This window comes from Myxocyprinus asiaticus, chromosome 7 (assembly GCF_019703515.2).
Source record: "Myxocyprinus asiaticus isolate MX2 ecotype Aquarium Trade chromosome 7, UBuf_Myxa_2, whole genome shotgun sequence".
In the NCBI taxonomy this organism is placed as follows: Eukaryota; Metazoa; Chordata; class Actinopteri; order Cypriniformes; family Catostomidae; genus Myxocyprinus; species Myxocyprinus asiaticus.
The window spans coordinates 22,977,720-23,049,808 of NC_059350.1; positions in this window are offsets into that span (position 1 = coordinate 22,977,720).

Below are 72,089 nucleotides of genomic sequence, written 5' to 3' on the forward strand. Positions count from 1 at the left end.
TAATCTCAACTGTTTGCTTGTATGGACAAAGAGATTAAATACTCTGTTCCCTATCTGTCACTCACTCGACGTTGTGTCGATGTAGTGACACTAGGGGTCACTCTTGGGAGCCTGAGACACCTCTGGTCTTTGATAAAAGGCCAATGAAAATTGGCGAGTGGTATTTGCATGCCACTCCCCCGGACATACGGGTATAAAAGGAGCTGGTATGCAACACATTCAGATTTTCTCTTCGGAGCCGAACGGTCATGCTCATTGAGCTGAATACTACTGTTCATTCACCTCTGCTGGATCTGACTGCGCATTTCAGTGGCTTCTCCCTCCTCTGCACTGGTGCACTGCAGAGAACGCCCCTGGGCGCTTTGGCAGAAATACAAGAGAGTATATTTTCTGAAAGAGCTTTTCCTCCTCTAAAAGAGTATATATTTCTCTAAAAGAGCGGCACACATGGAATGTCTTTTTAAAGACGCGTCTTTTTAAAGATGCCTTTCCGATTGTGTGTTTTTCCTGGTTGCAGTCGTTATCTCTCAACTTCGGATGGTCATGATCACTGTCTTTCGTGTCTGGGCGTGACCCACATGGAGGCAGCGTTTGTGGATGGTTCATGTTCTCACTGTGAGCCGGGTATCCCCCGCGGACCTCCCATTCCCCAGCACGCTCGTCTGCCCCAATCGGGCTTCCGGATGAGTTCGCCGGCTCGTCTCACGGCGAGTCTTGCTTCTTGTTCAGAGCCCACGAAGATGATGAGCTCTCGAGCACAGCATCGGAGAGGGGGCTTGTCCAGTCGGACACAGAAGCCTCATCTTAAAACAGCCATGCCCCGCTCCAGTGCCATTCTTCCCGGAAGTGCACGAGGAGCTGACAAAGTCGTGGGAGGCACCTTTTACTACCCGGCCCCAATTCTGCAGTTCCCCCGCTCTCACTACCCTCGATGGCGGGGTGGCCAGGGGCTATACGGCGATTCCCCTGGTGCACCTTTGCCCGCAGAGCGCCGCCACCTGGCGCAGACGCATTAAGCTCCCGTCCAAGCCCTGTAGGCTCACGTCGTCCCTGATGGCTAAAGCCTACAGCACCGCTGGACAAGCCTGCACGCCATGGCTCTCCTGCAGGTCCACCAAGCCAAGGTGTTGAAAGAACTGCTCGAGGGTAGTTCCACCCCAGATTTGATGCAGGAACTGCGCTCGGTGACCGACCTTGCTCTCCAAGCGACGAAGGTCTCCGCGGTCACTCAGGCAGACGATGGCCACAATAGTGGTCCATGAGCACCACCTTTGGCTCAACCTGGTCGAGATGGGCGAGGCCGACAAGACACGGTTCCTTGCTGTCCCCATTTCCCAGGCGGGCCTATTCGGCGACACTGTCGAGGACATTGCCCTGTAGTTCTCGGCAGTGAAGCAGCAGAGGGAGGCAATCCAGCACATCCTGCCCCGGCACGGCTCAAGTTCCCGCAACCCATCTGCTTGTCGCCAAGGGCATCCCCCTGCGGTGACTGCAATCTTTGACCTGCGAGTAATGAACTGGGCTTTACACAGACTCCTGTTCAAGATTGGTGCACTGCAGAGAACGCCCCTGGGCGCTTTGGCAGAAATACAAGAGAGTATATTTTCTGAAAGAGCTTTTCCTCCTCTAAAAGAGTATATATTTCTCTAAAAGAGCGGCACACATGGAATGTCTTTTTAAAGACGCGTCTTTTTAAAGATGCCTTTCCGATTGTGTGTTTTTCCTGGTTGCAGTCGTTATCTCTCAACTTCGGATGGTCATGATCACTGTCTTTCGTGTCTGGGCGTGACCCACATGGAGGCAGCGTTTGTGGATGGTTCATGTTCTCACTGTGAGCCGGGTATCCCCCCGCGGACCTCCCATTCCCCAGCACGCTCGTCTGCCCCAATCGGGCTTCCGGATGAGTTCGCCGGCTCGTCTCACGGCGAGTCTTGCTTCTTGTTCAGAGCCCACGAAGATGATGAGCTCTCGAGCACAGCATCGGAGAGGGGGCTTGTCCAGTCGGACACAGAAGCCTCATCTTAAAACAGCCATGCCCCGCTCCAGTGCCATTCTTCCCGGAAGTGCACGAGGAGCTGACAAAGTCGTGGGAGGCACCTTTTACTACCCGGCCCCAATTCTGCAGTTCCCCCGCTCTCACTACCCTCGATGGCGGGGTGGCCAGGGGCTATACGGCGATTCCCCTGGTGCACCTTTGCCCGCAGAGCGCCGCCACCTGGCGCAGACGCATTAAGCTCCCGTCCAAGCCCTGTAGGCTCACGTCGTCCCTGATGGCTAAAGCCTACAGCACCGCTGGACAAGCCTGCACGCCATGGCTCTCCTGCAGGTCCACCAAGCCAAGGTGTTGAAAGAACTGCTCGAGGGTAGTTCCACCCCAGATTTGATGCAGGAACTGCGCTCGGTGACCGACCTTGCTCTCCAAGCGACGAAGGTCTCCGCGGTCACTCAGGCAGACGATGGCCACAATAGTGGTCCATGAGCACCACCTTTGGCTCAACCTGGTCGAGATGGGCGAGGCCGACAAGACACGGTTCCTTGCTGTCCCCATTTCCCAGGCGGGCCTATTCGGCGACACTGTCGAGGACATTGCCCTGTAGTTCTCGGCAGTGAAGCAGCAGAGGGAGGCAATCCAGCACATCCTGCCCCGGCACGGCTCAAGTTCCCGCAACCCATCTGCTTGTCGCCAAGGGCATCCCCCTGCGGTGACTGCAATCTTTGACCTGCGAGTAATGAACTGGGCTTTACACAGACTCCTGTTCAAGATGCTGACGCAAAAACACATTCTGGTGAGCGTCCGGCATCAAGATTGATTCACGGCAGTAGACCTGAAGGATGCGTACTTCCCTTCCTGCGGTTTGCATTCGAGGGTCAGGCGTATCAGTACAAAGTCCTCCCTTTCAGACTGTCCCTGTCTCCTCGCATCTTTACGAAGGTCGCAGAGGCTGCCCTTGCCCCTTTAAGGGAGGTGGGCATTCGCATTCTCAACTATCTCGACGACTGGCTAATCCTAGCTCACTCTCGAGACATGTTGTGCGCACACAGGGACCTGGTGCTCTCACACCTCAGCCGACGAGGGCTTCGGGTCAACTGGAAAAGAGCAAGCTCCTCCCAGTTCAGAGCATCTCTTTTCTCGGTTTGGAGTTGGACTCAGTCTCCTTGATGGTGTGCCTTACGAACGAGCACGCCCAGTCGGTGCTGGCCTGTTTGAAGGTGTTTAAACAGAAAACAGCGGTTCCACTGAAACTTTTTCAGAGGCTACTGGGGCATATAGCATCCTTGGCGATGGCCACCCCGCTCGGGTTGATGCATATGGGCATGGCACCACGGGACACATCGTGTGGTCATCACGCCGGTCTGTCACCGTCTTTTCAGCCCTTGGACCGACCTCTCGTTTCTACGGTGAGGTGTTCCTCTAGAATTGGTCTCCTGGCATGTCGTGGTCACGACAGACGCCTCCAAAACGGGCTGGGGCATGTTTGCAATGGGCACGCAGCTACCGGCCTCTGGACGGGTCCGCGACTGCATTGGCACATCAACTGCCTCGAGTTGTTGGCAATTCTGCTCACCCTGCAGAGGTTTCAGCCGTTGATCCAGGGCAAGCACGTGTTAGTTCAGACAGACAACATGGCAATGGTAGCATATGTCAACCACCAAGGTGGTCTGCGCTCTCGTTGTATGTCACAACTCGCCCACCGTCTCCTCCTTTGGAGTCAGCAGCACTTCAAGTCGCTGCAAGCCACTCACGTCCCGGGCAACCTCAACACTACAGCCACCCTCAGGTGGTCCAGCCTCAGGTGGTCCAGCTGATCTGGAGTCGATTCGACAGGCACAGGTGCACTTGTTCGCCTCCCAAGAATCCTCCACACTGCCCGCTCTGGTACGCCCTGACCGAGGCCCCCCTCGGCATAGACATGCTGGCACACAGCTGGCCCCCTGACCTGCGCAAATATGCGTTTCCACCAGTGAGCCTGCTTGCACAGACCCTGTGCAAGGTCAGGGAGGACGAGGAGCAGGTCGTCCTGGTAGCACCCTACTGGCCCACCCAGATGTGGTTCTTGGACCTCACGCTCCTTGCGACAGCCCCCCCTGGCGAATTCCCCTGAGGAAGGACCTTCTTTCTCAGGGATGGTGCGCCATCTGGCACCCGCGACCAGACCTCTGGAATCTTCATGTCTGGCCCCTGGACGGAACACGGAAGACCTAAACGGTCTACCACCCGCGGTGGTAGACATGATCACTCAGGCTAGGGCCCCCTCTATGAGGTGCCTGTATGCCTTTAAGTGGCGTCTGATCGCTAAGTGGTGTTCTTCCCGATGTGAAGACCCCCAGAGATGCGCAGTCGGATCAGTGCTTTCCTTCCTGCAGTAGAGGTTGGAAGGGAGGCTGTCCCCTTCCACCTTGAAGGCGTATGTTGCCGTCATAGCAGTACATCACGACGCAGTCAATGGTAAGTCCTTAGGGAAGCACGACCTGATCATCAGGTTCCTAAGAGGCGCCAGGAGGCTGAATCCCTCCAGACCGTGCCTCGTTCCCTCATGGGACCTCTCTGTAGTTCTTCAGGGTCTACAGAGAGCCCCCTTTGAGCCTTTGCAGTCAGCCGAGCTTAAGGCACTCTCCTTGAAGACTGCCCTCCTGACTGCGCTCACTTCCATCAAGAGGGTAGGTGACCTGTAAGCGTTCTCTGTCAGCAAAACGTGCCTGGAGTTCAGTCCGAGTTACTCTCATGTGATCCTGAGACCCCAACCGGGCTATGTGCCCAAGGTTCCCATCACCCTTTTTAGGGACCAGGTGGTGAACCTGCAAGCACTGCCCCAGGAGGAGGCAGACCCAGCCCTGTCGTTGCTGTGTCCGGTGCATGCTTTACGCATCTATTTGGATCGCACGCAGAGCTTTAGAATCTCTGATCAGCTCTTTGTCTGCTTTGGTGCACAGAAGAAAGGAATCTCTGTCTCCAAGCAGAGGATCGCCCACTGGCTCATTGATGCCATAACTATGGCATATCTCGCCCAGGACATGCCGCCCCCGGTAGGGCTACGAGCTCATTCTACCAGGGGTGTAGCGGCTTCCTGGGCCCTGGTCAGAGGTGCCTCTCCAACAGACATTTGCAGAGCAGCGGGCTGGGCAACACCCAACACCTTTGCAAGGTTCTACAACCTCCGGGTGGAACCGGTTTAGTCCCAAGTTGTGGCACGCAACACAAGCGGATAAGCCCGGGATAGCCGGCCAGGTGTATCGCTTGCACGTAGCGCCTTCCACCTCTTTTTGATCTGAAGACATGCGCCATTAATTCCCAGTGGTGTTCACAAGTTTGTTCCCTGGTTGTCTTCCTCCAAGCCCTGTGGCAATCGAATTTTCGGAGAGATTCGCTGCCTGCCCAGTACACTTGCTATCTAAGAGTCCTGTTCTGGGGTAGGTGCTCCGCATGTGGTGGTTCCCTGTAAGGCTAACCCCATGCGATATGTATCTCCGCTAATTCGTTTCCCTGTTGGCAAACTGCGTCTTCCTTGGGCAGAGCCCCTCTGTCCCAGTCTCCATGTTTGTAGTAACTCCTCCCCCATTGGGCAGGATCTACCTTGAAGACTCTCCACATGGTTGGAAAGACCATGTGACGTATCCTTCCACTTAAATATTCCCCCCTCACTTTGGGCGAGGTGTGGTCTCTGCTGTGTCTTCCCCTTGGGAGGGACACCCCCCAACTAGACCTGGCGGCCCAGTCGGATAATGTGGAAAAAAGGAGTGGAAAAAAGAGAAAGGGAAAAGAGACCACAACTGGGATAGAGACACTATGTCTTGGGTAGTCGACTTGTCCCCAAAAAGGGCCGTTCGACACTTATAACTATGTTGGGGGAGGTTACGTGTTGACCTGGTGTGCTGGCTATGAGGCACACAGCAAGTCTGCCCACCACACACCACCAGTTCATGTAACACAGTTCAGCCAATTGTGGCGTTTCATATAGGGACCCCTAGTGACATCGACACAATGTCGAGTGAGTGACAGATAGGGAACATCATGGTTACTTGTGTAACCTCCATTCCCATGGAGGGAACGAGACGTTGTGTCCCTCCTGCCACAACTCTGAACTACCCGCTGAAATGGCCGGACCTTATATCAGCTCCTCAGCATAAAACCTGAATGAGTGGTTGCATACCAGCTCCTTTTATACCTGTATGTCCGGGGGAGTGGCATGCAAATACCACTCGCCAATTTTCATTGGCCTTTTATCAAAGACCAGAGGTGTCTCGGGCTCCCAAGAGTGACCCCTAGTGTCACTACATCGACACAATGTCTCGTTCCCTCCATCAGGGAATGGAGGTTACACAAGTAACCATGACGTTTGGGCCTGATTAAACTGGATTGTAGGTGGTCAGTGAATAAAAGCAGGATTTAGTGCTAAAATGTAGAGGTTGTTCAACTCTAATGAATTCGCCCCATTAACGGGGAATTCACTTAAAATTAAAATTGGCATTTGTTTGCAAGTGTTGTCTGTGGTGGTTATTGACCAATTTACTAAAGCCAAGTTCACAGTAGGTGACTCGCAGTCTTGTGTTTTCTGTAGTGTTAGTTCGCACATGACTGATTGCAGACTGGATGTATCAACTACATGAATATTCGTGCTGACTGAAGCTAAGCTCCAAAATTCATGCTTTGTTTAGCTTACCCCATTAAGTGCCTGTTTGTGGCAATCGCACAGCACCTGTTTGCGGCAGTTGGTATACAAAGTGTACTGTATTTCTTTTGTGTGGCCAAAATTATTTTTATGGGGCACTAATTGAGGACTGCAAGGTGACCTGTAGTTATTGGAACATACCCCATTTTTGGGCCATCACTTGACCCATTAATTGACTTGACTTTAAATGCACTGCAGTGAGTCTAGCTTATTGATAATGCCTTAAGCATGTGATCTGCCATTATGACTGGAGACCCTTGGGACCTGTTTCAATGTGTGAAAATTGTTCCAGTATAATGTACTACCTCCATCAGTGCTGTTACCTGCAGAGATTTTCCCACACCTCACTGGAATTAACTACCTTAACAACATATGTATGCATTTTTAAACAAAGAGGTGTCATGGATAGCATTTGACAAGTTAAATTATTCAACATGTTGAATGGTCAACCATGACCATTAATTTAACCAATATATTTGGACAAGAAAACACAAGAACAAATCTTTACAAAACACCTTTTAAAACTGATTAATAAGACAATTGCATATGCTAGTTCTTTGGCTATTGTAGTTCAGTGTAGTGGATTAAATCTCAGATAACAGACAATTGCCTTGACTGCAATAATGAGCCCAGTGGGAACTGGATTACAGTGAGGAGGCCGCCAATCCTCTGAGTTTTCTGTTTCACCATGGACATCTTCTGTAGCATGGAGCACATGAGTCACTACTTAATTTCCATCCGTCGGCACGACGGAAGGCTAAGTATCAATCTGTATGCAGTTTCCTTGGCCAAACCCCTTCCAAAATGACAGCTATTATCCAGATTTACATTTTATCCATGGGAAGAATAATGACAATGAATCATTGCCATGTCACTGATGTCAATAATTACAGTATGAGTGGTCAGCACGGAGTTTGTAATGGAGAGCCTGGGTGACGTAACAGCCGAGTAAGGGAAAAAGTATGACAGTGAGGGATGGGTTTGATTCACATAAAAGGATGACCGGATTTTAGATGCACAGTAGGACATTTTTTTTTTCTTCTATCACTCAGGCCTTGTATCATCTTTAGAGCTCCTATACTCCAATTTTAAATTCCTTTAGTTTAACATTCATAGAAATATGGACTCAAAATTCCACCAGCATTGCACATAAATTATAGAGTAATGTGGTGTTTAATGCTACTTTTATATTAAAGATATATTAAAGAATATATCCCTTTTCTACCCAAATCCATCTTAGGTTCTGATATAAATTAGTTCACTGCAGAAGCATTAAACTTAGTTTTTCTTATTAGGAATAAGAACTATACCATTTCAGAATCATTGCCATACATCAACTTTGTGTACATGATATTTATCTAATTATTCAATCTGTACATTTAAGGCATTGTGAAAGTTGCTTAAAGGCTCAAAATATAATCCACTGCAAGGTGGGAGCCAGATTCAGTTTCCTGAAAGTGTAAATGCTCATTTTATTGTATCAGAAATAAGTGGCACATGATAAATCATGTCTTTAATCTTGTAGTGAATGCATTGTCACTGAAGCATGTAATCAGATACTAGCTGTATTTTGATCAGCCCTATTTTGTAATGACTACATATCCCTCAGAGAAAGACAAGTCTAATACAAGAATTTAACTGTCAGGCAATGTCTATTCAAATAAATTTAGTTTTCAAAGTGTCAAATCAAATATGCACTGACTGAGGATTTTATTTATTTATTGTTTTTTATAACATAGATTTTAGGATTATATCTAATGTCACATCTGCAAATTCCTAATGCAATTTCTCTATTAGAAGTGAAGCTACAGATCAGGTGTTGCTCCTGTGTGCTCTAAATTCAGAAGGCTAATAAGAGGTTACTTCTAACAAACAGAATTTCAACTGTCTTCTGTAAGTACATCTGTCAATACAATGGGGAAATTTGTTAATCTGCAACAATGGTATGCACCGATAAGTAATATGTCAGTAAAGATAGATTACGGATATAAACAACACTACATTTCAATGTGTGAATTTAAAATGAGCTGGTAATGAGAAAAAAAAAATGTCCAAGTAATAAGCAATCTGTAGTTTTTATCAATAGTGCAAGGGAAAAACGTCTTGGTTACTGATGTAACCTCTGTTCCCTGATGGAGGGAACGAGATGTTGTGTCGATGTAGTGACACTAGGGGTTCGATCTTGAGAGCCCCAATCACCCTTGCTTACAATAGAAAAGGCCAATGAGAATTGGCGAGTGGAATTTGCATGCCACTCTCCGCCCCGGACATACAGGTATAAAAGGAGATGGCGTGCACCACTCATTCAGCACCACGGCAGGAGGGACACAACGTCTTGTTCTCTCCATCAGGGAACAGAGGTTACCTCAGTAACCAAGACGTTCCCTGTCTGTCACTCACTCGACATTGTGTCGATGTAGTGACACTAGGGGTTCCTATAGGAAATGCCGCAGGCACTGAACCTTGTCACAAGGTACGGAAGAGTGGACACGGGCAAGCTGCTGCGTGCCTCGCAGCGAGTGCTCAACCACGTCGTGACCTTCCAGTGAGTTAGGTAAGGCGTCTCCCTAGTCCCGTTAAGGGGGGAGGAGGCACTTACCCAAGTAGGCTACCGGCGGTGCCTTTCCTAATTTGCTGTAAAGCAATTTCCTGCCGAGCACTTTCTAGAATAGCGCTGAGAAGTGCTCTTCCCTCTCCAGGAAGGAGAGCATTATGGAGACCACATCCTACCAGAGGGAGGTTAACATGTGGAGAATACCTCACATGGACTTACCAACAGGGTATTTCACATATGGAATGATACCACCAGAGGACCCTATCTACAGAGAGCACCTGCAGGTCCCCCACCCTCTTGATGGAAGTAAGCGCCACCAGGAGGGCCGTCTTCAGAGACAAAGAACTGAGCTCGGCCTGCTCCAGGGGCTCAAAGGGGGATCTCTATAGGGCAGGTAGGACCACAGAGATCCCAAGAGGGAATCAGGCACGGTCTAGGAGGATTCAACCAGCTATGTCTTCCGTGTTCCGTCCAGAAGCCAGATGTGGAGATTCCTGAGGTCCGGCCACGGGTGCTGGACCGTGCCCCTGCGTGAGAAGGTCCTGCCTCAGGGGAATGCGCCAGGAAGGTGCTACTACCAGGAGCATCAGATTTGAGAACAAAGTCCGGTTGGGCCAGTATGGCGCAACGAACAGTACTTGCTGCTCGTTCTCCCTGACTTTGCACAGAGTCTGTGCAATGAGGCTCACTGGAGGAGACATATACTTGCGTGGCCCACTAGGCCAGCTGTGTGCCAAGGCACCCATGCTGAGGGGAGCCTTGGACAGGGAGTACCAAAGGGGGCAGTAAGAGAAATTTTGGGAGGCGAACAGGTCTACCTGCACCTCCCCGAATCTCTCTCAAATCAGCTGGACTACGTGGGGGTGGATTCCCCACTCCCCACGGAGCGTTACCTGCCAAAAGAGTGGTTTATGTACGCTACGGTCGCTGTGTTGTCGGTCCGGACCAAAACGTGCTTGCCATGAATCAACAGCCGAAGCCTCCGCAGGGTCAGCAATACCACCAGCAACTCTAAGCAGTCCAGAGACCCGAGACTGTCTGCCTGTTGCACACGGCACCCCAGCCTGAGTTCGAGGCATCTGTCGTGACCACGACACCCCTTGAGACCTGCTCTAGGAGAACAGCTGCCCGTAGAAACACCAGGTCTGACCAAGGGCTGAAAGTCTGACGGCACTGTGGCGTGATGGTCAAACGCCAGGTGCCGTGGTGCCATGTCCACCTTGGGACTCGAGTCTGTAGCCAGTGCTGAAGCGGTTTCATAAGCATCAACCCGAGGGGGAGAACCACCGCCGAGGATGGCATATGTCCCAGGAGCCTCTGAAATTGTTTCACTGGCACTGCTAACTTCTGCCTGAAGGTCTTCAGGCAGGTCAGCACTGACTTAGCACGTTTGGTTGTAATAAGTGCCTTGAGAGTGACCGTGTCCAACTCCATACCGAGAAAAGAGATGCTCTGCACAGGGTAGAGCTTGCTCTTCTCCCAGCTGACCTGATGCCCAATTCAGTCGAGGTGCTGAAGCACAAGGTCCCTGTGCGCACACAATAGATTTTGCAAGTGTGCTAGGATTAGCCAGTCAATGAGATAGTTGAGAATGTAAATGCCCTTCTCCCTCAGTGGTGCCAGGGCAGCCTCTGCGACCTTAGTAAAGATGCGAGGGGACAGGGACAGACCGAAGGGGAGGACCGTGTATTGGTATGCTCATCCCTCGAAGGCAAACCGAAGAAAGGGTCTGTGTCGAGGAAGGATCGATACGTGAAGTACGCATCCTTCAGGTCGATGGCCGCGAACCAATCCTGATGTCGTACTAACGCCAGGATGTGCTTCTGCATTAACATATTGAGGATGGAGACACCCTCTCCCCGCACCGTAGTGGAGAGGATGCCACTGAACCTTGGCGGGCATCTGGTGAACTGGATCGCTTAGCCGAGGCAAATCGTCCTGATGAGCCACAGCGAGGGGCTGGAGAGCGCTAACCAGGCCTCCAGATTCCATACCAGCAGCACCTAGGGGAAAACTGGACTTACACTGCCCGGGCAGGGTGGTTTGCGGCAAGGCAGAGCAGGCGCCACACCTGGAAGACAGCCCAGGGGGGACGTGCTGCTCCGCAAGCCTGCAACGGTGGCCGGTGACTGGGACGGGCGAGCAACCCCAGACACCAGCACACTTACCTGTTCGCCGGCTGTCTCTCGACGGAGACCGAGGGAACGGGATGTACTCACGTTCGCCTGATTGACCGGAAAAACTTCCAGTGCCTGGCCGTCACGAGTGCGCTGATCCAGGGAATGAGGAAACTGCTGTTTTACCAACCATATGGGCGCCGAAGCCCAGAGGGTAGCCGGCGATATAATACTTACCATGCACTGGCCCAGGAGCGATGGTGAGGCTGGAGAGTTCACCCGGGGTTCTTGGGGTTCAGCTGATGGGCAGGTGGAGCCGACTTCCCACGGGAGGATCTTCTTCTCTGAGGCCGGCATACGGGCTCCGATGGTACGGGATCCAGGGCCGGCACCTCAGGGGAATGGCTCTGGCGAGAAGCAGACAGAGTGTGGGACTTCAGAGGCCTGAAAGCGGCCGAGTCGTGCTGCGACATGATGTGCTTAATCACCTCGGTCTGCTTCCTCACCGTCGAGAACTGATGGGCGAAATCCTCGACAGTGTCACCAAAAAGCCCCCATTGGGAGATGGGCGCATCGAGAAAGTGGACTTTCTCGGCGTCACGCATCTCCGCAAGGTTGAGCCACAGGTGCCGCTCTTGGACTACAAGAGTGGACATCATCTGGCCCAGGGTGCGTGCCATGACTTTTGTCGCCCGTAAGGTGAGGTCAGTCGCAGTACGCAGTTCCTGCATCAGCCCTGGGTCGGTTCTACCCTCGTGCAGATCTTTCAGTGCCTTGGCCTGGTGGACCTGCAGGATGGCCATGGTGTGCAGGGCTGAAGCGGCTTGACCCACGGCCTTGTAAACCTTTGTCATTATCTCCTGCGGGTATAAATGCACCGCTACGGCGAGCTCAGAAGATTTGTCTGCTTCCGACAGCAGAAGCCCACCCTCTGATGCTGCGACCAAAAGCTCATCCTCGTTGTGAGCCGCGAACGACACATTAAATCTGCCCTGAGACGGACCGCCTGTATCGCTCGACAGCTCTTCCGGATAGAACGAGCGTGCTGGGGGATGGGAGGTCCACAGGGGTTGAGCTGGCGAAAACGCTCCCATATCCACATCCAGATCACCCACGGTGCATGCCGACCCGACCGGCTGAGCATCAGCCCAGGACGGAGCGGGTTGCAGAGCAGCCGCGGTGGCTCCTTGCTTTATGAAGAAGGAAGTGAGCCATGACCGCAACGTTCTCATGGGCATGTTCTCGCAATCCCAAGCACTCGAGACAGATTTCATGGCTGTCCAGAGGGGAAGGACATCTTTAAAAAGATGCCAAGCGTTTGCGCGAACTCTTTTAGAAGGAAATATACTCTTTTGAATATACTCTTTTAGCACCCGTGGACTCAGCCGCCGAAGCGCCCAGGGGAAGCACAACACTCGACCATACGAGGGTGACTGCTGATATGCGCTGTAAAATACAGCAGCATAAGCGAAAGGTAAGAGGACGAACACAAGCATGCATTCGGCTCCGAAGAAAAAGTGGTGCACGCCATCTCCTTTTATACCCGTATGTCCGGCGGAGAGTGGCTTGCAAATTCCACTCTCCAATTCTCATTGGCCTTTTCTATTTTAAGCAAAGGTGATTGGGGTTCTCAAGATCAAACTCCTAGTGTCATTACATCGACAAAACGTTGAGTGTGTGACAGACAGGGAACTATTAATTTTACACACACTGTTCTACTGCTATACACCAAGTACACACTTGGTAGGTATTGGTAGTTAACACTTTAAAGCCTGAGTCCAAAATTCCAAAAAATCCATTCTGTGCCAGAATATGATATTCATATCCATATTCATATTACATTCATATTCATATAACATCACACACCTGAACTGTATATACCATATTGAAGAGAAGAACTAGGGCTTTCAAATGATATAAATATATGTATGATTATTTAAGGCTAATCATCCTTTATCAATAAGATTTCACATAGCAATTTTTACAAAAATCTTCTCCAGCCACCATACTTCATCAGACAACTGCATTTTCAACCATTTTAATTACAAGCTAGAGGGAAACTTAGAGTGTATGAAAATTATAGGGCAATGTAGAATAGCAGACAGATTAGAAATTTAATCAATTGTTTAAAAGTTTCGACCATTCTAGTGATTAGTGGGAAAACGGAATAAAACAAACATTTAGAATGTTAAGATTCATTTCACATGACCACTCCTCAAATACTCCTTTTGAGCACCTGTAATAATAAATTGAGATTGCATCTGAAATTGAAGGACACAAACACTGAAATATACATTTTATGTGTTCAATAAAACACACACTTTATTTAATTTGAATATTAGAATTACATAGAAATTACACAGCAAAACATACAAAATCAAACTTTCAAACTATCTACAGTAAATACATTTTTAATAAAGAGTGCAGGAACAGAATATATATAAATTTATAAATACTCAACAACTGCATTACCTGTGGAGAGAAGAGAGGGAGAAAAGAGGGGAGGGGGAGGACAACAACACCAGTAAACTTGGCTGGGGATCAGGTTCCATCTAATCCTCCATCTCCTCGTGGTCCGGGTCTTCCTGCAGTAGTTCCTGGTCCAGCAGATCTTCCTCCTGTGTGCTCATGCCCTCATGAGCCATGTCTTCCTCTGCTATGAACCTAAGCTCATCAGCAGTCAGCTGCCTCCTCCTCTTGAGGGTGCTGAGCAGGGAACCATAGTCTCTATCCATCTCTACAACAGAAAAAAAATACAACAATTGGTAGCCAGCAGTGTGTTCTTCACAAATCCGTACACTGAATAGTTACCAAAGGCTTGCAGACTAACTGGAATGTCCAACTGCAGACAGCCCTCTCACACTTTCCTTGTGAACAGGAAGCTACACACAACCTAAAATCATGTCTGTGTGATGGATGGTTAAGGCTATCTGCTAAATTATAGAAAGATATCTACCATTTTATTTATTACATGGAAAATCAACAAGCTAGATAACTTATCTAACTAGCAGGCCAGTTTCCAGGCAGGTCTGAACAGCATCTGCTCTCTGCCTCACATTACTTCAGGTGGATGTTTCACAAACGACAAAATTGGCCAAAAAAGTTATTGATATTTAGCTAAAAATGTACATAGTATTGCTAGCTAATGTTTATTAAGCAAGTTTCACGGAAATAATTCACTTAAAATACATTTTTGGGCATACAGATACGTGTAAGACATCATTAGAAACTATAAAGGGTCTACTTTTATTTGTGTACACTCACAATAACAACAAAACCTTGTTCTTTTGTAAAATAAAGAAAATAAACAGGGTGCGCTTTCAGCCGTCTCTGTCTCCGTGAGCATCTTTCTGAAATTCTTCACAAAAATGAAATGAAACTCAGCGAATACTTATCACACAAGCATGAAACATATGTCTAGAGAAAGCTTTAAATGTCTACTTTTAAATAAAACAATTCAAATTTAAAACAAATATTCTCCTGCAATGTAATCTGTATGAAACAAAGTGATGTACAGTTTCTCCTGGCTTAGCTAATTATCCCTAATGTGATCACACCCATGCGCAGAGGGCGCTATTCATACTGTAATGTGCTGAGGCGATCAATGCAAATGGTAAACGCCCCTGTGGCAAGTTTTTTATATATATCTATATATATATCTATATATATATCTATCTATCTATCTATCTATATATATATATATATATATATATATATATATATATATATATATAAAATATATATTTTAAATGCAATTTATTCCTGTGATGTAAAGCTGAATTTTCAGCATCATTACTCCAGTCTTCAGTGTCACATGATCCTTCAGAAATCATTCTAATATGCTGGTCCCTATCTGTCACTCACTCGACGTTGTGTCGATGTAGTGACACTAGGGGTTGCCCTTGGGAGGCCCAAACACCTCTGATCTTTGAGAAAAGGCCAATGGGAATTGGCAAGTGGAATTTGCATGCCACTCCCCCAGACATACGGGTATAAAAGGAGCTGGCTTGCAACCACTCATTCAGATTTTCTCTTCGGAGCTGAGCGGTTGTTTTCAGCGAGCTGAATCCTCTGCCATTCCAATCACCTCGAAAAGCTGTTGGATTTACGGCACATTACAGCGGCTTCTCCCCCTCTTGCACTGGTGAAGTGCATAGAACGCCCCTGGGCGCTTCAGCAGTTAAAAAAGTATTTTCTTCCTACTGAGAGTATATTTTCCCTTTTAAAAGTGTGGCATTAACCGGGAGTGTCTTTTTAAAGACGCCTTTCTGTTTGTGTGTATTTCCTGGTTGCGGTCCTTACCTCTCTGCTTCCAATTGCCACGATCGCAGTCTTACATGCTTGGGCACTGCCCACACGGAGACAGTGTTCGTGGGCGGGTCATGTTCTCACTGTGAGAGTGTGACCATGGTAACGTTGCGGTCACGATTTTTCCTTCGTTAGAGGGAAAAGCCACCCCAGCGGCTCCCCACCTTGGTCTTTCTACCTACGTGTTTGAGGCTGTGTCGGTTAGCACTGGGGGCAATTTGGGGACCCCAATGGGAGCCACTCCACCAGGTAACTCCCCACGGTCCTCCCATTCCCCAGTACGCATGTTTGCCCCGCTGGGATGAGACCGCCGGCTCGTCTCAGGGCGAGATCGCGATCGCGTTTCGGCACTCGCGAAGTGGATGAGCTCTTGATTGCAGCATCGGAGAGCGGGCTGTCCAGTCTGACGCTGAGGATTCGACTGGGCTCCCACCTTCGGGTGCTGGCAGCCATGATTGCCCGGGTGGCTGTGTGCGTCGGGCTGGAGTGGAACCCTACACCCCCCCTGAACCCTCGCAGCCTGACGATTGGTTCCTGGGCCCAGAGCACCGCTCACGGCCGTGCCCCGCCCCGGTCCCTTTCTTCCTGGAGGTGCATGAAGAGCTCACGAGGTCGCGGCGGGCACCTTTCACTGCCCGGACACGGTCTCTGAGCTCCTCCGCTCTCACTACCCTCGATGGTGGGGCTGCCAGGGGGTACTCGGCAATTCCCCAGGTGGATAAGGCGGTTGCGGTGCACCTGTGCCCGCAAAATGCCGCCACCTGGCGGGGCCGCCTGAGACTCCCGTCCAGCGCCTGTAGGGTTATGTCATCTCTGGTGACTAAGGCCTGCGGTGCCCCTGGACAGGCCGCCTCCGCCCTGCATGCCATGGCTCTCCTGCAAGTGCACCAAGCCAAGGCACTACGTTTGGTGACACCGTTGAGGATTTCGCCCAGCAGTTCTTGGTGGTGAAACAGCAGACGGAGGCTATTCAGCATATCCTGCCTCAGTGCAGTTCAAGACCTTGCACCCCGTCTGCTCGTCGCCAAGGGCATTCACCTGCCACAACAACACCGCAGCCCACCCCCGTGGCCCAGCCCCGCAGGAAGCAGACGCCACCCGTCTCACGGCTGGCCACCATTTGAAATCTATAGCTTCTCAGGGGTCCCTTAGTAAGTGTGCAAAGTTTGAAGTCTGAATGACTTCGTTAAGTGCTTAATTGGCTGACTTGTCTATAATATTTTTCTTGATTTTTTTTAAAGTACTTCCCAAACTCTGAGGGACATGGCTTTTTAATATGTTGTTTCTAAGGGCCCTACGATGAAGCATTTGAAGCCCCCAGGTCTTAGCACCTAATTTAAGGCTGTCCACGAAACACCTATGGAATTGCATTGGTTTAATGGGCAAGTTGGCCATCTAGAAAAGGGGGTTCCAAAGGCCACAGGACCTTGAAATTTGAAATCCTTGACTGTCAGGGGCTCCCGAATCGGGCCCCAAAATTTGGGGTATCTAGATCCTTCCTGAGCGTAGGTCCAAACCCTAACCTAGTTGTCTCTAATCTAATTCAATAGGCTCTGTCAAGCTGTGAGTGCAAGAGGCCTGTGTGTGAGAATCTTGCATAAACTGTAAAAAAGACTTTTCCTCTTTTATAGAGCCTCGTGCTCTCGATATGTCTTTCGAGGGACATCGGGCTACCACCGTGTGAAATTTGGGGGCTGCAGGACCTTTCTAGAAAAGTCCCACCTGCAATTTATTCCATTCATTTCTATAGGTGTTTCGTGGACACCACTCAGAAAGCTCCAAATGACTCCAATTTGAAATCTAGAGCTTCTCAGGGGCCCCTTAGTAAGTATGCAAAGTTTGAAGTCTGAATGACTTCGCTAAGTCTTAATTGGCTGACTTGTGAATGAAAAGTGACTAATTTTTCTATAATATTTTTTTAAAGTACTTCCCAAACTCTGAGGGACATGGCTTTTTAATATGTTGTTTCTGAGGGTCCTACGATGAAACATTCAAAGCCCCTAGGTCTTAGCACCAAATTTAAGGCTGTCCACGAAACACCTATGGAATTACATTGGTTTAATGGGCAAGTGGGCCATCTAAAAAAGGGGGTTCCAAAAGCCACAGGACCTTGACATTTGAGATCCTTGACTGTCAGGGGCCCCCAAAATCAGGTTCTAGAATTTGGAAGTCATAAGTGCTTGCTAAGTATTAAAGCCTCTGATGAATGTACTGATGCACATGGGCCTACAGGGCAGACTGTCTCATCAATTTCTATGAAAAGCAGGGAGATCTATTGAAAATAATGAAAAATATTGTTTTCATCCTAGGCTTTAGTCCCCTTAGTATGTCAATAAGGGGCACTCGACATGTCAGCGTGTGAAATTTGGGGTCTGTCGGACCTCTGGGCACGCTGCCAGGGCACATCCCACGAGCAATTTATTCCATTCATTTCTATAGGTGTTTCGTGGACACCCCTCAGAAAGTTCAAAATGACTCACAGGCCCCTTAGTAAGTGTGCAAAGTTTGAAGTCTGAATTAATTGGTTAAGTGCTTAATTAGTTGACTTGTGCACCTAAAATTTCCATAATATTTTTCTTGATTTTTTTTATGTGCTTCCCAATTGGTGAGAGACATGGATTTTTAATACGTTGTTTATGAGAGCACAAAGATGAAGTATTCAAAGCCCTTAAATCTTAGCATCAAATTTAAGGTTATTTTCACCAGGTCACACAGGAAGTGCCCACGTACAATTTATTTGAATGGTGAAAAATACATGGTTCGTGGACAGTCGTTTTTTAGCTAATTATACATTTTAAAGAGTTGCAAGTTGCATAAATGGGTTCCATTGAATATGTTGAGTGATACACTTGATGTTTGATTGATAATATTACATGCAAATAGTAGGAGAAGCTTTCAAAATGACGGCCCATGAACCATGTATTTGCCACCATAAAAATAAATTGCACGTGGGCACTTTTGTCTTTTTGCTGTCTTGTAGGAAGTGCCCGTGTACAATTTATTTGAATGGTGAAAAATACATGGTTCATGGACAGTCATTTATTAGCTAATTATACATTATTTTGAGCTGTAAGTTGCATAAATGGGTTCTATTTAGTATGTTGAGTGATATACTTGATGTTTGATTGATAATATTACATGCATATAGCAGGAATAGCTTTCAAAATGACGGCCCACGAACTATGTATTTGCCACCATTCAAATAAATTGCACATGGGCACTTCCTGTGTTTTTGCCAAGTCATGCAGGAAGTGCCCACGTACAATTTATTTGAATGGTGAAAAATACATGGTTCGTGGACAGTCATTTTTTAGCGAATTATACATTTTAAAGAGTTGCATAAATGGGTTCGATTGAGTATGTTGAGTGATATACTTGATGTTTGATTGATAATATTACATGCAAATAGCAAGAATAGCTTTCAAAATGACGGCCCATGAACCATGTATTTGCCACCATTCAAATAAATTGCATGTGGGCACTTCCTGTGTTTTTGCCAATCATGCAGGAAGTGCCCACGTACAATTTATTTGAATGGTGAAAAATACATGGTTTGTGGACAGTCATTTTTTAGCGAATTATACATTTTAAAGAGTTGCAAGTTGCATAAATGGGTTCCATTGAGTATGTTGAGTGATATACTTGATGTTTGATTGATTATATTACATGCAAATAGCAAGAAAAGCTTTCAAAATGACGGCCCACGAACCATGTATTTGCCACTATTCAAATAAATTCCACGTGGGCACTTCCTGTGTTTTTGCTAAGTCATGCAGGAAGTGCACATGTACAATTTATTTTAATGGTTAAAAATACATGGTTCGTGGACAGTCAATTTTTAACTAATTATACATTATTTTGAGCTGTAAGTTGCATAAATGGGTTCTCTTGAGTATGTTGAGTGATATACTTGATGTTTGATTGATAATATTACATGCAAATAGCAAGAATAGCTTTCAAAATGATGGCCCACGAACCATGTATTTGCCACCATAAAAATAAATTGCACGTGGGCACTTTTGTCTTTTTGCTGTCTTGTAAGAAGTGCCCACGTACAATTTATTTGAATGGTGAAAAATACATGGTTCATGGACAGTCATTTATTAGCTAATTATAAATTAATTTGAGCTGTAAGTTGCATAAATGGGTTCTATTGAGTATGTTGAGTGATATACTTGATGTTTGATTGATAATATTACATGCATATAGCAAGAATAACTTTCAAAATGATGGCCCACGAACCATGTATTTGCCACCATTCAAATAAATTGCATTGTCATTTTTTAGTTAATTGTACATTATTTTGAGCTGTAAGTTACATATATGCAATTAAAAATGATAATAAAGTCATAAATAAAAAGTGTGGCAATTTTTTTCCAAAGTCCAAAAGGAAGGTCCCATCTGCAGCATATTTAATGGATGCAAATACATGGTTTGTGGAAAAAAACTGACAGGGCAGACAGGTAGATAGATAGATCGATAGATACATAGTTGACATAATGAGAATTGCACTGTGCAAAAGTGCTAAAAAGTGCATATTTTAGCACAAAATCACAGACAGATTAATTTTTTGCCGTGAATTTTTTTTTGACTTTCTCTGATTCTCTCAAAAGTCATACCATAGAAAGAGGAGACTGAGAAGAGCACAAGAGTACCAGTTTCAACTTCCTAGTTAATTCCAGAGCTGAGATATGCAGATCCCAGTGACCTAGTTATCCCAGATCTTATTCTCTCAAAATTCAAACCATGGATAGAGGAGACTTAGATGAGCACAGGAGTGCAGGTTTGAATTGTCTAAGTTGTCCCCATCAGGAGTTATGGAGATCCCACATACAATTTATCCCATTCAAAATATTAGGTGGTTCATGGACAGTAAAATTTTGAGGTGTTGAAGGGTGTATGCTGTTCAGGGGGTGTCATACAGTCACCTAAATATGATATTCAGTGAATTAATCTATCACATTAAAAACAGATGTCCACCAAGTGACTATTTCAGGCAATGCAAATAAATTGACCGTGGGCCGTCCCACTTATAATCTATCTAATGGGCTAAAATAGGTGTTTGGTAGACATCATTTCTATAAATCCAGGATTAAATTTATGATTCAAAATCACATTTAGATGACTCTATGATGCCCCCTGAACAAAATACACCCTTCAAAACCTCAAAATTTTACTGTCCATGAACCACCTAATATTTTGAATGGGATAAATTGTATGTGGGATCTCCATAACTCCTGATGGGGACAACTTAGACAATTCAAACCTGCACTCCTGTGCTCATCTAAGTCTCCTCTATCCATGGTTTGAATTTTGAGAGAATAAGAGAAAGTCCAAAATTGCGTCGGAAAAAAACTCAATTTTTTACTTTCTCCAATCTTCTTGAAATTCACACCATGGATAGAGGAGGTTGAGATGAGCACAAAAGTACCAGTTTTAAATTGCTAGCTCAATCTAAAGCTGAGACATGGTGATCCCACGTACAATTTATCCCATTCAAAATTTTAGGTGGTTCGTGGACAGTAAAATTTTGAGGTTTTGAAGGGTGTATATTGTTCAGGGGTGTCAAACAGTCAACTAAATGTGATATTCAGTGAATTAATCTATCCCACACATTAAAAACAGATGTTCACCAAGTGACTATTTCAGGCAATGCAAATAAATTACCCGTGGGCCATTCTATCTAATGGGCTAAAATAGGTGTTTGGTTGACATCATTTTTATAACTCCAGGATAAAATTTATGACTCAAGATCACATTTAGGTGAATCTATGATACCCCCTGAACAACATACACCCATCAACACCTCAAAATTTTACTGTCCACGAAACATCTAAAATTTTGAATTGGAAAAATTGTATGTGGGATCTGCGTATCTCAGCTCTGGGTTTAGCTAGGAAGTTGAAACTGGTACTTCTGTGCTCATCTCAGTCTCCTCTATCTTTGGTGTGAATTTCGAGAGGAGAAAGTCAAATATTTTGTTTCAGGGTTAATACACCTATAAAATCAATTGAAATGGACATTTAGTATGTTGGTGGACTTAGGGGTAATAGACCTATACAATAAATTTAAAATGGACATTTGGTATGTTGGAGGACTAGGGTTAATACACCAATACAATAAATTGGAAATTGACATTTAGCATGTTGGTGGACTTAGGGGTAATAGACCAATACAATAAATTGAAAATGGACATTTAATATGTTGGTGGACACAATAGACCAATGCAATAAAATGAAAATGGACATTTAGTATGTTGATCAACACAGGGGTAACAGACCAGTACAATAAATTGGAAATTGACCTTTAGTATGTTGGTGGACACAGGAGTAATACACCTATACAAAAAATTAGAAATGGACATTTAGTATGTTGGTTGACACAGGGGTAATAGACCAATAAAATAAATTGGAAATGGACCTTTAGTATGTTGGTGGACACAATACACCAATACAATAAATTGGAAATGAACATTTAGTATGTTGTGGACACATGGGTAATACAACTTTACAATCAATTGGAAATGGACCTTTAGTATGTTGGTGGATTTGAGTTAATACATCAATACAATAAATTGGAAATGGACATTTAATATGCTGGTGGACACAAAAGACTAATACAATAAATTGAAAATGAACATTTAGTATGTTGGTGGACTTAGGGTAAATACACCAATATGATGAATTGGAAATGAACATTTAGTATGTTGTGGACACAGAAGTAATACACCTATACAATAAATTGGAAATTGACATTTAGTATGTTGTTGGACACAGGGGTAATACACCTATACAATTAAATGAAAATGGACATTTAGTATGTTGGTGGATTTACGGTTAATACACCAATACTATAAATTGGAAATGGACATTTACTTTGTTGTGGACACAGGGGTAATACACCTTTACAATAAATTTGAAATTGACATTTAGTATGTTGGTGGACTTAGGGGTAATAGACCAATACAATAAAATGAAAATGGACATTTAATATGTTGCTGGACACAATAGACCAAAACAATAATTTGAAAATGGACATTTAGTACGTTGATGGAAAAAGGGGTAATAGACCAATACAATAATTTGAAAATTGACATTTAGTATGTTGGTGGACACAGGGCTATTACAACTATACAATAAATTGGAAATGGACATTTAGTATGATGGTTGACACAGGGGTAATAGACTAATACAATAAATTGGAAAAGACCTTTAGTATGTTGGTGGACACAATAGACCAATACAATAAATTGAAAATGGACATTAAATATGTTGGTGGACTTAGGGTTAATACACAAATACGACAAAATGGAAATGAACATTTAGTATGTTGTGGACACAGGAGTAATACACCTATACAATAAATTATAAATGGACATTTAGTATGTTGGTTGACACAGGGGTAATACACCAATACTACAAATTGGAAATGGACATTTATTATGTTGGTGGACACAGGGGTAATACACCTATAAAATGAATTAGAAATTGACATTTAGTATGTTGCTTGACACAGGGGTAATAGACCAATACAATGAATTGGAAATGGACCTTTAGAATGTTGGTGGACACAATAGTCCAATATAATTAATTGAAAATGGACATTTAGTATGTTGTGGTCACAGGGGTAATATACATATACTACAAATTGGAAATTGACATTTAGTATGTTGGTGGATTTAGTGTTAATACATCAATACAATAAATTGGAAATGGACATTTAATATGTTGGTGGACACAATAGACCAATACAATAATTTGAAATTGGACATTTAGTATGTTGGTGGACACAGGGGTAATAGACCAATACAATAAGTTGGAAATTAATATTTATTATGTTGTGGTCACAGGGGTAATACACATATACTACAAATTGGAAATTGACATTTAGCATGTTGGTGGATTTAGTGTTAATACATCAATACATTAATTTGAAATTGGACATTTAGTATGTTGGTGGACACAGGGGTAATAGACCAATACAATAGATTGAAAATGGACATTTAGTATTTTGGTAGACACAGGGGTATTACACCAATACAATAAATTATAAAAGGACATTTAGTATGTTGGTTGACACAGGGGTAATACACCTATACAATAAATTGGAAATTAACATTTAATATGTTGTGGACACAGGGGTAATACACCTATACAATAAAGTATAAATGGACATTTAGTACGTTGATTGACACAGGGTTAATACTGCAATACAATAAATTGGAAATGGACATTTAGCATGTTGGTGGACACAGGGGTAATACACCTATACAATAAATTGGAAATTGACATTTTGTATGTTGGTGGACATAGGGGTAATTGACCAATACAATAAAATGAAAATGGACATTTAATATGTTGGTGGACACAATAGACCAATAAAATATTTTGAAAATGGACATTTAGTATATTGATGGACACAGGGGTAATAGACCAATACAATAAATTGAAAATGGACATTTAGTATGTTGATGAACACAGGGGTAATAGACCAATACAATAAATTGAAAATGGACATTTAATATGTTGGTGGACACAATAGACCAATACAATAATTTGAAATTGGACATTTAGTATGTTGGTGGATTTAGGGTTAATACACCAATACAATAAATTATAAATGGACATTTAGTATGTTGTGGACACAGGGGTAATACACCAATACATTAAATTATAAATGGACATTTAGTATGTTGGTTGACACAGGGTTAATACTGCAATACAATAAATTGGAAATGGACATTTAGTATGTTGGTGGACACAGGGGTAATACACCTATACAATAAATTGGAAATTGACATTTTGTATGTTGGTTGATACGGGGGTAATAGAGTAATGCAATAAATTAAAAATGGACATTTAGTATGTTGGTGGACTTACAGTTAAAACACCAATACTATAAATTGGAAATGGACATTTAATTTGTTGTGGACACAGGGGCAATACACCAGTACAATAAATTGGAAATTGACATTTTGTATGTTGGTTTACACAGGTGTAATATAATAATGCAATAAATTGGAAATGGACATTTAGTATGTTGGTGGACACAGGGGTAATACACCTATACAATAAATTGGAAATGGACATTTAGTATTTTGGTGAACACAGGGTTAATACAACAATACAATAAATTGGAAATGAACATTCAGTATGTTGTGGACACAGGGATAATATACCAATACAATATACTGAAAATTGACAATTAGTATGTTAGTGAACTTAGGGGTAATAGACGAATACAACAAAATGAAAATAGACATTTAATATGTTGGTGGAAACAATATTCCAATACAATGAATTGAAAATGGACATTTAGTATGTTGATGGACACAGGGGTAATTTACCAATACAATAAATTGAAAATGGAAATTTAATATGTTGGTGGACACAATAGACCAATACAATAATTTGAAATTGGACATTTAGTATGTTGGTGGATTTAGGGTTAATACACCAATACAATAAATTATAAATGGACATTTAGTATGTTGGTTGACACAGGAGTAATAAGCCTATACAATAAACTGGAAATGAACATTTAGTATGTTGTGGACACAGGAGTAATACACCTATACAATAAATTATAAATGGACATTTAGTATGTTGGTGGACACAGGGGTAATAGACCAATACAATAAATTGGAAATGGACCTTTAGAATGCTGGTGGACACAATAGTCCAATATAATTAATTGAAAATGGACATTTAGTATGTTGTGGTCACAGGAGTAATATACATATACAACAAATTGGAAATAGACATTTAGTATGTTGGTGGATTTAGTGTTAATACATCAATACAATAAATTGGAAATGGACATTTAATATGTTGGTGGACACAATAGACCAATACAATAATTTGATATTGGACATTTAGTATGTTGGTGGACACAGGGGTAATAGACCAATACAATAGATTGAAAATGGACATTTAGTATTTTGGTGGACACAGGGGTATTACACCAATACAATAAATTATAAATGGACATTTAGTATGTTGGTTGACACAGGGGTAATACACCTATACAATAAATTGGAAATGAACATTTAATATGTTGTGCACACGGAGGTAATACACCTATACAATAAAGTATAAATGGACATTTAGTATGTTGGTTGACACAGGGTTAATACTGCAATACAATAAATTGGAAATGGACAATTAGCATGTTGGTGGACACAGGGGTAATACACCTATACAATAAATTGGAAATTGACATTTTGTATGTTGGTGGACATAGGGGTAATTGACCAATACAATAAAATGAAAATGGATATTTAATATGTTGGTGGACACAATAGACCAATAAATTAATTTTAAAATGGACATTTAGTATATTGATGGACACAGGGGTAATAAACCATTACAATAAATTGAAAATGGACATTTAGTATGTTGATGAACACAGGGGTAATAGACCAATACAATAAATTGAAAATGGACATTTAATATGTTGGTGGACACAATAGACCAATACAATAATTTGAAATTGGACATTTAGTATGTTGGTGGACACAGGGGTAATACACCTATACAATTAAATGGAAATTGACATTTTGTATGTTGGTTGATACGAGGGTAATAGAGTAATGCAATAAATTAAAAATGGACATTTAGTATGTTGGTGGACTTACGGTTAAAACACCAATACTATAAATTGGAAATGGACATTTAATTTGTTGTGGACACAGGGTTAATACAACAATACAATAAATTGGAAATGAACATTCAGTATGTTGTGGACACAGGGATAAAATACCAATACAATATACTGAAAATTGACATTTAGTATGTTAGTGGACTTAGGAGTAATAGACCAATACAATAAAATGAAAATGGACATTTAATATGTTGGTGGAAACAATATTCCAATACAATGAATTGAAAATGGACATTTAGTATGTTGATGGACACAGGGGTAATTTACCAATACAATAAACTGAAAATGGAAATTTGGTATGTTGGTGGACACGGGTAATACACCTGTACAATAAATTGGAAATCTACATTTAGTATGTTGGTGGACACAAGAATAACAGACTAATACAATAAAATGGAAATGGACATTTAATATGTTGGTGGACAAATAGACCAATACAATAAATTTAAAATGGGCATTTAGTATGTTGGTGGAGTTAGGGTTAATACACCAATACAATAAATTGGAAATGAACATTTAGTATGTTGGTGGACACAGGGTTAATACACCAATACAATAAATTGGAAATGAATATTCTGTATGTTGTGGACACAGTGGTAATTCACCTATACAATAAATTGGAAATGGACATTTAGTATGTTGGAGGACACTGGAGTAATACACCAATACAATAAATTATAAATGGACATTTAATATATTGGTTGACACAGGGGTAATACATCTATACAATAAATTGGAAATGGACATTTAGTAAGTAGGTGGACACTGGAGTAATACACCAATACAATAAATTATAAATGGACATTTAATATGTTGGTTGACACAGGGGTAATACACCTGTACAATAAATTGGAAATGGACATTTAGTATGTAGGTGGACACTGGAGTAATACACCAATAAAATACATTATAAATGGACATTTAATATGTTGGTTGACACAGGGGTAATACACCTATACAATAAATTGGAAATGGACATTTAGTATGTAGGTGGACACTGGAGTAATACATCAATACAATAAATTATAAATGGACATTTAATTTGTTGGTTGACACAGGGGTAATACACCTATACAATAAATTGGATATGGACATTTAGTATGTTGGTGGACTTACAGTTAAAACACCAATACTATAAATTGGAAATGGACATTTAATTTGTTGTGGACACAGGGGCAATACACTTGTACAATAAATTGGAAACTGACATTTTGTATGTTGGTTGACACAGGTGAAATAGACTAATGCAATAAATTGGAAATTGATATTTAGTATGTTGGTGGACACAGGGATAATAGACTAATACAATAAATTGGAAATGGACATTTAATATGTTGGTGGACTTAGGGTTAATACACCAATACAATAAATTGAAAATGGGCATTTAATATGTTGGTGGACTTAGGGTTAATACACCAATACATAAATTGGAATTGAACATTTAGTATGTTGTGGACACAGGGTAATACACCTATACAATAAATTGGAAAAGGACATTTAGTATGTTGGTGGACTTACGCTTAATATACCAATACTATGAATTGGAAATGGACATTTAGTTTGTTGTGGACACAGGGGTAATACACCTATACAATAAATTGGAAATTGACATTTAGTATGTTGGTGGACACAGGAGTAATAGACCAATACAATAAAATGAAAATGGACATTTAATATGTTGGTGCACACAATATACCAATACAATAATTTGAAAATGGACATTTAGTATGTTGATGGACACCAGGGTAATAGACCTATACAATAAATTGAAAATGGACATTTAGGATGTTGGTAGACCCAGGGTTTATGCATCTATACAATTAACTGGAAATGGACATTTAGTATGTTGGTGGACTTAGGGGTAATAGGCTATACAATAAAATGAAAATGTACATTTCATATGTTGGTGGACACAAAAGACCAATACAATAAATTGAAAATGGACATTTAGTATGTTGGTGGACACAGGGGTAATAGACTAATACAATAAATTGGAAATGGACATTTAATATGTTGTTGGACCCAATAGACCAATACAATAAATTGAAATTTTACATTTTCTATGTTGGTGGATTTAGGGTTAATACACCAATACAATAAATTGGAAATTAACATTTAGTATGTTGTGGACACAGGGGTAATACACCTATATAATAAATTATAAATGGACATTTAGTATGTTGGTTGACACAGAGGTAATACAGAAAATACAATAAACTGGAAATGAACATTTAGTATGTTGTGGTCACAGGGGTAATACACCTATACAGTAAATTGGAAATGGACATTTAGTATGTTGGTGGACACAGGGGTAATACACCTATACAATAAATTGGAAATGGACATTTAGTATTTTGGTGAACACAGGGTTAATACAACAATACAATAAATTGGAAATGAACATTCAGTATGTTGTGGACACAGGGATAATATACCAATACAATATACTGAAAATTGACAATTAGTATGTTAGTGAACTTAGGGGTAATAGACCAATACAATAAAATGAAAATAGACATTTAATATGTTGGTGGAAACAATATTCCAATACAATGAATTGAAAATGGACATTTAGTATGTTGATGGACACAGGGGTAATTTACCAATGCAATAAATTGAAAATGGAAATTTAGTATGTTGGTGGACATGGGTAATACACCTGTACAATAAATTGGAAATGGACATTTAGTATGTTGGTGGCACAAGAATAATAGACTAATGAAAAAAATTGGAAATGGACATTTAGTATGTTGGTGGACTTAGGGGTAATAGGCTTATACAATACATTTAAAATGGACATTTGGTATGTTGGTGGACTAGGGTTAATACACCAATACAATAAATTGGAAATGAACATTTAATATGTTGTGGACACGGGTAATACACCTATACAATAAATTGGAAATTGACATTTAGCATGTTGGTGGACTTAGGGGTAATAGACCAATACAATAAATTGAAAATGTACATTTAATATGTTGGTGGACACAATAGACCAATGCAATAAAATGAAAATGGACATTTAGTATGTTGATCAACACAGGGGTAACAGACCAGTACAATAAATTGGAAATTGACCTTTAGTATGTTGGTGGACACAGGAGTAATACACCTATACAAAAAATTAGAAATGGACATTTAGTATGTTGGTTGACACAGGGGTAATACACCTATACAATAAATTGGAAATTGACATTTAGTATGTTGTTGGACACAGGGGTAATACACTTATACAATTAAATGAAAATGGACATTTAGTATGTTGGTGGACTTACGGTTAATACACCAATACTATAAATTGGAAATGGACATTTACTTTGTTGTGGACACAGGGGTAATACACCTTTACAATACATTTGAAATTGACATTTAGTATGTTGGTGGACTTAGGGGTAATAGACCAATACAATAAAATGAAAATGGACATTTAGTATGTTGGTGGACAAAGGGCTATTACAACTATACAATAAATTGTAAATGGACATTTAGTATGTTGGTTGACACAGGGGTAATACACTAATACAATATATTGGAAAAGACCTTTAGTATGTTGGTGGACACAATAGACCAATACAATAAAATGAAAATGGACATTTAATATATTGGTGGACATAGGGTTAATACACAAATACAACAAATTGGAAATGAACATTTAGTATGTTGTGGACACAGGAGTAATACAGCTATACAATAAATTATAAATGGACATTTAGTATGTTGGTGGACACAGGGGTAATAGACCAATACAATAAATTGGAAATGGACCTTTAGAATGCTGGTGGACACAATAGTCCAATATAATTAATTGAAAATGGACATTTAGTATGTTGTGGTCACAGGAGTAATATACATATACTACAAATTGGAAATAGACATTTAGTATGTTGGTGGATTTAGTGTTAATACATCAATACAATAAATTGGAAATGGACATTTAATATGTTGGTGGACACAATAGACCAATACAATAATTTGATATTGGACATTTAGTATGTTGGTGGACACAGGGGTAATAGACCAATACAATAGATTGAAAATGGACATTTAGTATTTTGGTGGACACAGGGGTATTACACCAATACAATAAATTATAAATGGACATTTAGTATGTTGGTTGACACAGGGGTAATACACCTATACAATAAATTGGAAATGAACATTTAATATGTTGTGCACACGGAGGTAATACACCTATACAATAAAGTATAAATGGACATTTAGTATGTTGGTTGACACAGGGTTAATACTGCAATACAATAAATTGGAAATGGACAATTAGCATGTTGGTGGACACAGGGGTAATACACCTATACAATAAATTGGAAATTGACATTTTGTATGTTGGTGGACATAGGGGTAATTGACCAATACAATAAAATGAAAATGGATATTTAATATGTTGGTGGACACAATAGACCAATAAAATAATTTTAAAATGGACATTTTGTATATTGATGGACACAGGGGTAATAAACCATTACAATAAATTGAAAATGGACATTTAGTATGTTGATGAACACAGGGGTAATAGACCAATACAATAAATTGAAAATGGACATTTAATATGTTGGTGGACACAATAGACCAATACAATAATTTGAAATTGGACATTTAGTATGTTGGTGGACACAGGGGTAATACACCTATACAATAAATTGGAAATTGACATTTTGTATGTTGGTTGATACGAGGGTAATAGAGTAATGCAATAAATTAAAAATGGACATTTAGTATGTTGGTGGACTTACGGTTAAAACACCAATACTATAAATTGGAAATGGACATTTAATTTGTTGTGGACACAGGGTTAATACAACAATACAATAAATTGGAAATGAACATTCAGTATGTTGTGGACACAGGGATAATATACCAATACAATATACTGAAAATTGACATTTAGTATGTTAGTGGACTTAGGAGTAATAGACCAATACAATAAAATGAAAATGGACATTTAATATGTTGGTGGAAACAATATTCCAATACAATGAATTGAAAATGGACATTTAGTATGTTGATGGACACAGGGGTAATTTACCAATACAATAAACTGAAAATGGAAATTTGGTATGTTGGTGGACACGGGTAATACACCTGTACAATAAATTGGAAATCTACATTTAGTATGTTGGTGGACACAAGAATAACAGACTAATACAATAAAATGGAAATGGACATTTAATATGTTGGTGGACAAATAGACCAATACAATAAATTTAAAATGGGCATTTAGTATGTTGGTGGAGTTAGGGTTAATACACCAATACAATAAATTGGAAATGAACATTTAGTATGTTGGTGGACACAGGGTTAATACACCAATACAATAAATTGGAAATGAACATTCTGTATGTTGTGGACACAGTGGTAATTCACCTATACAATAAATTGGAAATGGACATTTAGTATGTTGGTGGACACTGGAGTAATACACCAATACAATAAATTATAAATGGACATTTAATATATTGGTTGACACAGGGGTAATACATCTATACAATAAATTGGAAATGGACATTTAGTAAGTAGGTGGACACTGGAGTAATACACCAATACAATAAATTATAAATGGACATTTAATATGTTGGTTGACACAGGGGTAATACACCTGTACAATAAATTGGAAATGGACATTTAGTATGTAGGTGGACACTGGAGTAATACACCAATAAAATACATCATAAATGGACATTTAATATGTTGGTTGACACAGGGGTAATACACCTATACAATAAACTGGAAATGGACATTTAGTATGTAGGTGGACACTGGAGTAATACATCAATACAATAAATTATAAATGGACATTTAATATGTTGGTTGACACAGGGGTAATACACCTATACAATAAATTGGATATGGACATTTAGTATGTTGGTGGACTTACAGTTAAAACACCAATACTATAAATTGGAAATGGACATTTAATTTGTTGTGGACACAGGGGCAATACACTTGTACAATAAATTGGAAACTGACATTTTGTATGTTGGTTGACACAGGTGAAATAGACTAATGCAATAAATTGGAAATTGATATTTAGTATGTTGGTGGACACAGAGATAATAGACTAATACAATAAATTGGAAATGGACATTTAATATGTTGGTGGACTTAGGGTTAATACACCAATACAATAAATTGAAAATGGGCATTTAATATGTTGGTGGACTTAGGGTTAATACACCAATACATAAATTGGAATTGAACATTTAGTATGTTGTGGACACAGGGTAATACACCTATACAATAAATTGGAAAAGGACATTTAGTATGTTGGTGGACTTACGCTTAATATACCAATACTATAAATTGGAAATGGACATTTAGTTTGTTGTGGACACAGGGGTAATACACCTATACAATAAATTGGAAATTGACATTTAGTATGTTGGTGGACACAGGAGTAATAGACCAATACAATAAAATTGAAATGGACATTTAATATGTTGGTGCACACAATATACCAATACAATGATTTGAAAATGGACATTTAGTATGTTGATGGACACCAGGGTAATAGACCTATACAATAAATTGAAAATGGACATTTAGGATGTTGGTAGACCCAGGGTTTATGCATCTATACAATTAACTGGAAATGGACATTTAGTATGTTGGTGGACTTAGGGGTAATAGGCTATACAATAAAATGAAAATGTACATTTCATATGTTGGTGGACACAAAAGACCAATACAATAAATTGAAAATGGACATTTAGTATGTTGGTGGACACAGGGGTATTACACCTATACAATAATTTGGAAATGGACATTTAGTATGTTGGAGGACACAGGGGTAATAGACTAATACAATAAATTGGAAATGGACATTTAATATGTTGTTGGACCCAATAGACCAATACAATAAATTGAAATTTTACATTTTCTATGTTGGTGGATTTAGGGTTAATACACCAATACAATAAATTGGAAATTAACATTTAGTATGTTGTGGACACAGGGGTAATACACCTATATAATAAATTATAAATGGACATTTAGTATGTTGGTTGACACAGAGGTAATACAGAAAATACAATAAACTGGAAATGAACATTTAGTATGTTGTGGTCACAGGGGTAATACACCTATACAGTAAATTGGAAATGGACATTTAGTATGTTGGTTGACACAGGGGTAATAGACCAATACAATAAATTGAAAATTGACATTTAGTATGTTGATGGACTTAGGGGTAATAGACCAATACAATAAAATTAAATTTGACATTTAATATGTTGGTGGACACAATAGACCAATACAATAAATTGAAAATGGACATTTAGTATGTTGATGGACACATGGGTAATAGACCAATACAATAAATTGGAAAATGACATTTAGTATGTTGGTTGACTTAGGGGTAATAGACCAATACAATAAATTGAAAATGGACATTTAGTATGTTGATGGACACAGGGATAATAGACCAATACAATAAATTGAAAATGGACATTTAGTATATTGGTGGACACAGGGGTATTAGACCTATACAATAAATTGGAAATGGACATTTAGTATGTTGGTTGACACAGGGGTAATATACTGTGGCAGCGGGGGCGTGGTCAAGCATCTCTCCGGAGAGAGAGAAAGCGGTAAGGGCGCTTACACCTGAGTTAAATTATGTCTAACACCTGTCTCCAATTTCAGTGAGCACAGGGAGAGCGGCATAAAGAGACTCACCGCAAGTAGAAAAGGGAGAGAGAGCGAAAGAGACTGGTCAAGACAGAGCCGAACCAGAGCAAAGATTTTTAATGAGAGTTTATTTTGTGAAACGGTGTGAGATACTGGTTTAACTTAGTGTTTAAAGAGAGACTGTAAATTGTGCTGCGAAGAGGAAAAATAAACCCTTACCTAAACAAGGAAAGCTGCTTCTCGCCTCCTCCTTTACACTGGTGCCGAAACCCGGGAATTGAAGTTTGGGTCGAAGATGGATGGGAGTCATACCGTAGAGTCCTCCCAGTTGGCAGAGGTCCTCCAAGCCCTTGCTAGCCTACATCAGAGCCACCAACAGACACTGCTTGAGCTCTGACAAGGCCAAGACCGCCGGTTTGTCGAGCTCTTGTATGCTCAAGCCGAGTACCGGCAGGCGATCCAGAGCCTCCTCAGCCAGGAGGCGTCCTCAGCCGTGACCCTGGCCACTCCCACACCGTTACCCCCGCCAGCTTTACAGAAAAAGGGGGAGGCGGATGACCCCGAGGCCTTCCTGGATTTGTTTGAGCGGACCGCAGAGATCTGGCGTTGGCCGCTCTGCCAATGGGCGGCCCGACTGATCCCACTATTGTCTGGGGAAGCCCAACTCGCGGCTCAACAACTGCCAGCGACGAGCCTCCTGGCCTACGGAGATTTAAAGAGAGCCATCTTGCAACGGGTTGGTCGCACTCCGGAGGAAAGTCGTCAACTCTTCCAGAGCTTGAAATTGGAGAGCTCCGACCGCCCATTTGCCTTCGCCCAGAGGCTCCGTGATGCCTGCCGAAGATGGTTGATAGCGGGGGACCGCGACGTCGATGGAGTTATCGACCAGGTGGTACTGGAGCAATTCACACATTGACTGCCAAAAGGGACAGCGGAGTGGGTCCAGTGCCACCGCCCGGCGTCGTTGGAGGAAGCTGTCCGGCTTGCGGAGGACCACATGGCGGCGATCCCGAGGGCGGAAGAGCCCTCCTACATTTTTTACCCTCCCTCTGTTTCTTCCCCCTCCCCTCAATCCTCTCGTTCTGCTCTCTCTCCAGGTCCCGTTCCTGCCCCACACAGACGAGGAGGACTACAGCCCCTGAGACCAGTTCCCTGGGTGTGGGAGGTGACACATACCCCATCCCAATGCCCCGCCGCTCTCCACCTCAGGGGGGGCGCCCGCCGATGCAAGTCTGGGCGTAGCGCCTGGGCCGGCCTGCTGGAGGTGCGGAGACCCGAGCCACTTCCGAGATCAGTGCCCTCTGATGGAGCTGGGGATGGTGGTGCGGGTCTCTGACCTCCCACAGGCTGCCCCCGACCGGGCCGGAGCATACTGGATACCGGTAAGTGTCAAGGGGGGTACTCACCAAGCGTTGGTGGACACAGGGTGTAATCAAACCACTATCCACCAATGCCTGGTTCAACCCAAGGCATTGGTCACAACTAAAACGGTGAAGGTGAAATGTGTACATGGGGATATTCACAAGTATCCGGTGGTGACCCTGACGATTAAATTTCGGGGGAAAAAGCATAGAGTGGAGGCCGCGGTTAGTTCCCGCCTCACCCATCCGCTGATTTTGGGGGATGGGTCCTGTATGAAAATAAGGAGATGTGTGATGTGCGATGCCCTGGCAGGGGAGGCGGAGCCGGGGCCGTCCTCGACAGCTCCACGTCATAATGACGAGAGAGGGGAGAGGCTGCTGCCCCTCCCCTTTTCAGGGAATTCCCTGAGGGGGATTTCCCTTTGGAGCAGTCACGAGACGAAACCCTCAAACACGCCTTTGACCAAGTGAGAGTCATCGATGGTCAACGACTCCAGCCGGAGAAAGGAAAACACTGAACCGTCTAATAGCCCTTTTTTATTGGCCGGGCATTGGTGGCGATGTCCGCAGGTAGTGTGCGGCATGCCGCGAATGCCAACTGGTTAACCCACCAGCCACCCCAAAAGCGCCATTGCGCCCTCTCTCTTTGATTGAGGTCCCCTTTGAGAGAATTGGAATGGACCTTGTCGGGCCATTAGAACGGTCAGCACGCGGACATCGCTTTGTATTGGTCCTAGTGGACTATGCAACGCGATATCCGGAAGCCGTGCCTCTTCGCAACATCTCAGCACGCAGTGTTGCGGAGGCACTCTTCAAAATAATCTCCCGGGTGGGGATTCCGAAAGAAATCCTCACCGATCAGGGCACAACGTTTATGTCACGGACACTACGCGAACTGTACGAGTTGTTAAATATTAAATCGATTCGCACCAGTGTATACCATACTCAAACGGATGGCCCAGTCGAACGATTTAATAAAACCCTCAAAAACATGATTCGTAAGTTCGTACACGACGATGCTAGAAATTGGGATAAATGGCTCGACCCCCTGTTATTTGAAGTAAGAGAGGTCCCACAAGCCTCCACTGGCTTCTCTCCATTCGAACTGCTGTATGGGTGATGCCCACGCGGCGTGCTTGATGTATTGCGAGAAGCCTGGGAGGAAGGACCTTCAAACAGTAAAAATGAAATTCAGTACGTTCTTGATCTTAGAGCAAAACTCCACACTTTGGGACAACTAACACAGGAGAATTTGCTCCAGGCTCAACAACGACAGCGCCGACTGTATGGCAGAGGAACTCAGCTAAGGGAATTTGCACAGGGAGATAAAGTGCTTGTATTGCTTCCCACATCGAGCTCTAAATTACTCGCCAAGTGGCAAGGACCCTTTGAGGTCACACAACGAGTAGGAGATCTCGATTATGAGGTTAAACGAACCGATAGAGGGGACGCACGTCTAATATACCACCTCAGTCTCCTGAAATTGTGGAGGGAGGCGGTTCCCATGAAGTTGGCTATGGTAGTTCCCGAGAAGGCGGAGCTCGGACCGGAGGTGAGTTCAAAACATAAACAGTTCACCCCAGTAAATTGCGGAGACCACCTCTCACCGAGGCAACTCGCGGAGGTTGCTAGGTTGCAACAGGAGTTTGCAGATGTGTTCTCCCCTCTACTGGGACGTACAAACCTCATCCATCACCACATCGAGACCGAGCTGGGGGTCGTGGTACGTAGCCGCCCCTATCGATTACCCGAACACAAGAAAAAAATCGTTCGGGAAGAAATAGATGCAATGCTTGATATGGGGGTAATAGAAGAGTCCCACAGTGATTGCTCCAGCCCAGTTGTTCTAGTGCCTAAGAGCGACGGGTCTGTATGATTCTGTGTGGATTATAGAAAAGTCAACGCGGTGTCTAAATTTGATGCATATCCAATGCCTCGCGTTGATGAGTTGTTCGATCGGTTGGGCACTGCTCGTTTTTATTCGACACTGGATTTGACGAAGGGTTATTGGCAGATCCCCTTGACACCAATTTCCCGTGAGAAAACCACCTTCTCCACACCGTTTGGATTACACCAATTTGTGACACTTCCGTTCAGTTTGTTTGGAGCCCCGGCTACGTTTCAGCATCTCATGGACCGAATCCTCAGACCGCATTCAGCTTACGCCGCTGCCTATTTAGATGACATTATCATTTTTAGCAATGATTGGCAGCGGCATATGCAACATCTGAGGGCGGTTCTGAGATCGCTGTGCCAAGCGGGACTCACAGCGAACCCGAAGAAGTGCGCAATTGGACGGGTGGAGGTACGGTATCTGGGGTTCCACTTGGGCCACGGGCAGGTGCGTCCCCAAATTGACAAGACAGCGGCGATTGCGACCTGCCCGAGACCCAAGACCAAAAAGGGGGTGAGACGGTTCCTGGGGCTGGCTGGCTATTATAGAAGGCTCGTACCTAATTATTCGGATGTCTCCAGCCCGCTGACTGATCTCACTAAAAAGGGAGCTCCAGATCCGGTCCAGTGGACGGAGCAGTGTCAGCGGTTGAAGCTGCACTTTGTGGGGGGCCGCTTTTACATTCACCTGACTTCTCTCTCCCTTTTGTTTTACAGACAGATGCTTCAGACAGAGGGCTGGGGGCCGTACTCTCACAGGTGGTGGAGGGGGAGGAGCGCCCGGTGCAGTACATTAGCCGTAAGCTCTCGTTAAGAGAAACTAAGTACAGCACCGTGGAAAAGGAGTGTCTCACCATCAAGTGGGTGGTTCTCACTCTCCGATACTACCTGCTGGGGCGGGCCTTCACCCTCTGCTCGGATCACGCCCCACTCCAGTGGCTCCACCGCATGAAAGATACTAATGCCCGGATCACCCGTTGGTATCTGGCTCTTCAGCCGTTTAAGTTCAAGGTGGTCCACAGACTTGGGGCGTAGATGGCTGTCGCTGACTTCCTTTCCAGGATTGGGGGGGGAGTGGTAGGCAGGCCGTATGCCGCCCCGGCCTGAGTCGGGCGGTGGGGACATGTGGCAGCGGGGGCGTGGTCAAGCATCTCTCCGGAGAGAGAGAAAGCGGTAAGGGCGCTTACACCTGAACGAAATTATGTCTAACACCTGTCTCTAATTTCAGTGAGCATGGGGAGAGCGGCATAAATAGACACACCGCAAGTAGAAGAGGGAGAGAGAGAGAAAGAGACTGGTCAAGACAGAGCCGAACCAGAGCAAAGATTTTTAATGAGAGTTTATTTTGTGAAGTGGTGTGAGATACTGGTTTAACTTAGTGTTTAAAGAGAGACTGTAAATTGTGCTGCGAAGAGGAAAACTAAACCCTTACCGAAACACGGAAAGCTGCTTCTCGCCTCCTCCTTTACATATACCAAAACAATAAATTGAAAATGGACATTTAATATGTTGGTGGACACAGGGGTAATACACCTACACAATAAACTAGAAATGGACCTTTAGTATGTTGGTGGATTTAGAATTAATACTTCAATACAATAAATTGGAAATTGACATTTAATATGTTGGTGGACACAACAGACCAATACATTAAATTGAAATTGGACATTTAGTATGTTGGTGGACTTAGGGTTAATTAACCAATACAATAAACTTGAAATTAACATTTAGTATGTTGGTAAACACAGGGGTATTACTATATACAATAAATTGGAAATGGACATTCAGTATGTTGGTTGACACAGGGGTAATATACCAAAACAATAAATTGATAATGGATATTTAATATGTTGGTGGACACAGGGGTAATAGACTAATACAAAAAATTGGAAATGGACATTTAATATGATGGTGGACACAGGGGTAATAGACTAATACAATAAAATGGAAATGGACATTTAGTATGATGGTGTACACAGGGGTAATAGACTAATACAATAAATTGGAAATGGACATTTAATATGTTGGTGGACACAATACACCAATACAATCAATTGGAAATGGACATATAGTATGTTGGTGGACACAGGGGTAATACACCTATACAATAAATAGGAAATTGACATTTAGTATGTTGGTGGACTTAGGGGTAATAGACCAATACAATAAGTTGAAAATGGACATTTATAATGTTGGTGGACAAAATAGACCAATATAATAAATAGAAAATTGACATTTAGTATGTTGATGGACACAGGGGTAAAAACCAATACGATAAATTGGAAATAGAAATTTAGTATGTTGGTGACACAGGCGTAAAAGACCAATACAATAAATTGGAAATGGACCTTTAGCATGTTGGTGGACTTAGGGTTAATACACCAATACAATAAATTGGAAATGGACATTTATTATGTTGGTGGACACAATAGACCAATACAATAAATTGAAAATGGGCATTTAAATGTTGGTGGACTTAGGGTTAATACACCAATACAAAAAATTGGAAATGAACATTTAGTATGTTGTGGACACAGGGGAAATAGACCAATACAATAAACTGGAAATGGACATTTAGTATGTTGGTGGACTTACAGTTTATATACCAATCCTATAAATTGGAAATGGACATTAAGTTTGTTGTGGATACAGGGGTAATACACCTATACAATAAATTGGAAATTGTCATTTAGTATGTTGGTGGATTAGGGATAATAGACCAATACAATAAATTGAAAATGGACATTTAATATGTTGGTGGACACAATAGACCAATACAATAAACTGAAAATGGACATTTAGTATGTTGATGGACACAGGGGTAAATGACCAATACAATAAATTGAAAATGGATTTTTAGTATGTTAGTGGACACAGGGTAAGAGAACAATACAATAAATTGGAAATGGACATTTAGTATGTTGATGGACACAGGGGTAAGAGACCAATACAATAAATTGGAAATGGACCTTTAGTATGTTGGTGGACTTAAGGTTAATACGCCAATACAATAAATTGTAAATTAACATTTAGTGTGTTGTGGACACAGGGGTAATACACCTATACAATTAATTGGAAATTGACATTTAGTATTTTGGTGAACTCAGGGTAATAGACCAATACAATAAATTGAAAATGGACATTTAGTATGTTGGTGGACACAGGCGTAAGGGCACAATACAATAAATTGGAAATGGACCTTTAGTATGTTGGTGGACTTAGGGTTAATACACCAATACAATAAATTGGAAATTGACATTTAGTATTTTGGTGAAATCAGGGTAATAGACCAATACAATAAATTGAAAATGGACATTTAATATGTTGTGGACACAATAGACCAATACAATAAATTGGAAATTGACATTTATTATTTTGGTTGACACAGGTTTAATAGACCAATACACTAAATTGGAAATGTACATTTAGTATGTTGGTGGACTTGCAGTTAATACACCAGTGCTATAATTTGAAATGTACATTTAGTTTGTTGTGGACACAGGGGTAATTCACCTATAAAATAAATTGGAAATTGACATTTAGAATGTTGGTGGACTTAGGGATATAAAGCAATACAATAAAATGTAAATGGACATTTAATATGTTGGTGGACACAATAGACCAATACAATAAATTGAAAATGGACACTTAGTATGTTGATGGACACAGGAGTAATAGACCAATATAATAAATTGAAAGTGGACATTTAGTATGTTCGTGGACACAGGGGTAATACACCTATACAATAAATTGGAAATGGACATTTAGTATTTTGGTGGACAAAAGGATAATTGACTAATACAATAAATTGAAAATGGACATTTAATATGTTGGTGGACACAATAGACCAATACAATAAATTGAAAATGGGCATTTAATATGTTGGTGGACTTAGGGTTAATACACCAATACAATAAATTGGAAATGAACATTCAGTATGTTGTGGACACAGGGGTAATACACCTATACAATAAACTGGAAATGGACATTTAGTATGTTGGTTGACACAGGGGAAATAGACCAATACAATAAATTGAAAATGGACATTTGGTATGTTAGTGGACACAGGGGTAAGAGACCTATACAATAAATTGGAAATTGACATTTAATATGTTGGTTGACACAGGGGTAATAGACCAATACAATAAATTTGAAATGGACCTTTAGTATGTTGGTGGACACCATAGACCAATACAATAATTTGAAAATGGGCATTTAATATGTTGGTGGACTTAGGGTTAATACACCAATACAATGAATTGGAAATGAATATTTAGTGTGTTGTGGATACAGGGGTAATACACCTATACAATAAATTGGAAATGGACATTTAGTATGTTGGTGGACTTACAGTTAATACACCAATCCTATTAATTGGAAATGGACATTTAGTATGTTGTTGGACACAATAGACCAATACAATAAATTGAAATTTGACATTTTCTATGTTGGTGGACTTAGCATTAATACACCAATACAATAAATTGGAAATGAACATTTATTATGTTGTGGACACTGGGATAATATACCTATACAATAAATTGGAAATGGACATTTAATATGTTGGTGGACACAATACACCTATACAATAAATTGAAAATGGATATATTGTATGTTGGTGGACTTAGGGTTAATACACCTATACAATAAATTGGAAATGGACATTTAGTATGTTGGAGGACACAGGGGTAGGCTGTTTCATCATTGTCAGTGATTAGATCTACCACCGTTGTATTATAAGTGAACTTAATTGCTCCTGCACACACTTGCAAGTCATAAATATTTTTAAGGGACAAATAATTTGTCCTTGGACAGACCCACTGCCTCTCGGACACACACAGAGTGTTCTCAGACCAACAGTGAGAATGTTGTTCAATTTAGTGGGTAAATGGACAAATAGTTGTTTTGTGGTCAGCCCCGTCCCCTACTGGATACACTCCAGGGGTCCATGGTCCCCCAGGGACAAAGTCTTGTAATATAGTGGGAAGGTGGACAAATAGTTTGTTTATGGTCAGCCCTGCCCCCTCCCGGACACGCCCCCGTGGTCGGCCAATCAAAGGCTCGCTTCTGTGGGCTTTTTCCCCAAAATAGCTGGTATAGGGCCGTTTAGTGGCTCTGTGGGTTGTGGGGGCGGTCCTTGGCACCCCAAGGAGGAAGTGATGCAATATAGTGGGCATTTGGGCTTATAGGGTTTTCGTAGTCAGCCCCCACCCTCCCCCAAAAAAGAGCCCACCTGTGGTTTATTTGAATGGAGAAGGAGCCCACTGCAATAAGCCTGCGGTTGGACGTGGTGGCGCCACCCAGCAGTGGGCTGCAGAACTGCAAGGAAAAACGTTCAGTTTTTGAACGCTCATAGAGTGGCCAACATGGGGCTCAGCCGCTCGAGGACACCTCTGGTTGTCTTCTTGGACCCACCGGTCGACGTGGTGTAGTGCTGCGTGTTGGCAAAAATCATCTAGGGGGCGTCGTGCAGCGTCAACGAACCAGCAGCCACGGAGCCACCGAATAAGCACTCCGAGGTCCTCCCGGCCTTACTACTTCCCTACCTGGGTAAGGCCAGTCAGAGTCAGCAACCTCGTCCCTGGGTCGCCTGTCCCAGTGCCGCTTCGAAGCCTATCTGGGGTTCTTAGCGGCTGGCTGACAGGCAGGCGGTTCCACCTTCCTGTGGGAGGATCTTCTTCTCAGAGGCCGGCGCGCAGGCTCCGATGGTGGGGGAGCTGGTGCCAATGCCGCAGGAGGACGGCCTTGGCGAGAGGCAGACAGTGCGTGGGAATTTGGAGACCAGAAGATGGCCGAGTCGCGCTGCAGCAGGATGTGTTTAATGGCCTCCATCTGCTTCTTCACCGTCGAGAACTGATGGGCGATGTCCTCGACTGTGTCACCAAAGAGACCCTCTTTGGAGATGGGCCCATCGAGAAAGCGGACCTTCTCGGCATCATGCATCTCCGCAATGTTGAGCCACAAGTGTCGCCCTTGGACCACCAAAGTGAACATCGTCCGACCCTGAGCGAGGTCAGTCACAGTGCGCAGTTCCTGCTTGAGCCCTGGGTCGGTCCTACCCTTGTGCAGATCTTTAAGTGCCTTTTCCTGGTGAAGATGCAGGATGGCCATGGCGTGCAGGGTGGAGGCAGCCTGACCCACGGCATTGTAAGCCTTCACCACTAACAACGAAGAAAATGTACACACCTGGGAAGGGAGCCTTGGTCGGTTCCTCCAGGTGGCTGCACCCTGCGGGCACAGGTGCACTGCCACGGCGCACTCGACCTGGGGAAGCTCAACTTATCCCTTGGCTGCCCCACCGTCGAGGGTAGTCAGGGTGGACGAGCTCGCAAAGCATGTACGGGCGGAGAAAGGCGCCTTCCATGACTTCGCAAGCTCCTCGTTCACTTCCGGTAAGAAAGGCACCGGGGCGGAGCCCAGAAACCAGAAACCCAGAAACCAATCATCCAGCCGTGAATGCTCAGGGCGGGGTGGAGGGTTCCACTCAAGCCCGATGTTCGCATCCGCCCGGGCAAGCACGGCTGCCAATTCAACGTCCTTTTTGTCCTGAGCTCTACAGCCCAAGAGCAGGAGCTCAGTAGACTCATCTGCTTCCAAAAGCAGGAGCCCACTCTCTGAAGCTGCGACCGATAACTCATACTCGTCACGAGCCGCGATCGAGACATTAAATCTGTCCTGAGGTGGACCGCATGCCTCGCTCGTGAACTCTACCGGGCAGAACGAGCATGCTGGGGGATGGGAGGTCCACAGGGACTGAGCCACTGGAGAAGCTCCCATATCCACATCCAAATCGCCCACAGCGCTCGCTGACCCAGCCGCTTGAGTTTCAACTCAGGATGGACCGGGTCGGAAAGCAGCCGCGGTGGCTCTCTGCTTCACAAAGAAGGAAGAGAGCCACGACCGCAACGTTCTCATGGGAAAGTTCTCACAGTGAAAATATGACCCATCCACAAAAGCTGCCTCGACGTGCTGGCGACCCAAGCACTCGAGACAGATTTCGTGACCATCCAGTGGGAAGAGAAAACAGCCACACCCAGTAGCACAAAGGCAAAAGGACATCTTTAAAAAGACGGCAATTGTTTGTGTGAGCTCTTTTAGAGAAAATATACTCTTTTGAATATACTCTTTTTTTACACCTGTGGACTCAGCTGCTGAAGCGCCCAGGGGAAGCACAACACTCGATCGTACGAGGGTGACCACTGATACGCGCCATAATTCCAGCGGCAATAGCAAAGTGGCGGGACGAACACACATGCGCTCGGCTCCGAAGAACAAGTCTGAATGAGTGGTGCATGCCATCTCCATATGCACCCATATGTCTGGGGCAGAGATTGGCATGAAAATTCCACTTGCCAATTTTCATTGGCCTTTTCTGAATAAAGCAAAGATGGTTGGGATCTCAAGAGCGAACCCCTAGTGTCACTACATCGAAAAAACGTAGAGTGAGTGACAGACAGGGAACCAGATATACTGTAGGAAAATAATCAAAGGCTGTGCATGTTATCTCACTAAGTCATATGAACAGTATTACAAAACTAATAAAAACAAGAGACTCAATATTTTGCGGTTATTGTAATCTAATACAAACCAATACATCAACAACGCCTCAAAGCAATGGCATACAACTCACTGAAATGATGAGTGGTGCAGTTTAACTAATCCAACCAGCAACACATTAGAATAAATGTAGCTTTTAAAACTTACCAATAAAGTCAATGAACAACGGTCTGCACCTTAACAACTTGACATGTATATGATCAAAGCTTTTGGTTGGCTAAGGGGCAAAGGCAAACATGCCCCTCAGGCTATCATTGAATGCTCACTGCACATGCACATTACATTCTCCAGATCTCCCTTGATTAACACTGAGGATGACAGGCTAGCTCCACGCATATTAATTATATAATTTCTCAAAATATTATCTACTGTTGTCTTGTATAATGTACATAAAACAAGTTTAAGATGCAGAAAATTCTTAAAACAAATGTATAATTATGCCACACATTTTTCACCACATCTACCACTCATGTAGAGACGCCACTGGTGTTGCATAAAAACTCACCAGCAGACAATTCAGTATCACTGCAGAACAGGACAGTACAAGCAAGCAAAAAATGTCATGAACTTGTGGACCCATTCCCACAAAAGCTATTAATCCTTACCAGCTGGAGCGTTCAAATATGGGAACAATTATTCCCATGGTTCCTGTCTCAATATCTTCACCGTTCAATCACCGATTTTATTTCTGAAAACTGCCAGATACTCATGACAATATAAGCTAAAAGCACATATGATTGGTTAAGGGGTTACGGGGCGTGAATAATAAATGTATCGTCATCAGCGTCATCCTCCATTTGCCTGAGCAGAGCCAGAGAGGATACACTGGGAGATTACCTCAAGTGTTGGACTTACTGCTTCAAATTGAAAACTGAGGTGATCTTTCGAGGTAAGACAAGTTATTTAACCCTCCGGGGTCTGAGGGTGTTTTTGGGCCCTGGAGAAGTTTTGATATGCCTTGACATTTGTGCTTTTTTCAGTTGCTTAAAAACATATTAATGGCTAACGTCTGATAACACTGTATTCAGCACAAATTGGGCTACAATAATATGTGAGCAACATGTATGTACATGTTTGTATTTTTGAGAAAATAACATTTATGCATGGTTTTTGAAAAAACAAAAATTTTAAGTCACTTAAATAAGGCCATATAACACATACTAAACATTTGTTCGCAAGACTTTTGAGAACTGGATCTTGTAGCCTAGAGTTGTTGTTACAAAAATGATGTGAAACCATACAAAACAATATAGTCATTTAACTTTTGTAAGACACTTTTAGTGTTAGAAAGGCCATATGTGAGGAGGTGTGAATGATCGTGAATATTGATGTGATTCACACCTGAGGAGACAAAGACCCCTCCCCTGGGAACAGAATATAATGTAATATCTGATATAGGGCATATACACAATATATAAAAAAAATTTCAGGATTCTTTGATGAATAGAAAGTTCAAAATAACAGCATTTATTTGAAATAGAAAGCTTTTGTAACATTATAAATGTCTTTACTGTCACTTTTGATCAATATAATGCACCCTTGCTAACTTTTGAATGGTAGTGTATAATGTTACAAAAGCTTTCTTTTTCAGATAAATGCTGTTCTTTTGAACTTTCTATTCATCAAAGAATCCTGAAAAAAAAATTGTACACAACTGTTTTCAACATTGATAATAATATATGTTTCTTGAGCAGCAAATCGTAATCGTTACTTTCGTAACCTCCGTTTCCTGATGGAGGGAACGAGACATTGTGTCGATGTAGTGACACTAGAGGTCGCCCTTTGGAGCCCCAAACACCTCTGATCTTTGAGAAAAGGCCAATGGGAATTGGCGAGTGGAATTTCATGCCACTCCTCCAGAGCTGGCTTGCAACCACTCATTCAGGTTTTGTGCTGAGGAGCCGAGACAAGGTCCCGGCCATTTCAGCGGGTAGTTCAGTGTTGTGGCAAGAGGGACACAACGTCTCGTTCCCTCCATCAGGGAACGGAGGTTACGAAAGTAACCTGGACATTCCCTATCTGTCACTCACTCGACGTTGTGTCGATGTAGTGACACTAGGGGTCCCTATACAAAATGTCACAATAAGCTGAACTGTGTTACGTGGACTGACGGTGTGGGACGGGCAGACCGCTGTGTGCCTTGTAGCCAGTGCACCAGGCCGTCACGTAACCTCCCCAACGCTCCTACGAGCATCGAACGGTCCCCTGCAACTCGGGGACAAGTCGACTGCCCAAAAAAATGGGGACATGCTAGCCCAGCCGTGGCCTCTTCTCCTCTTTTTCTCCCCAAAAAAGAGTGGAAATCGTTTACCGACTGGGGGCCATAAGTGTCCAAATCGGGGGGGTGTCACTCCCAAGGGGAAGACACTGTGGAGACCACACCCCATCCGGGGGTGGGGGGGGGGGTTGGTTATCTGAGTGGAAATATGTCACATGGTCTTACCGAGTTTTGTTGGAAGTATGTCATGTGGAGAAGTCCTGTGGTAGGTCCTTCCCGAGGGGGGAGGAGCTCTACAGACACGGTGACCAGGGGCAGAGGAACCTCTGTCCAAGGAAGATTCAGTTTACCAACAGGGAAACCATTTTGCGGAAGATACATCACACAGGGTTACTTACGGGGAACCAGCACATGTGGAGCACCTACCCCAGTACAGGTTAGCACACATAATGTGCCAGCAGTGAGTTTCTCCGCAAACCCGCATGCCACAGGGCTAAGGAGGAAGGTCATCCAGGGTCCACAACTTTGTGAACATGACTGGGGGTCAAAGAGCATGTCTTCACCTCGGGGAGGGGAAAGGCGCTATGCGTAAGCAGTACACCCGGAACTTACCTGCTCGTACCTGACAACACACGGGTAGAGACCGGCTCAACCCGGAGATTGTATAACCCTGCAAAGGTGTTGGGTGTTTCCCAGCCCGCTGCTCTGCAGATGTCATTGGTCAGGGCCCAGGAGGCTGCCACACTCCTAGTAGAGTGGGCTCATAGCCCCAAGGGGGGTGCATGTCCTGGGCATGATATGCCATCGCGATGGCATTAATGACCCAGTGGGCGATCCTCTGTTCGGAGACAGTGCTCCATTTCCGCTGTCCGCCAAAGCAGACAAAGAGCTGCTTGGAGCTTCTAAAGCTCTGCGTGCAATCCAAATAGATGCGTAAAGCATGCATCGGACACAGCAACGCCAAGGCTGGGTTTGCCTCCTCCTGGGGCAGCGCTTGCAGGTTCACCACCTGATCCCTAAATGGGGTCGTGGGAACCTTGGGCACATAGCCTGGTCGGGATCTCAGGATCATGTGAGAGTAGCCCGGACCGAACTCTAGGCACGTTTCACTGACAGAGAACGCCTGCAGGTCCCCTACTCTCTTGATGGAAGTGAGCGCAGTCAGGAGGGCAGTCTTCAAAGAGAGTGCCTTTAACTCAACTGACTCCAGGGGCTCGAATGGAGTTCCCCACAGAGAGGTCCCACGACGGGATGAGATGCGATCTGGGGGATTCAACCTCCTAGCGCCCCTCAGGAACCTGATGATCAAGTCATACTTCCCCAAATACTTACCGTCTACTGCATCGTGATGTGCCGATATAGCGGCTACATACACCTTCAAGGTGGAGGGGGACAGCTGCCCCTCCAGCCTCTCCTGCAGGAAGGAAGCACCGATCCGACTGCGCATCTCTGGGGGCCTTCGTGTCGGGAACAACACCTCGTGAACAGACGCCACTTCCAGGCATACAGGCGTCTCGTAGAGGGAGCCCTGTCCTGAATGATTGTGTCTACCACTGCCGGTGGTAGGCACATATGTCTTCCGTGTCCCTCCAAGGGCCAGACATGGAGTCTTGTTTCTTCCTCAGGGGAATTCGCCAGGGAGGGGCTGTTGCGAGGAGTGTGAGGTCCGAGAACCTAGTCTGGGTGGGCCAGTAGGGTGCTGCTAGGATGACCTGCTCCTTGTCCTCCCTGACCTTGCACAACATCTGTGCAAGTAGGCTCACTTGGGGAATGCATACTTGCGCAGCCCTAGGGGCCAGCTGTGTGCCAGCGCATCTGTGCTGAGGGGAGCCTCGGTCAGAGAATACCAGAGCGGGCAGTGGGAGGGTTCCCAGGAAGCGAATAGGTCTACCTGCGCTTGACCGAATCGACTCCAAATCAGCTGGACCACCTGGGGGTGGAGTCTCCACTCTCCCCTGAGCATGACCTGCTGTGACAGCATGTCCGCTGCGCTGTTGAGGTTTCCCAGAATGTGAGTGGCTCGCAATGACTTGAGCCGCTGCTGACTCCAGAGAAGGAGACGGCGGGCGAGTTGCGACATTTGGCGAGAGCACACGCCGCCTTGGCAGTTGATGTACGCTACCATCGCCATGTTGTCTGTCCGGACCAACACGTGCTTGCCCTGGATCAATGGCCAAAGCCTCCGCAGGGCGAGCAACTCGAGGCAGTTGATGTGCCAATGCAGTCGCGGGCCAGTTCAAGGACCTGCGACTGCACACCTGTTGCACATGGTGCCCCAGCCATGCTTGGAGGTGTCCGTCGTAACCACGACGTGCCTGGAGACCTACTCTAGGGGAACCCCTACCATTAGAAATGCTAGGTCGGTCCAAGGGCTGAACAGACGGCAGAAGACCAGCATGACAAACATGCGATGTGCCCTGTGGCACCATGCCCATCTCGGACTCAAGTTTGAAGCCAGTGCTGAAACGGTCTCATATGCATCAACCCGAGCGGCGTGACCGCAGCTGAGGACGCCATATGCCCCAGGAGCCTCTGAAACAGTTTCAGTGGGACCGCCGTTTTCCATCTGAATGCTCTCAGACAGTTCAGCACCGACTGTGCGCGCTCGCTCATGAGGCGCACCATCATCGAGACTGAGTCTAACTCCATGCCGAGAAAAGTTAGGCTCTGAACCAGGGAGAGCTTGCTCTTTTCCCAGTTGACCCGAAGCCCCAACCAGCTGAGGTGCCTGAGCACCAGGTTCCTATGCACACACAACAAGTCCCGCGAGTGAGCCAGAATCAGCCAGTCATCAAGATAGTTGAGGGTGCGAATGCTCACTTCCCTTAATGGGGCAAGGGCTGCCTCTGCGACTTTCATGAAAGCGCGAGGTGACAGGGACAGACCAAAGGGAGGATTTTGTACTGGTATGCCCGGCCCTCGAAAGCAAACTGTAGAAAAGGCCTGTATCGAGGTAAAACCGAGATGTGGAAGTATGCGTCCTTTAGGTCTACCGCCGCGAACCAGTCTTGATGTCAGATGCTCACTAAAGTGTGTTTTTGCATCAGCATCTTGAACGGGAGTCTGTGCAAGGCCCGGTTCAGAACTCACAGGTCCAAGATTGGCCGCAACCCACCCCCTTTTTTGGGTACGATGAAGTAGGGGCTGTAAAACCCCTTCCTCTTGGAAGGCAGGGCCAAGAGGTCAAAGGCACTGTATGGACACCACTAGAGGTGCTCTGGGGTTAGAACGAGCAAACGGGAGATTGTCCCCCAGTCTCCATGTGTCCACTCCCCATAAGCTCCATTATAAGTGTCCACAGAGTGTCATTTTGTCCCCTTACCTGCTAGTCTTCCCAATGGTCTTCATCACGTCCATGAAGTGTCTAAGGTGCCCCCTTGCCACTTAAACTTCACCATAGTCTTCCTCATGTCCACAGATTGCCTATTTGTCCCCTTACCTACTAAATAACACTTCTGCATTCCAGAGCCCCTGGGATGCCCACCAATGCCTATCGTCACCACAGTTCGTGACGGGTGGTGCCTGGGAATCCCCCAGAGCTGTTATAAGTGCGTTTTTGGTCGTTTGTGGCACTTAATGTTTTTTAGCTGGTTTTCACTTGGTTTTGCCCTAGACCACATGGTGGGTGCCTGCTGTGCCCACCCAGTGCCCTTTAAACCCATTTAATTGACTTTCGACCAAAACGGCACCGAAAAGGCCACCCCCTTAGTATGTTGTCGAGGGGCTCTCGAGGTGTCACCGTGTCAAATTTGGGGTCTGTATGACCCCCGGACGCGATCCCAGGGTACATCCCACATGCAATCTATTTTTAATTCAAATAGGCTTTCTGTTGACAGAGTGGTTTTGTTTGCAAATTATGCACTTTATTGAACTGCAAGTTTGATACATACCACTATTTGACTACTCTGCATGTAAAATAAGTGGTTTAGTTGAGAAAAGTCAGCTAGTTATTGTTTTTGCCGTAAGTGCCCATCTGCAACTTAACTGACAAGCTCCACATAGGCTGTCCATGGACAGATGTTTTTATACAAAATATAAATGTTTATGAATTGTAAATTGCATAAACATGTTCAATGGGAAGCCCTGAGTGCCTTGCATGTGGTGTAATCCCAAAACTCATCCTAATAACTATAAATTATCTAATGAATGTACTGGTGCATTTAGGCCTCTCAGGCAGTCTGTCTCATAGGCTTCTATGACAGGCAGAGAGATCCATTGAAAATAATGAAAAATACTTTTTTGCATCCTAGACTTTAGTCCTCCTAGTATGTCGATAAGGGGCACTCGACGTATCAGCATGTGAAATTTGGGGTCAGTGGGACCTCTGGGCACTCTGCCAGGGTGCATCCCACTAGCAACTTATTCCATTCATTTCTATAGGTAATTTGTGGACACCCCTCAGAAAGCTCCAAATGACTCCAATTTGAAACTATAGCTTCTCAGGGGCCCCTTAGACAGTGTGTAAAGTTTGAAGTCTGAAGGAGTTTGTTAAGTGCTTAATTGGCTGACTTGTGCACCTAAAGTGACAGTTATTTTTCATGAACATTTCTCCAGATTTTTTTAAAAGTACTTCCCAAACTCTGAGGGACACGACTTTTAATATGTTGTTTGTAAAGGCCCTATGATGAAGCATTCAAAGCCCCTAGGTCTTAGCACCAAATGTAAGGTTTTTTTCACCAGGTCACACAGGAAATGCCCATGTGCAATCTATTTCAAGGCCACCAAATAGGTGGTCCGTGGACAATCATTTTCCATGCAAAATCAACATTTTCAAGACTTGTGGGTTATATAAACGTGTTCAATGGGAAGCCCTGAGTGCCTTGCATGTGGTGTAATCCCACAAATCATCCAAATAACTATAAATTGTCTGATGAATGTACTGGTGCATTTTGGCCTCTCAGGCAGTCTGTCTCATAGACTTCTATGACAGGCAGAGAGATCTATTGAAAATAATGAAAAAATATTGTTTTGCCTCCTAGGCCTTAGTCCTCTTAGTATGTCGATAAGGGGCACTCGACGTGTCAGCAAGTCCAATTTGGGGTCCGTAGGACCTCAAGGAGCGATGCTACAGTGCATCCCATGTGCAACTTGTTCCATTCATTTCCATAGGCTTTCCGTGTACAACACTTAGAGAGGTCCGATCGTTCCAAAATTGACATATATGTCTCGTCACAGTGCCCTGTGCCAGACTCCAAAGTTCTGCAGCCCTACAACCTTTTTTAATACTTAACTGGCCCAAAAAGGGACAGCATCCATGGTCTACTTATGGATTTTGCATTGTTTAAGTTGCAAGAGGGACGTCTAGAAAAGGGGGTTCCAAAGGTTACAGGACCTTGAAATTTGAAATCCTCGACTGTCAAGGCCCCCCGAATCGGGGGTCTCTAGAACCTTCCTGAGTGTAAATCCCAACCCTACTGTTGTTGTCTCCAATCTAATTCAAGAGGCTCTGTTAAGCTTTGAGTGCAAGAAGCCTGTGTGAGAGAATCTTGCATAAACTCTAAAAAAGATTTTTCCTCTTTTCTAGAACCTCGTAATCTTGATATGTCTTTCGAGTGACATCAGGCTACCACTATGTGAAATTTGGGGTCCGTGGGACCTCTGGGCACCCTGCCAGGGCACATCCCATGAGCAACTTATTCCATTCATTTCCATATGCTTTTCGTGTTCAGCACCTAGAAAGGTCCGATCATCCCAAAATGTACATATGTGTCTCGTCACAGTACCCTGTGTCAGCTTCCATAAGTCTGCAGCTCTGCGACCTTTTTTAATACTTAATTGGCCCAAAACGGGACAGTGTCTATGGTCTACTTATGGATTTTCCATTGGTTAAGTTGCAAGTGGGATGTCTAGAAATAAGGGTTCAAAAGGTCACAGGCACTTGAAATTTGGTACGGTGGTAGTCCAGGGCCCCCTCGATCCCGCCACTGAGTTCTGAAGCTCTAGATATTTTCTAGATATTTTTTTCTGCTCAATGTTCTAAACCTAGCCCTGTCTGACAAAGGCTCTGTCTGGCTATGTGAGCAAGAGGGCTGTGGGGGAGATTCTAGAATAAAATGCTAAGAAAAATTTCTCTTTGTTCTAGAGACCTGTCCTCTAGATATGATATTTGGCCAGACAACCAGTACGTGAAGTCTGGGGTACATCAGACCTCAGGGTGTGAGACAGGAAAATAAAATTTTAAATAGCATACATATGTTAAATGGTGTGTCCTGAGCATTATAAATGTGGTTTTGTCAATAAATATGAATAAATTAATTAAATGTCACTTGTTAATGCATTGTCCACGTAATACCTAACTGGGGCCCATTGAATAAATTACAGGTGGGCACTTCCTGTGTTATTGCTTAGTCATACAGTAAGTGCCCACCTGCACCTTATTTGACAGGCTCCATGTAGGCTGTCTGTGGACAGATGTTTTTATGCAAAAATATGCATTTCTAAGAGTTTTAAATTGTATACATATGTTAAATGGTGTGTCCAGAGTGTTATATAAATGGTTTAATTTAAAAATATGCACCTAAATAATAAATATGTCTTGAAAATAGATTGTCCAGAGGCCACCTATCTGAGGCCCATCAAATAAGTTGTACTTGTTAGACCATAGCTAAAAGACCAAAACAGCATCCCACCTGCAACTTATTTGACAGGCTCAACGTAGTCTGTCCGTGGACAGACGTTTTTAAAGGTCCACAATCATTTAATCTAATAAAAAACCTATTTATATGGCTCTGCACTTCATCCTGCTGCATGTTCATCCATCAAAACTTCAAAATTCCTCTGTCCATGAACAGCCTAATTTTTTTAATAGGATAGGTTGTACATGGGATGTCCAAATCTCAGCTTCTGAATAACATAAGAGGCTGAAACTTGTATTTCTATGCTTGTCTCAGTGTCCACTATTCATGGTGCAAATATGAAGAAGATTAAAGAAAGTCAAAAATGTAGACCAAAAAAGCTCAAAGGAGAGTTTTTTTAGCTGAATTTTCAAGTTTCTCCAATCTTTTTGAAATTCACACCATGGACTGGGGACACCAAGACAAGCAGAGGACTGTGAGTTTCAGCTTCCAATGTTATCCAGAAACTGAGATCTGGACATCCCATGTACAACCTATCACATTCAAAAATTTAGGCTGTACATGGACAGAGGAATTTTGAGGTTTTGATGGATGAACATGCAGCAGGATGAAGTGCAGAGCCACCTAAATAGGTTTTTTATTAGATTAAATTATTATGGAGCTTAAAAAACATCTGTCCACGGACAGCCTACATGGAGCCTGTCAAATAAGTTGCAGGTGTGATGCTGTTTTGGATTTAGAGTTTTTTTTAGCTGTGGTCTCCCAAGTACACCTATCTGATGCCCATTTTCAAGACATATTTATTATTTAGGTGCATATTTTTAATAAAACCATTTGTATAACACTCTGGACACACCATAGGACATTTTGCAATAACTTCAATGTCAAAAACACCTACAACTTGAATAAAAACGTCTGTCAACAGACAACCTATGTGGAGCCTGTCAAATAAGTTGCAGGTGGGATGCTGTTTGGACAGAGTTTTTTAGCTATGGTCTCCCAAGTACAACTTATTTGATGGGACTCAGATAGGTGGTCTCTGGACAATCCATTTTCATGACATGTTTATTATTTAGGTGCATATTTTTTTAAATAAAACCATTTGTATTACACTCTGTCATTAAAAAGTAACTGTCCAGACACCAACTATTCAGAACTTATGAAATGAGATACAGGTGGGATCATCCCAATTCCAACTGATTTAATGTGTCTAATTTAGGTAGTTTATGGACATCAGTTTATTACAGTCAGTGATCAAGGTATGTATAAAATAACATTTACATGAATCTATGAGTCCCACTGAACTATATGCAACCTTCAGAACTTCAAAATTCCTCTGTCCATGAACAGCCTAAATTTTTGAATGTGATAGGTTGTACATAGGATGTCTAGATCTCAGCTTCTGGATAACATAGGAGGCTGAAACTTGTATTTCTATGCTTGCCTCAGCGTCCACTATTCATGGTGCAAATATGAAGAAGATTAGAGAAAGTCAAAAATTTCAACCAAAAAAACTCAAAGGCCCTTTGAGTTATTTTGAGCCGAATTTTCAAATTTAGAGGGGGATTTCCCTCTAGAGCAGTCAGGTGATGAAACCCTTAGGCACACCTTTGACCAAGTGAGAGTAATCGATGGCCAGAAGCTCCAGCCTGACATCGCCCTCACATTTTTTTCGGTTATTAGGGACCGGTTGTATCGAGTGACGCAGGACGCTCAGACCCATGAAAATACAACCCAGTTATTAGTCCTGAGCAGCCATTGGGAAACACTTTTCCAGGTGGCTCACCATAGTCCTATGGCGGGTCACTTAGGACAAGAGAGAACACTGCATCGTTTAATGGCCCACTTTTACTGGCCGGGCATTTGCGGGGATGTGCGCAGATGGTGTGCGGCATGCCATGAATGTCATTTGGTGAATCCAACAGCCATCCCAAGAGCACCATTGTGGCCATTACCATTAATCGAGACCCCCTTCGAAAGAATTGGTATGGACCTCGTCGGGCCATTAGAGCGGTCAGCATGCAGATATCGGTTTGTATTAGGCCTGGTGGATTATGCAATGCGATATCCAGAAGCGGTGCCTTTATGCAACATCTCAGCATGCAGTGTTGCAGAGGCACTCTTCAAAATCATCTCCCGGGTGGGGATTCTGAAGGAAATCCTCACCGATCAAGGCACAACCTTTATGTCACGTACACTGTGCAAACTTTATGAATTGCTGGGGATTCAATCGATTCGCACCAGCGTTCATCATCCGCAAACTGACGGGCTGGTTGAACGATTTAATCGAACCCTGAAAAATATGATTCGTAAGTTCGTACACAAGGACGCTAGAAACTGGGACAAATACCTGGAAACCCTATTATTTGCAGTCAGAGAGGTCCGGAAAGCCTCCACAGGGTTTTCCCCCTTCAAGCTCCTGTATGGACGGCAGCCCCATGGGGTGCTTGACGTCATACGGGAGGCGTGGAAGGAAGGACCTTCCCAAAGCAAAAATGAAATTCAATATGTCCTTGATCTTCGAGCAAAGCTACACACACTGGGTCGGTTGTCACACAAAAATTTGCTCCAAGCTCAAGAGAGACAAAGCCGGCTCTATAATAGGGGTGCCCAGCTACGGGAATTTGCAACGGGAGACAAAGTACTTGTATTACTACCCACGTCAAGCTCAAAATTACTCGCCAAGTGGCAAGGGCCCTTTGAGGTTACACGGCGAGTTGGGGATCTCAATTATGAGGTTAAACGAACGGATAGAGGTGGAGCACGTCAAATTTACCACCTCAACCTCCTTAAATTATGGAGAGAGGCAGTCCCCATCTCCATGGCGATGGTAGTCCTGGAGAGGGCGGAGCTCAGGCCGGAGGTGAAGTTCAAAGCCGATCCGTTCAACCCGGTCCCTTGTGGAGACCACCTCTCACCGTCCTAGCTCGTGGGGGTGGGCAAGTTGCAAAAGGAATTTGTGGACGTGTTCTCTCCTCTTCCCGGTCATACGAACCTCATACAACACCACATCAAGACCCCACCGGGAGTGGTAGTGCGTAGTCGGCTGTACCGCTTGCCTGAAAATAAGAAAAAAGTGATTCGGGACGAATTAGAGGCAATGCTCAAGATGGGGGTAATAGAAAAATCGCACAGCAATTGGGCCAGCCTGGTTGTTCTTGTACCTAAGAGCGACAGGTAAGTCCGGTTCTGTGTAGATTACCGGAAAGTCAACGCGATGTCAAAATTTGATGCATACCCAATACCCCGAATTGACCAACTGCTCGATCGGTTGGGTGCAGCTCAATTTTATTCGACACTGGATTTAAAAAAAGGGGTATTGGCAGATCCCCTTAACTCCATTATCCCAAGAAAAAATGACATTTTCCACTCTGTTCGGATTACACCAATTCATCACTCTTCTGTTCAGTTTGTTCGGGGCACCCGCCATGTTCCAGCGCCTCATGGTAAGATTTAAGGTCACTGAGACGGGCGGGACTTACGGCAAACCTGAAAAAGTGCGCAATTGGATGGGTGGAAGTACAGTATCTGGGCTTTCACTTGGGTCATGGGCAGGTACGGCCCCAAATTGATAAGACCGCAATGATAGCAGCCTCCCCACATTCCAAGACCAAAAAAGGCTTTGGGGTTTACTGAGTGTATGAGATAGATCTGGAGGTAAGGGAGGTGAGACAGTTTATGGGGCTGGCTGGCTACTACCAAAGGTTAGTGCCTAGTTTCTCTGATGTCACCAGCCCCTTGACTGATCTCACTAAAAAGGGGTGCCAGATCTGGTCCAGTGGATGGAGGCGTGCCAACAGGCTTTCACGAGAGTGAAATCTGCACTCTGTGGCGGGCCGCTTTTACATGCTCCTAACTTCTCTCTCCCCTTCATTTTTCAGACAGATGCATCAGAGAGGGGGTTGAGGGCCATGCTCTTGCAGGAGGTGGAGGGGGTGAAGCGGCCCATGCTGTACATTAGTCGCAATCTCCCTTTGAGGGAGACTAAGTACAGCATGATTGAGAAAGAGTGCCTGGCCATCAATTGGGCAGTCCTAACCCTCTTTCAGCTATTACCTGCTGGGACAGGTCGTCATCCTCTGCTTGGATCACGCCCCGCTTCAGTGGCTCCACCGCATGAAGGATACCAGCGTGCGGCTCACTCGTTGGTACCTGGCACTTCAGCCATTCAAATTTAAGGTGGTCCACAGGCTGGGGCCGCAGATGGTTGTGGCTGATTTAATTTCCAGGAATGTGGGATGTTAGCAGGCTGGGCGGGGCCCAGGCCTGAGTGGGGCGGTGGGGGTATGTGGAGCGGGACTTGGTCATGTGTCTGTCAGAGGGAAGAGAGGAAGTGGTAAGGGCCATCAGCTGGTGATTGCTGATATTAAACACCTGTGTCTCATTTCAGTGATGGCAGAGATGGGCTCTAAAAGGCCAACGGAGTGACAGACCGGGAGAGAGAGTCTGAGGCACACACACCCTGAAGCTGAGCACTGGAAAGCTGTTTGTGGTTGTCTTATGTTGAACTGTTTATTGTTGGTAGTGAAGCTGTGTGTGCAAAACAATAGAGACTGGCTGAAAAGCAGATTTTGAGTTTGAGTTTTGAGAATAAAATCCGATTTACCTGGACTGCAACCCAGCTCCCGCTTCCTTCTTTTGGAACCCCGCTACACAAGTATAACTGGCATAAATTCCTTTTTGTTATTATGCTTTTTTGTACTTTATTGTCATGAGTTAACACACTGACGTCATTTTTTATGTATGTTTTCATGAAATGAGACCCTCTTCTTGAAATCCAAACACAATTGGTCATAAGACGTGTATTACCAGGTGTAAATGGCAATGGTGCCTGTTAATATGCATCTTAATGCATCTTAATACCAGGGAATAAACAGAGATGCAGACACAGATAAGGAGCTTCAGTTAATGTTCACGTCAACCATCAGAATGGGGAAATTTGTTTATCTATGTGATTTCAACCATGGTATGACTGTTGGTGCCAGACATGCTTGTTTGAGTATTTCTGTAATTGCTGATCTCCTAGGATTTTCACACTCAACAGTCTCTAGAGATAACTCAGAATGGTGCCAAAAAAAAAACAAAAAAACATCCAGTGAGTGGCAGTTCTGCGGATGGAAACATCTTGTTGATGAGAGAGGTTAATGGAGAATGGCCAGACTGGTTCAAGCTGACAGAAAGGCTACGGTAACTCAGATAACCACTCTGTGCAATTGTAGTGAGCAGAATAGCATCTCAGAATCTACAACACATCAAACCTTGAGGCGGATGGGCTACAACAGCAAAGACCACATCGGGCACTTTATAAGGACCATAGTGTTCCTAATAAAGTGCTCAGTGAGTGTATGTTGTCCATACTGTACATACATTTGAAGCGTTATACATGTTGCATACTTGAAGTACGAGACCATAGACAAGAGTGTTAAGATTAGGTTTGTATTTATTGTACAGTATTTTGGTATAAAGAAAACAAAAAAGTGGAACACAAACATGGCGCATCTCTCTCTAAAGCCTGTGTCACACTAGCAGACTCAAAACACCTCGTTTTGGATGAGGGTGTCACACATGCATACTGTTTTGCTGAGATCTCGCTCTACTCAGTCGGAAGGTTAAAAATGGTGGACAGGTGACACATATCAATTTACTGCAACTCTCTCTCTCTCTCTGATTCCCAGTCACATGGAACTCATCAAAATAACAACAGGTGTGCCACGTGAGCATAAACAATTGTAAAAGAGTGATTAAGAATGTGATTCATGGAGTAACAAACCTTGTGAAAATGCGTGATTTGCATGTATTTATTCCCTCTAGGCTTTCCATAGAACACGTATGTCCATATGCAGCTTTCACTGGGTAAAGAAATTACGTTCAATAAAAACCAGACTGTTGTGCATCCTTTTTCTGATTTCATTAGTCATTTTTGTAGGGTAAAACATTGAGAAAAAATGGCTTGGAGACAGAATCACTATGGATTACAACTTGTTGACACTGATCCATACTAACTCTCTGTACTTTTTCCAAGAACCCCGAAACTTCCCATAGCGCTGGCCAATATGGACTTCATTATTTGAAATGCCTGTTTTATTGCATTAACATAAATAAACAACAAAAATAATGAAGTATTGTGTAACCATACTTTAATATGTAAATATAACCTGTAATATGTATGTTATGTTTGTGTAACTCGTATGAACCTTTTTTAACAATTATTTAAAGTGAGATGTCCACAAATTGTTTCTGTGGTTACCACATATGTATGTCCTATTTAGTTCAGTTAGGAAACTCTACATGGCATAGACCAATAGGAACAGTTCCTGATACACCTCTCTACGTAACCCAGTCATGTATTTACACCTTTCTGTCAAAACATTAAAACAGTTAAACTAAAGGTCCGGCAGTGCAGTCTTGCATAGCTTTCAACACAGTCTCATATAGAGGTCACATGAGGACTTACACTGTCGTCACCATCTCCTCCTTTGCATTTCTCCTTCGAGGAGAAATGTCTCACCTCATATTTCCCAAGCCAGAAGAGGCTATTACAATGCATGACAATACCAAAGCCAATGCAAAGCTTAAACACCTGAACGCTGATAGAGTTCCATTCGTCCTGTTAAAAAGGCAAAACCCTGACAGACATTCAAAAAACAATCCAGTTGTTGCAGCAATAATGGCAATGAAAGAATCCATAGACAATCTGGATAGCTGGATTATATGCTCGAGAATCCCCACATGTAGCCTTCCTCGGCTTGCCATGTTGCCGCTCCGGGTTCCCAAATGGATCCCTATGATGTCACAATTGACATCACTGAGTGTTTTTCTTTGGTTTTTAAGTGCCATCTGCCAATAGATTGCTGTGATTCTATAAGAGCTTCAAAGATCGTCACTCCTCAGAGGAATTCCCATAGTGTCATCTACTGATGCAGTGCTGAGAGACTGACTTGAATGGGATCCAAAAAATAAATACAAAATAATCGCAAAACTCTGGTGTACTTATACCCTTTCACAAATCAGAGAGTGATTCAATCTTTCATTCAACCCTTTCAGTTATTTGTAAGTGACCTCATTGAGTATATTTACAGTACATATCAGTCCCTCAAAATCAAATCAGTGCTTGAAATCTATATGGGCAGAGAGCTAATATAGCACCACTTGTCTTCTTCTGTCAGGTGTTTCACTCTATGGATATGAATGGTTCCCTCACAGGTGTTATTGGACCATGCTGGAAGAATCTGAGGTGGGCATGTGCAATACTGACTAAGTGATAAACTTTTCCTGACCCTTTATTCTGCTTTACGAGTTCTATAGAGTAGTTCTGTAGGAGTGCCAGTGTAGGATAATTTACAAATGAAAAATTGACAAGAGCCTATGACTATGTATGTAATTATCTATGACCAAGGTTGGGAGGGTTACTTTTGAAATGTATTCCCCTACAGTTACAAAATACATGCTGTAAAATGTAATTTGTAACGTATTCCGTTAGATTACTCAAGGTCAGTAACGTATTCTAAATACTTTGGATTACTTCTTCAGCACTGGTAGATTTTTTCACTTGTTTTGACTATAAAAACTCTGCCAGTACAGTAAGACAAAATACACATGTTAAAAATACATTCTCTGAAAAACTTAAATATCTTATGCAGTGTTGTTTCTAAAACAAGATAAATCAAACTGATATTGTTTTAAGGATTTTTAGATATTTTTACAGGAAAATAATACAAAAATTATTATCAAGAATATGATTTTTGACCTAATATCAAAGGTCTTACTAGAAAAATAGAAATTATGATCCAACGTGAATTTTCTTGATAAATAAAATGATCGTGCCTGGTAACATATGCATGTAAAATGGCTAGAAATAGCATTTTAACTTAGCGTAAAGATGACAATTTACACAAGGTTTATTTCTATTTCTTCTGCTCCAAACTTACTACAAACTTACTTCTCTGTCTGCTCATATGAATGTAACACATCATAAGAAAGTGTTTCACTGCTGTTCAAATGCACTTTGGATCACATCATTTATATGTATAAATGTTTTCCATCTGAAAGGACTAAATATTAAATGAAACAAATGACAATAAAATGCAAAGTAATCTCTTCAGTAATCAAAATACTTTTTGAATGTAACTGTATTCTAATTACCAATTATTTAAATTGTAACTGTAGTGGAATACAGTTACCTATATTTTGTATTTTAAATACATAATCCCATTACATGTATTCCATTACTCCCCAACCCTGTCGATGACACTGGTGCTTAAAAGCTTGTCATTATAAAGTAGAGCCTTTATGAATACATTTTTGAAAATTATTAATGCTTTCAGAATTAATTGATGAGTTAAGATAAGGCATTCTCTTAAAGATTTACCCTCAGTGAAAATTTTCAAAACTGCATGACTACTAATAACTAATAATACATACTGTCCACTTACATTAACATGTTAATTAAAATGTTTCAGTAGCAACTATTAGGTGTACATTAATTCAGTAGCATTTAATATTTTATCCTAATAGATAATATAACTTTCTGTAACACTTTATTATAACTTTAATCAATCATTAGCAAACATTATATAATGCTTAGATCATTACTTAATGTACATTAAAATAGTTAGAAAAATAAGAATGTGCTTGTTAGTGTTTAGAGAAAAATTATCCACACGTTTATTTATTTATTGCCATTTTATTATGTTAGGCTATATTCTGACTTGAGAAATGTAATAAAGTGACAAAAAATTGAAAACAAAATGTGTTCAGATCATTTTTCTTGAGATTGCTAAGGCCCATGGATCGTTACACCCTAAACTATGTTGGGCCTCATGTATTCAGATAGAAGACAAAGGCAGGCCTAACACAGTCGTAAAACCTAACTCAGGCCCCTACATACCAGGTCATAAATTATACTGATAAAAATCGCACCAAAATCAAACAAAGGGAGTCCAAAACAGACTACAAATCCCATGAAGCCTTGCTCACAAAAGGATTGAACTCTCAACTCCTATTGGACGAGGCACACGACAGAACGCACCTCAACCATGACATAATCAGGAGTAGAAATACCTCTGAAATGCTTCCGGGATTTGCTTCCAGCAACTTTGCATGCCGTGTGTAGATGCAGCTCATCGCTGCTCTCAGGTGCAGCCTCGTGGCACAAGGAAGTAACATCCGACTTGAAACTGTGCCCATACCATCTCCATCTCGCTGGACGAGTTGAGATTACTCTGTGTTCCACCGAACACTCTAATGAATCCGAAGGAGACCACTGAGCAATCCGCATCTTCATCCGTTTGCCTGCAGAAGTGAAGAGATAAAAGATTTCTCTTCCATCTTCAATCAAGTCGACATTGCTAATTTCTCTGCCAGCCCTCCGAGAATCAGCAGCCATACCGCCCGCCAACAGAGCGAGGAAATGGCCTGCCGTCATCACCCGAGCCTCGAGGGACCGAGTCTGAGTTAAAGGACGGATGAACACACATTCTGCATCCTCATGCGATTCAAGTAAGAGGTTTACGTCTGGGCAGAGATAGAATATTATAGTGTGTTATTCTTGTGTACCAAGGTTTTTGCTTGTACAGTTTACGGACCGCCATGTCCGCTCATTATTAATACTCAGGGTATTAAATATCACGAATTTGATTTGCTGTATTGTGGTCCAACCACATTGGACTGTTGTGCGTTTCCGCCATCGTGGGTGAGACCGGCAAACTGAGTTTATCCATTAAAGAATCAAAGACCGGAACGGTTTACGAGCCGTCCACCGTGTCTCTGAGTGATAAACTAACAGCTGCTTCCTCTCCCATGACCGCAAAACCGGCTTTGGGGCCGTCACTTTATTCTCTCTCTCTCTCTCGTACTAACCACACACAAACACACACACACACACACACACGACCCCTCACAAACATTCTGGCACACATTTTTGGCTAGTAGATAGCTTCGTGATAAAGCTCAGCTTTGTCCCTAAACTACCATTGACTGGTTTCTCTCCGCCCACATTTGCGGCCATATTCCCTGGCCGGAAGTCTCGCGTGACATACTCTCCACGAGAGTCACGTCCGCCATTTTGTGCACGTCCCTCCTTACACACACACACACTCTCACACACACACCTTATGTGTTATAGGATTATTTTGATTTCCATATCTAATCATATCACTGTTTAGTTTGTAGTTGTAAGTCGGAAACTTATTGACTGCATTGTATTAATTATTAATTGATATTACTGCATAAATAAACTTTGTTTATATTACAAAGAGAAGTGTTTTGGTTTGTTTTGCATACGCCTGTGTCATGCTGACGGGATGTCAGTGATCGGATTCAAGCCTTCATTCATTGTTTTTTTCCCGAAAATCGATATTCTTCGGATGTCTAATATTGAGACTGTTATACTATCTGGTTATTAGTCCCTGATTCAAGGGTGGTGCCCCATCAATGTTAATCCTTATTAATATTCTATTGATTTTTGATAATTGATAATTATCTTTGATGATTGTTAAATTTGAATGATCAATAAGCTAGTGTTAATTTTAATGAATGTTTCATCGATGTTAATGATTAGTGATTATCTTTGATAATTGTTGATTTAAAGGATTAAAAAAGCTAACATTGATTCTCATCAATGTTCTATTGATTTCAATAATTAATAATTATCTTTGATAATTATTAATTATTGCTAATAACCAAACCCGCTCCTAAACGTAGCGCACTACATTTACTGGAGCCCCATATGAGGTTTTAATGAGTTAGATTCAATTAATTAATTAAAATATTAATTAATAACTAAAGAAATAATTATTAATTATTTCTGATAGTAACACTGATCTAAACAACCAGTAAAGCCCTACAACTAGTAGAGCACAGTGAGTCTATTTTTTTCTCAAGTGGCTTGTTAATGTTTATTAACGAATTTAACTCACATTAACTAATGATCTGTTAAGCATTATGTATATTCAAATACTCTCAAATGTTATTAAACTTTCCTTCCTACAGGGTTGTGCACCATTCAGAGCTGAATGAAGAATGGGAATTCAATTCCAATTTAATTCCAGAATTTGGATCGAATTTGAATTGAGGTACCAAAAAAGATGTATAAATGCCATTAAAATTTGAATTCAAGTAAGTAGAATAAAATGGAATGAAATTCAAAGAAATTCATTTGACTGATTTTAAGTTCTTTTTTAATAATACATTTGATTTTGAGTATATAATGATACATTTGATCCTATTATCATATGCATAAAAAAGTGGGTATTTCCAGAAACATTACACTATAATTTTTTTTTTTTTATATATATCAAGTAAACAATGCTGAAAAACAAAGAAAGCTTTACTAGAGTATTGTAGTTTTTTTTTTTTTTTTTTTTGTGGGCAACTTTCAGGTATAGATTAGCCTACACAAAATGTTTATGTGGTTCAGTCCCATGTATCCTCTTCCCAGCATGCACTTGGGCATGAATAATAGGGTTGCATTTTTTGGCCATTTGCATGGTTTTATTTACATTGATATTGTTGATTTTGTTGTCACGGTAGGTATTTGTTGTTTCTCTAATAAAATTATCAATTTGTTGATGGTGTTTAATGTACCAGGTGTCGAGTTCTGTGTGTGCCATTTTAAAATACTTATTTTTTTTTTCTCATAAGTGTTTATTTGACGTGTAAAAATGTGATGAAATAACCATATTGTAATGGCTATATTTGGAAACTCCAGTCAGTGAATTAAATAGGCTACTTTATAAATGAAAACTACACTCACTAACCTACTAATTCATGTAATAATCTACTTAGCCAATTGTGTGGCAGCAGCACAATGCTTAAAATCAGGCAGATACGTGTCAGGAGCTTCAGTTAATGTTCACATCAAGCATCGGAATTGGGGAAAAATGTGATCTCAGTGATTTCGACCGTGGCATGATTGCTGGTGCCAGACAGGCTGGTTTGAGTATTTCAGTTACTGCTGATCTCCTGGGATTTTCACGTGCAACAGTCTCTAGAGTTTACTCATAATGGTGCCAAAAACAAAAATACATTCAGTGAGTGGTAGTTCTGCAGACAGAAATGCCTTGTTGATGAGAGAGAGAGAGAGAGAGAGAGAGAGAGTCAATAAGAATGTTTCGGATGTCAGTAAGACATTCAGCAGATGTGTTTGAGACGTTTATGATTTACAATGTTTGTAAATATGATCTTTTTAAGATGTTTAGTAGATGTCAATTAGATTTTGATGTCTTCCAAATGAAAATATCTAAAACAGTGTTACATCCCCATTATTTTATGTTACATGTACTTAATTGGACAGGCTCGGTTAGGGGAAAATGAGGAATAAGATTTAGCTGGTTGGGTTTGTTGTGAAAGATTTATGTTCATGGCAATGGAGGAGTAAGGAGGCAGTGAAATATCAACGTGAGTATTCTTTTTATTTACTCGTTCAGGGTCACAACTTTAACATAATAGGGCTCTTTGTGGCCAAACATAAAACAGGAGAGTCTTGGCATTTCTCGCTCCAATATGACATGCACGGACAACACTCTCAGCTGTCACTCTCTCCCCCTCCGATGCTCTGGCGTGCTTTATCAGGTCTCCCTCCACCATCACTATAATGAGAAACAGGTGTGAGGGTAATTACAGCCCAGGTGATGAGCCATTACTGCTTTCCCTCTCCCGCAGACAGACACATGACCATGCCTCCCCATGCCACATACCTCCACCGCCGACTCAGGCCGGGGTAACATCCGGCCTGCCTACCCCCCCATTTCTGGAGAGAATGTCAGCCACAACCATCTGGGTCCCCGGTCTGTGGATCACCTCAAATTTAAAGGGCTGAAGAGCCAGATACCAACGGGTGATCTGCGCATTAGTATCCTTCATGCGGTGGAGCTGTTGCAGAGGAGCGTGATCGGAACAGAGGGTGAAGGCCCACCCCAGCAGGTAGTAGCGGAGGGTAAGAACAGTCCACTTAATCCCAAGACACTCCTTCTCATTGGTACTGTACTTTGTCTCCCTGAAGGAGAGCTTGCAACTAATAAACAGCACCGTCCATTCCTCCCCTCCACCTCCTGCGTGAGCACTGTCCCCAGCCTCCTGTCAGATGCATCTTTCTGCAAAATAAAGGGGAGAGAGAAGTCAGGTGCATGTAACAGCGGCCCCCCACAAAGTGCGGATTTTACCTTAAGGAAAGCCTGTTGGCACGACTCTGTCCACTGGACCAGATTGGGAGCTCCCTTTTTAGTAAGGTCAGTCAGTGGGCTGGTGACATCAGAATAATTAGGCACAAACCTCTGGTAGTAGCCAGACAGCCCCAAAAAATGCCTTTTTGGTCTTGGGCATGCTGCGATCGCTGCGGTTTTGTTAACCTGTGTACGCACCTGCCCGTGTCCCAAGTGGAACCCCAGATACCTAACTTCCACCTGCCAAATTGCGCACTTCTTCGGGTTGGCCGTGAGTCCTGCCTGTCGCAGCGCTCTCAGGACAGCCCTCAGATGTTGCATATACCTTGGTCAGTGAGGATTTCCTTTGGAATCCCCACTCAGGAGATAATTTTGAAGGGTGCCTCCGCAACACTATGTGCTGAGATGTTACGCAGAGGCACTGCTTCCAGATATTGCGTTGCATAGTCCATCAGAACTAATACAAAGTGATGCCCGCATGCAGTCCGCTCTAATGGGTCAACGAGGTCCATGCCAATTCTCTCGAAGGGAACCTCGATCAACGGACCGAGGGTGCAGTTGCGTTTTTGGGTTGACCGGTGGGTTTGCCAACTGGCATTCATGGCATGTCGCACACCATTCGCATACGTCACCGTTAATGCCTGGCCAAAAAAACTGGGCCATTATACGGTTCAAAGTCTTTTTGAGCCCTAAGTGACCAGACATTGGGTTATAGTGAGCCGCCTGGAAGAGTGTTTCCTGACGGCTCTTTGGTACTAATAGCTGAGTTGTATTCTCTTTGGTCTGAGTGTTCTGCATCACTTGATACAACCGCTCTTTAAAAATGGAAAAGTATGGATATGTGAGCGTGACGTTAGGCTGGAGCTGTTGATCATCAATTACTTTCACCTGGTCGAAGGCGTGCTTAAGGGACTCGTCCCGCAACTGCTCCAAAGTGAAATCCCCCTCAGGGAAGCCCCTGAGTACTCATCTGTTTCATCATGACATGGGGCCGCCATCGAAGGCCCTGGCACCGCCTCTCCGGCCATCCGTCGCACAACACACACTGCGACACCACTTTGCAGGACCCATCCACACACATAACCCTCAATAAATTTTAAACCAGTCCAATTGGCTCCTAGAATTAGTGGACGGGTGAGGCGGGAGTTAACCATGGCCTCAACTCTATGCCTTTTTCCCCATAATCATATCTCAATGGTAACCACCAGATACTTGTGAATGTCACCATGCACACACCTCACCCTCACCTGTTTATTCTTATCCAATGCCCCACCAGAGGTTTGGGAACAACCCGAATCCACCAAAGCTTGATGTGTATCCCCTTTTACTCTTACCGGTATCCGATACGCGCCTGCCCGAACGGGGATCCAGATCAATGACCCCACCTCCATCACCAGACATCGATACTGGCCATGTCCGGCTTCCCTACAGCTCCAAAAGACCGGCCCACGCTTTTCTTCCACACTCATGGGGGCGGTCTCACCAACCTGGGGGGATAGCGGAGGGAGACAGGGGGAGTAGGAGGGACAGACAAGGGAAGGGGTCTCCTGGACCGGGGATGGGGCTTGGATGGGTAAGAGTGACACACAGGGGGTGGAGAGAGAGCAGAGAGAGGAGAGAGAGAAGAAGAAAACAACATTGTATTGCTGCCTCCTGGAAATGCCACCATGTAGTCCTCTGCCAGCTGGACGGCCTCTTCCAGCGATGCCGGGTGGTGGCACTGGACCCACTCGGACATTCCTCGAGGAAGTTGGGAGACAAACTGTTCCAGCACCACCAGATCGACAACCTCCACGGTGCCGTGGGTTCCCTCTGTCAGCAACCATTTCCAGCAGGCATCCCGGAGCTGTTGGGCAAAAGCAAACAGGCGGCCGTGCCTCCCGAAGCTCAGGGATCTAAAGATCTGCTGACTCTGCTCGGAGCTACGACCCACCCGTCGATGGATGGCCTTCTTTAAGTGTTGGTAGTCGAGGGGGCTGGCGGAGGGAAGTTGTTGTGTGGCAAGCTGCACCTCCCCAGAGAGTAGGGACCATAAGCGGGCCACCCACTGGTCAGGAGTCCACTTCCATACCTCCGCCATCTACTCAAATAAATCTAAGAAGGCCTCTGGGTCATCATTCAGCCCCATTTTCATCAGGGCCATGGGTGGGGTGGGGTGGGCTCCAGGGAGGTCATAGCGCCAGCCCCCTCCCTGACGATCAGGCTCCGGAGCACCTGCCGGTCCTCTGCTTGTGCCTGGAGCAGTACTTGGAAACAATGTTCCTACTCCAGGTGTACTTCCATAAGGACCTGGTGTTGATTTTGCTGGGTGCTGACGAGGGTCTTGAAGACTTCGCCCAGCGGTACGGACTCCATACCGGCATTCTCCTCCAAAGCCGGGCTTTCGGCACCACTGTGAAAGATTTATGTTTGTGAGCAATGGAGGAGTAAGGAGGCAGCGAACTATGTGAGTATTCTTTTTATTTAAACGTTCAGGGTCACAACTTTAACATAAAAGGGCTCTTAGAGGCCAAACATAAAACAGGAGAGTCTTGGCGTTTCTTGCTCCAATATGACATGCACACGGACAACACTCTCCGCTGTCACTCTCTTCGCTGTCTCACTCCCTCCGACGCTCTGGCATGCCTTATCAGGTCTCCCTCCTCCATCACTATAATGAGAGACAGGTGTTAGAGTAATTACAGCCCAGGTGACGAGCCTTACCACTTTCCCTCTCCCGCAGACAGACACATGACCACACCCCCCCATGCCACACTTGTGTAGTGGGTGAAGAGTAGGGTATTAAAGTGCAGAGTTCGGGAGTGTTACCCATGTAGGGCTTTACTGGTTGTTCAGATCAGTGTTACTATCAGAAATAATTGGTAATTATTTCTGTAGTTATTAATCAATATTTAAATTAATTAATTGGATCTAACTCATTAAAACCTCATATGGGACTCCAGTAAATGTAGTGTGCTACGTTTAGGAGCAAGTTTGGTTATTAGCAATAATTAATAATTATCAAAGATAATTATTAATTACAAAAATCAATAAAACATTGATGAGAATCAATGTTAGCTTTTTTTAATCCTTTAAAATCAACACTTATCAAAGATAATCGTTAATTGTTAACATCGATGAAACATTAATTACAATTAACACTAGCTTATTGATCATTCAAATTCAATCAAAGATAATTATTAATTATCAAAAATCAATAGAATATTAATAAGGATTAACATTGACGGGGCACCACCCTGAAATCAGGGACTAATAACCGAATATTAAAACAGTCTCAATATTAGATTGTTTTCTTAGGAAAATCGACATCCGAAGAATATCGATTTTCGGGAAAAAAACAATGAATGAAGGTTTCCCGTCAGCATGACACAGGCGTATGCAAAACAAACCAAAACACTTCTCTTTGTAATATAAACAAAGTTTATTTATGGAGTAATATCAATTAATAATTAATACAATGCAGTCAATAAACTTCCGACTTACAACTACAAACTAAACAGTGATATGATTAGATATGGAAATAAAAATAATCCTATAACACATAAGGTGTGTGTGTGACAGTGTGTGTGTGTGTGTCAGTGTGGTTAGTGAGACAGAGAGAGAGAGAGAGAGAGAGAGAGAGAGAGAGAGAGAGAGAGAGATGATTAAGTGACAGCCCGAAAGCTGATTTCGCGATAGCTGGAGACAAAGCAGCCGCGTTCATCACTCAGAGACGCGGTTTTACGAGCGGGGCTCGTAAAAGTCCCTTGTTATTTGACTCTTTAATGGATGAACTCAGTTGCTGTCTCACCCACGATGGCGAAAATGCACAACAGTCCAATTTGGTTGGACCACAATACAGCAAAACAAATTCGTGATAATTAATACCCTGAGTATTAATAATTAGCGGACATGGCGGTCCGTAAACTGTACAAGCAAAAAACCTTGAAACACAAGAATAACACACTATAATATTCTATCTCTGCCCAGACGTAAACCTCTTACTTGAATCGCATGAGGACACAGGTAGAATGTGTTTTCCTCCGTCCTTTAACTTTGACCCGGTTCCTTGAGGCTCGGGTGATGACGGGGGCCGTTTCCTCGTGCTGTCAGCGGGCGGTATGGCTGTTGATTCTCGGCGGGCTGGCGGAGAACTCAGAAATGTCGACTTGATTGAAGATGGAAGAGAAATCTTTAATCTCTTCACTTCTGTAGGCCAACGGATGAAGATGCGAATTGCTCAGCTGTCTCCTTCGGATCCGTTAGAGTGTTCGGTTGAACACAGAGTAATCTCAACTCGTCCAGCGAGATGGAGATCGTATGGCTACAGTTTCAAGTCGGACATTACTTCCTTAAGCCACGAGGTTGCACCGGAGAGCAGCAAAAAGCTACGTCCGTATTCGGTGAACAAAGTCGCTGGAAGCAACTTTGGAAGGATTTCAGAATTATTTGAAGTCCTGATGATGTCATGTTTGAGGGACGTTCTGTTGTGTGCCTCATCCAATAGGAGTTGAGCGCTTGATCCTTTAGTGAGCAAGGCTTCATGGATTTGTAGTCTGTTTTGGACTCCCTTTGTTTGATTTTGGTGCGATTTTTATCAGTAAAATTTACGACTTAGAAGGAGGGGCTTGAGGAATGTTTTTATGACTGTTAGGCCTGCCTTTGTCTTCTATCTGAATACATGAGGCCCAACACCCAAAAAGCATCTGCAATTACATTGTCTGTGCCTTTCTAGTGACGGATTTCAAGATTGAAATCCTGAACCAACAATGCCCAGCACATAAAACATTGGCTGGGATTGTACATCCTAGAAATATGTAAATTAATTATAATCCATATACACAAGAACAGGAAAAAAACTGCAACAACATCAACAAAATCTCCTTTTCAAATGGCAGAATATTTGCTTTGACAAGATGTAAACTTTCTTGAAATGAAGCATACAGGTTGGTCAATACCATCATCATCTTCCTGTAGCAGTACAGCACCAGCACTGGTTTCACTGGTGTCTACCTCCAGTTTAAAAGGTCTGGAGAAATCTGGAGCAGCGAGTACAGGAGAACTACAAAGTACAATTTTAGCATTGTCAAATACAGCTTGACCCTCCTCATTCCACAACATTTTTTGTGATGGAAGAAAAAGAGAGGTAGGAGTGCAACTATAGAGAAAAAGTTTTTACATAAACATCTGTAGTATCATGCCATACCCAATAACCTACAAAGTTGCCGTCTTGTAGTAGGAGCGGGAAAGTTTACAATGGCAGTTACTTTTTCCTTTACAGGCTGAACTTGACCTTGGTGTACCTGTTTTCTGAGGTACATGACTGTTGCCCTATCAAACTCACATTTGGCAAGGTTTTATGTTAGGGAGGATTTGACTAAACAGTCAAAGATCTC